The sequence below is a fragment of the Monodelphis domestica genome, chromosome 7 (genome assembly GCF_027887165.1).
Source record: "Monodelphis domestica isolate mMonDom1 chromosome 7, mMonDom1.pri, whole genome shotgun sequence".
Taxonomy (NCBI): domain Eukaryota; kingdom Metazoa; phylum Chordata; class Mammalia; order Didelphimorphia; family Didelphidae; genus Monodelphis; species Monodelphis domestica.
Genome location: NC_077233.1, coordinates 139,325,524 through 139,397,432, shown reverse-complemented (window position 1 = coordinate 139,397,432; position 71,909 = coordinate 139,325,524). Strand labels below are relative to the sequence as shown.

General features: G+C 41.2%; 2 protein-coding genes across 9 annotated transcripts in view; both read left to right on the top strand.

Moving 5' to 3' along the window:
• The first annotated feature begins 17,375 nt into the window (after positions 1-17,375).
• Positions 17,376-47,594, top strand: UBE2I (ubiquitin conjugating enzyme E2 I). 6 transcript variants are annotated; one of them, XM_007499316.2, is made up of 8 exons: positions 17,410-17,569; positions 24,636-24,714; positions 24,916-24,999; positions 27,394-27,466; positions 28,878-28,987; positions 29,167-29,246; positions 44,319-44,368; positions 47,210-47,594. In XM_007499316.2, coding segments are annotated over exons 2-7 (414 nt in total). In that variant the 5' UTR covers positions 17,410-17,569; positions 24,636-24,648; the 3' UTR covers positions 44,320-44,368; positions 47,210-47,594. The 6 variants fall into 6 exon arrangements, with proteins under 6 accessions (XP_001362136.1, XP_007499378.1, XP_056661663.1 ...); XM_056805685.1 differs by having other exon boundaries at positions 46,949-47,594; XM_056805684.1 differs by having other exon boundaries at positions 46,855-47,594.
• A 10,171-nt stretch (positions 47,595-57,765) lies between these two features.
• Positions 57,766-71,909, top strand: part of BAIAP3 (BAI1 associated protein 3) — an 80,305-nt gene continuing 66,161 nt past the window's right edge. Inside the window, exons 1-2 of one of the 3 annotated variants that reach the window (XM_056805660.1) lie at positions 57,766-58,606; positions 60,208-60,437. The gene's annotated coding sequence lies outside the window, so the exon portion shown is untranslated. Of the gene's footprint in view, positions 58,607-59,230; positions 59,565-60,207; positions 60,438-71,909 lie in introns of those variants that run through there. The other 2 variants (XM_056805661.1, XM_056805662.1) reach the window with 2 other exon arrangements.

Below are 71,909 nucleotides of genomic sequence, written 5' to 3'. Positions count from 1 at the left end.
AAAGAATCGGACATGACTAAAATAAACAACTAGATTCATCAAGGGCATGTCACATATTTATAATTACAGAAGTACAGTTTGGGGACAGCACCCAATGCCACAAATGCCCAGGAGCACAATTCATGAAGGGAATTCACAGAGTCAGACATCTCAAGAGGACTGATGAAGAAAATCCCTTAGCACTCCTTTGGGGGACAAGCAAAGCAATAATAATATTTTCTCTGTGAGTTAGGGACCCACTCCCATTGATGCACAGTGTCTGTTGGGAAAAGAGGGCACAAATGCAGAGAACCACATCAAGGAAGCATATGTATAAGGAACATGTGCCTGAGTATCTCCTCTCCATAAAGTCTTTTACTGTCCTCAGGTCCAGTACAGAAAATTCGCAGATGGGTGGAGCTGATCCACTCAGGTGATCCATCTTCTATACTAGTGTTACACACTTTAAGCAAAAGCAAAAACACCAAGTCTGGGATCAGCAGAACTTTGTTAGGCTGGCTCCCTTGGCTGATCTCAGGAGTTTCCAACTCTTAAACAATAGATGGCAATACATGGAAAAGTCAAGTCAATGCCGTTTCTCCTTCCACTCAGCTCTTCTAACCAGCAAAGTCAGTATTTTTTTCTTCCTATATCGGATGACAGTGACAGGTGATTCTGAGCTCTCTACCAGGCCCCAACTAAAGACCTCTCCTGAGTTAGCTTTGCTTTGAGTTCTTCTCTGCCCTAAACTCCGCTATCCTGTTGGTCCAACGCAGGGTCTTTTTCAATCACCTCTATCTTCTGATGATAATCCAAAATCCCATTCATGCCATTTATAGTATAACTAAGCAATACACATTTGTTCCATAATACTGACAATTCTAAAAACCAACTTCCATAGCTACATTAACTCCCAAATCCTCATGTTTATCAAATGTAAATTAAATACTAGGACATATAATTTTTACCTTAAGTGTCTTTTTTTCTGTGGGACTACTTTTTTGAGGGTTTTTTCAGTTTTCTCTCTCATAACTGTGTTTCTGACCCTTTCCATCAGAAAAACTGTCTATATTTGAAAGAGGTGCCTCCCAAGCTGATGAAACCATTAAAATTGTCCATACTTTTTTGATCTAGTGATCCCACTACTAAGCATATTTTCTAAGAAAGTCAAAGACAAAAAAAGTCATATATATATATATATATATATATATATTCATAGCAGCACTTTGTGATAGCAAAAAAATGGGGAAATTAATGTTCATCAATCAATAAGTGGCTTAATTGCAGTATATGAATGCAATGAAATATTATGTACCATAAAAAAATGACAAATGAGAAATTCAGAGAAAAAATTTTGAACCAGGCCTGGGACTTCATTAGCATAGTAGAAACTCAGAAGAAAACTCTCTTTCTACCAATACTGATCAGCACTGACTTAAAACATTAGAATTGAAAATGACAACTATCAAGGGAAATGTGAGAAGAATAGTGTACACTGACAGAGTAATTAAGCAGAAAGAGCACGTATACAATGGTTATAATAATATGAATAAAGGCAATCCAAAAAGAAATTAGTACTCAGATTAGGTTGTAGAAAACATGTAACCGAAATATACTCCTCTCTCACTAGAGAGGGGAATACAGGAATGGAATCCTGCATATGCTGTTGGTGATCATTTTGTCAAATGGTTTTGCTTGACTGTTTTTTCTTCATTACAAGGAAATGTTTAATGGGAGGTAAGATCAGGAAATGACTGAGGTATAAAAAGATAAAAGGCAACAATGAAATAAAAAGAAAAAGTAGTCAAGCCTGTCAAATTTCATTTTCTTTTTTGACAGGATCATTGGACTGGAAGATCAGGAAAATGCTATAAATCTAGTTTCCCTAGATCTTAGTGCAGTATTTGATAATCTGCAGTGTGATTTCTATAGAAAAGCTAACATCATGAGATGACATACTTAGAGCTGCAAAAGCTATTAGATCCAGTCCAAATCTCTCATTTTACGAATGAGGATACTAAGGACCAGAGAGGTTAGTTTACTAGCCTAAACCCACAATGTATGGAGGGTAAGACCCATGTAAGGGAAAAAATGTGAGGGGTTAATATAAAAAGTTGGACTGGATTATTTAGGAGCAGGGTTGCCAGGAATTTAGTCAAATTCCAAAGAGATTTATTTTAATAATTTATTTATAAACTATAGAAAGAGTGAAAGTAAGAAATCAGAGAGAGGAAAGGGTAAGATGTCTAGCCTACAAAATACACTAAGTATTTTGCTCTGATCCCTGGCTCAACCCAGGCAGGGATAATTAGCTAATAATTAGCCCTTAGCCAGAGGGGCCTCAGCCTTGAGCTGAGGACCTGGGATGCAGGAAGCCTCTCTCAAGAGAGTAGGTCTCTCCTGAGGCTAGTCCCTTCAGAAAATCCAGGAAAGGAGTCAGCCTTTTTCAATCACCCCACGTGGTAGTTTAAGGAAAGTAGAAGCAGTCCAAGATCCTCAGTCAGAGCTCCTCCAAAGTCAAGACCTCCAAAGACCTCTTCACAGGAAGTTCTTGGCATTTTTAAAGATCATTCTTTTTTGTCACTTCCTGTGACTTCCTTCCATTTTATGTATACCAATTACAGCTAAAGCTTTGCTTAGGACTGCCCAGGGGGCAGTCAGTTGATTCTGATTCATCACCCACTATCACACACATGGGTCACAGACCTCTCCCACTCAAGTGTAGGTGGGATGTATATGCTTTTGGTGATTAAATCTAAAAATGGGCAGGGGAGAGTTAGTTTAATCTTCACACCCAGGACTTGAGAAGCGAAGCTGAAGGCAGCTAGGTGGCTCAGTGGATTGAGATCCAGGCCTAGAAACGTGAAGTCTTAGGTCCAAATCTAGCCTTAGACACTTTCTATTGTGTGATCCTAGGCATGTCACTTAACTTTCACTGCCTATCTCTTAGGGCTCTTCTGCTTTGGAACCAATACACGGTATTGATTCTAAGACAGAGGGTAAGGATTTATAAAAGAAAAAAGAAAAGGAGGTGAAGCCAGTCCACCAATTAAATTCAGTCCTGTTTCCACTACTAGATCATAGTTCAAATAGGTGAACTGGGAACTGTCAAAGGAATGAAACCAAAAAATAATTATAAATGGTAAAAAATGTATGTGTATGGAAGAAAGGGATTGCTTCAGTGTTACTTTCATATCCTACACCCTTGTGGCACCTTGTACATAGGAGGTGCTTAATTTAACTTAACTGTTCAATATCAACTTGGAAAATCTCCAATGCATGTACTCAATGAACTGTGCCTGGTTTTGTGTTTTAACATTTTTTTTAATCAATAGATTCAATAAAGACATTGATGGCATTCTTATCAAATGTACAGATAACCCAAAGCTAAGGGGGATTATTAGCATACTGAATAACATGGCTGGAATACAAAAAGCTCTTAAAAGTCTAGCATATTAAGCCAAATCTAGTAGAATATGGATTTCTTTTTTAGTCTTGACCTATGTTTTTGTTGGCATATGGAACTCCAGCATGGAAAGTCCCTCCACTGATATAGATCAGCAATTCATCTAACTCAGCCTGGAGCACTAAAAAGTTAAATGACTTGGATAGAACCATGGCATGACAGCATGTGTCAGATGAAGGATTTGTATTCAGACCTCTGGACTCTAAGGTAAGATCTGTGGAGAGCCATCATACCCTCGATGTCTGACAGAGTCAAAGTTTGGGAAATGAAGGCTGCAGAGCAGCCTTCAGAAAAGGTGAGGCACCAACTCAGCCCCCTTTGTGTGACTTCTCCCACTAACTTCCCTTACTAATGGAATTGTTATGATTATTGTTCTCTCCCCAATACAGGAGAAATAATATAAAAGCAAACACCTATGGGGTTAATACACATATGCCCCACTTTAATCCCTCAGAATTATTCACATAATTAAAGTCCAAAGATCATTACCCATTACCCTTCCCTTTTCTCTCTTAACAGAGTTACATTCTATTTTCACACACCCACTGCAAGCCAAACACACAGGCACATCAATCACTCCTCTGAAGCACAAGCTACTGACACACTTCTCTGTTTTGTTATGTTTACAATAACCAGGCAACATTGCTAAGGTGCTTTGATGCAACACAAGAAAAATGTAACTTGGAAATTAAGGAAAATTCCTAGTTCTGATCTGCTTTAAGTTGTCCTCTAACTCCGAACCTAGCTATGAAATGTTTTGTTACCTATTTCCTAAGTAATTGTGATTGATTGTGAAATCTGATCAAAAGCAACAGTGATTCCCTTAGCTGGTCATCCCACAGGTCAGGGGGAACTAACCTCCGGATCACCCTATCCATGTCATTTATCTCCATCATGAATTTTTCTGTTGTAGCAACATGGTAAATGATCACAGAATGTTGATTAAGCAATTTGTTAACGTGTGACACATCCAATTATCGGTAGATCATGTATGTTGAAAAATGATTGTGTGCCAGAAAAGCATGTACTCACTGAAGCTATATAATAAACACGGACCCTGTGCAAAGTGGAACAATTCAGTGATGCCTAAGCACACAGGTCTGAGCACTGAGTTTGTCTCCCACCTCATTATTCATCTAAGCTATCCCATCTAGACAGAAAAGAACCCTCAGCTTCGAGAGACTGCTGGTTGGGCTTTTGAAAAAGACTTTTATCCCATATGTCATGCTCCCTCATAAATAAAGTCTGGGCTTTGGCCACATACACAAGGGGCAGAAACACTTGGAACATGAGAAAACCTGCTAGTTGGGAAGTTACCTCACATATTCAAGTTCCACTCATGACCCTGACCTTAAAAGGAGAATGGTGGGAAGAAGAGGGAGGAAGCCATTGAAAGCAAGGCAGCTAGATGTCTAGTCACTCAGAGTACCAAGACTAGGTACTGGGTTCAAATGTGACCTTAGACACTTTCTAGCTGTGTAATCCTGGGCAAGTCATTTAACCCTAATTGCCTAACTGTTACCACTCTTCTGCCTTGAAAACAATATTTACTATTGATTCTAAGAGAAAAGGTAAGGGGGAAGAAAGGGAGGGAGAGAAAGAGGGAGGAAGGAAGGAAGAAAGGAAGGAGACATTTAACTTTTTTTTCATTTTTTTCCTCCAAAATCTATATTTTTTTAAAGTTTTTAAAACATTATTGTATTTAGTCATTTTCATACATTATTCATTGGAAACACAGATAATTTTCTTTTCCTCCCCCATTCCCTCCTGCCACCCCTCCCCTAGCCAGTGTGCAATTCCACTGGGTATCATATGTGTCCTTGATCCGAACCCATTTTCATGTTATTGGTTTTTGCATTAGGGTGTTCATTTAGAGTCTCTCCTCAATCATATCCCCTCAACCCCTGTAGTCAAGCAGTTGCCTTTCCTCGGTGTTTTTACTCCCACAGTTTGTCCTCTTCTTGAGGATAGTATTTTTTCTCATAGATTCCTGCAGATTGCTCAGGGACATTGCATTGCCACTAATGGAGAAGTCCATTATGTTGGATTGTACCACAGTGTATCAGTCTCTGTGTACAATGTTCTCCTGGTTCTGCTCCTTTCACTCTGTATCACTCCCTGGAGGTTGTTCCAGTCTCCATGGACTTCCTCCACTTTATTATTTCTTTGAGCACAATAGTATTCCATCACCAACATATACCATAATTTGTTCAACCATTCCCCAATTGAAGGGCATCCCCATATTTTCCAATTTTTTGCCACCACAAAGAGCGCAGCTATGAATATTCTTGTACAAGTCTTTTTCCTTATTATCTCTTTGGAGTACAAACCCAGCAGTGCTATGGCTGGATCAAATGGCAGACACCTTTTATCGCCCTTTGGGCATAGTTCCAAATTGCCCTCCAGAATGGCTGGATCAATTCACAACTCCACCAGCAATGCATTAATGTCCCAACTTTGCCACATCCCCTCCAGCATTCATTACTTTCCTTTGCTGTCATGTTAGCCAATCTGCTAGGTGTGATGTGATACCTCAGAGTTGTTTTGATTTGCATCTCTCTGATTATAAGAGATTTAGAACACTTTTTCATGTGCTTGTTAATAGTTTTGATTTCTTTAACTGAAAACTGCCTATTCATGTCTCTTGCCCATTTTTCAATTGGAGAATGGCTTGATTTTTTGTACAACTGGTTTAGCTCTTTATAAATTTGAGTAATTAGACCTTTGTCAGAGGTTTTTGTTATGAAGATTGTTTCCCAATTTATTGCTTCCCTTCTAATTTTAGTTATATTGGTTTTGCTTGTACAAAACCTTTTTAATTTGATGTAGTCAAAATTATTTATTTTACATTTTGTGACTCTTTCTAAGTCTTGCTTGGTTTTAAAATCTTTCCCTTCCCAAAGGACTGACATGTATACTATTCTGTGTTCACCTAATTTACTTATAATTTCCTTCTTTATATTCAAGTCATTCCCCGTTCTGAGTTTATCTTGGTGTAGGGTGTGAGATGTTGATCCAAACCTAATCTCTCCCACACTGTATTCCAATTTTCTCAGCAGTTTTTATCAAATAGTGGGGTTTTGTCCCAAAAGCTGGGGTCTTTAGGTTTGTCATAGACTGTCTTGCTGAGGTCATTTACCCCAAATCTATTCCACTGATCCTCCTTTCTGTCTCTTAGCCAGTACCAAATTGTTTTGATGACCACTTCTTTGTAATATAGTTTGAGATCTGGGACTGCAAGGCCACCTTCCTTTGTATTTTTTTTCATGATTTCCCTGGATATCCTTGATCTTTTGTTCTTCCAAATGAACTTTGTTATGGTTTTCTCTAATTCAGTAAAAAAAGGTTTTTGGTAGTTCAATGGGTATGGCACTAAATAGATAGATAAGTTTGGGTAGGATGGTCATTTTTATTATGTTAGCTCATCCCACCCATGAGCAACCAATGTTTTTCCAATTGTTTAGATCTAGTTTTAATTGTGTGGAGAGTGTTTTGTAGTTGTGTTCATATAGTTCCTGTGTTTGTCTTGGCAGATAGATTCCTAAGTATTTTATATTGTCTCAGGTGACTTTAAATGGAATTTCTCTTTCTAATTCTTGCTGCTGAACTGGGTTGGAGATATATAAAAATGCTGATGACTTATGCGGGTTTATTTTGCATCCTGCAACTTTGCTAAAGTTGTTGATTATTTCAACTAGCTTTTTGGTTGATTCCCTAGGATTCTTTAAGTAAATCATCATATCATCCACAAAGACTGACAGCTTGGTCTCAAAAATCTATATTTTTAAATTTTATTTAATTGGTCAATTTAGAACATTATTCCTTGGTTACATGAATCATATTCTTTCCCTCCCCTCCCCCTGCCCAGAAGGAGACATTTAAGAGAAGTCATTTGGGAGCAGCTACTGAAAAATGAGCTATGAGGACAAGATAGAGGTTCAGATCAGTATGGAACAGAGTCATGGCTGAAAGGGCAAGGTATCCAGGTTGCACATGATGGGGATGGGACTGAGTTCCACTGAGGATAATTAAGGATATGTAGGGCAGTGAGAGATATAGCCCAGTTGATGGCACCTGGCTGTTTCTTCTTTGTTTATCCCTATGATTCTATTTCATCATCATGGGGATTACAGGTGAGGTTAACTGAATCATAAATCTAGAGTGAGATGGAAACTCAGACACTATCTAAGCCAAAGTCTTCATTAAGTATATGAAGAAACAAAGGCCCAAGGAAGTGAATTGACTTGCCCAAGGTCATCCAGGTAGTAAATGTCAGAACCAGGTCCTCTGACACCAAATGTTATCCCCTCTCCACTGTACAATGTTGCCTCTCATCATCTTTATACACTGAAGACAGCATTTTCCTCTCCTATCCCTTTTAGAAGACACTTGTCTAATTTCATAAAGTACAACTTAAGTATACAACTGAAATTCCAAGTAGACATCGAGCCAGCCAACCAAGCCTATTGACAAAGCAGGTGTTACAACCAATCAAGCAAACAATTAACATTTTTTAGGCATATACTATATGCCAGGTACTGTGGTAATGGCTGGGATACAAAAAGAGCTAAATGACTGTAAGTCCCTGCCCTCAAGGAGCTTACATTCTACTAGGGAAGTCAACATGCAGATAAATATATACAGAGCAAGCTATATAAATAGGATAAATAGGAAGGAGTTAAGAAAATTCCCAGATGTTAACAGTGACCTTTTTTTAGTGACTTTATTTTTACTTGTTACCATCCAGAATGGAAGTTTATATTCTTATAAGCACTAGATATACATAGGATGTAGGAGTATTTAAATTGCATAAAGACTCTTTTCCTCTAAGGAAAATATTTCATTGCATATGAATTGGCACCCAGTGTGGAAAGTTTTTGTATGCTTTTGAGGCCATTCATAGTTGACATCCTGAAGAATTTCAATACAGTCTGCTAGGAATATGGAGATGACTCCTGCTTTGCAGAGATAAAAGTTTTAATTCTTTGCTTTTAATAATAGAGGAGATCAGTGTTAGAATAAGAATGCTGATTGAGGTGGGGTGGTAGGCTTATACCCCAGTTGTATATCAATAGCACATGGCCATTTGGGATCCCACTCTCAGAAGTAGAAGCAGAATCCAATTAAAATGGGATTGTAAACCCCCAATAATTTTTAAACAATGAAAAGGTTTTTTTATAGATTTTAGTAATTTTATATAATTTTATGTTCACATATTATATATACTTTATATTAGTATGATTACATAGAATTTATAATAAATTTTAAAACTCCAATAAAATTGAAATGTAAAAACTCTCCTCAGACTGAGGTTACCATTATAATAATGTCCTTATGAAAGTCCAAGTTGATGAAGGATCTCAAATCCATGCTATATGGGGGTCTGCAGAAAGACCTGGGACTGTTTAACCTGGAGAAGAAAAAACTAGGGGTGGGGTGAAGGGAGAAGGATTAAACTCAATACCAGTTCTCAAGTGCTTGTATTCACAGCCAAAAACTAACCTTCCTGAAGCTCTCATTCTACTGGGGCAATCAGATTACAGATCTTCCCCAAGTCCTCATCTATATAATATAAACTCCTTCATGATAAGAACTGGGTTTTTGTTTGTTTGTTTGTTTGTTTTTGGTCTTGGTGTCCCTAATGCCTTGCACATTATTTGTCTCCTGGTATCTTATCCCCAGAGGGACAGCCACCAGAAGATGAGTTGTTTGGTCACCAGAACAGCAGAAACCAATTCCTGAGCTTTATAGCAGTTGTGATTGATTCTTCTCAGATAGGAAAATCTTTATGCTCCAGAAGCCACAGTCCTTTTGCAGTACTAATGAAGGAGAAACCAACTTTTTTTTTTTTGCCTAGTAATTTCATGAATGTTCTTTCATACCATCCTGGTGAAGCAGGGGGTACAAGTGTGGTTAGAGAAGCTCAGAGGTAGAAGGGATCTCACAGGATATATGATCTAATCTGTACCCTTGAGCCCAACCTTTCTAACTCCATCCTGTAATAATGGTCAGCCAGCCACTGTTCATTTACCTTTGGTGTCCAACTGTCACCCAACTCTGACCTGTGACTTCAAGTAGCATGAGCAGGGGCCCCATCCTAGTAAGACCTTATCAGAAGATGCTTGAGGGGAAAAGGGTGAGGGTAACAGGTCTCAAACCCTTTGGTGAGTTAGAGGGATGTCTATCCCAAGCATGTGAAGATTTCCCCTGAGAGTGGGTGGATGAGAACACTTCGTTCCAATGACAGTGAAGGCAGTGGAAGCAGGTACTGTATAGCACTCAGAATTTAGTTAGATGTTAAAGAGGCCAAGGTGATCCATTGTATCTCGGACCACCACCAGGTGTCTCTACTTTTGTCTTGCCATTGGACTTCAATGACTTTGAAAGAGAGTAAGATACTTTATACAATTCTGCCTCACTTAAATCTAATTCACAAACAAATCAAGACATCAACCACACCCCAGCATCATGATGGCACTAGTCCTCTTCAAGTAAGAAGGATGAACAATAATTATCGCCCCTTTACCCCAGAAGTCACCCTCTTGGAGCCTTCCACTTATTGAAAGCTGCAAATCCTCTTGCAAGCTACCAGTGAAAGCAGACCAGTGTGAACAACTTGCTTATTCCTTAACTATTACTTTAAGTACCTATTTTAAAATTTTACTTATAAAATGCACTCTTCAGTGATTCTTTGTCTTGCTTGATTATGATATGCAACCTGGAAGGGACAAATCTAAGTTATAGCTATTTTTAAAACTAAATTGTAAATTCAATCTAGCGTTCACTACTGCAAACTGGCTAGAGTTTTGGAGCTACCCATTTAGTAGAGGAGAGAATTTGTTACGTTGTTGTAACAAGTGTTCTTAAAGAAAGAAAAATGATCTTCTCTGGGAAGATAACTGTGGGAAATACATACCAGTATAGCTCCAGAGGTAGGAAAAGCAAATGAGAGAGAGAGAGCCATTTTCCTTCCCTAAAGAGTACTTAGGATAAAAAAGAAGTCTTGAAGTCCTGGGATACAAACTTGACATGAGAAGTATAATATAGCAATTAAAAAAAAATGCAATCTTATATGAGTGTATTAGAGACCATCATTGTCATTAACAGATACTATCAGCATGACTTCAATTTGTCCCCAAGTTCTTCAGTGCAACCTGTTATTGGGACTTGGGGAGAGTTCAATTTGAATGAGGCATTTACAGGGCCCTACAGAGGATGGACAAAGGTCTCTCAAAAGAGACATGCTACAAGAAGACTCAGGATAGTAGAGACAGAAGAAGGGGAACATGGAGTCAAGAGGCACAATGTTAAAAAATTGTTTCCCTTCAGTTGTATCTGACTTATGCTAGAATTAACACGGATGTGGCAGTGATATCATTATGAAGAAAGGGGTCGGTTTGCTCACTTGTTCCCAAATGAGAAGCCCACACACCCAAGGCACTGAAAGTCAACAATACTCCCATAACTCTCTAGTTTCTTTGCTAAAAAAAAGTCCCTGAACCCAATGGAAAGGGATGTATGACTTGCAGTACACAAGAATTCTAGCTTCTTCCCATCAAGAATGGGGAAGAAAAGGGGGGAGGGAGGGACAGAAGGGGAGAGGGGGAAAGAGAGGGGGAGAGGGGGAGAGGGGGAGATTTGCAGCTTCTAATCCTTAGGGACCTGGAAGGTGGTGTTTTGGGGGGAAAAGGCAGAATAATTGCTTGCTTCCTCTGTTATTTACCTTGTCTTTTGTTTTTAAAATCAGTGTTTTTTATGTCAGGTATTTCATTTGGTGTTTATTGTGGGAGAAGATTAACAGAAACTCTTTTCTGTCAGGCACGGTGGAAAACACTGGGAATTCAGAGGCAAAAGTGAGAGTCCCAGCTTTGTGCTTCTGTAGGTGTAACCCTGCAGTATCATCGGGGAAGGGGGACAGTCCAATGGCCCTGCAGTCCTTGAGACAGTCTGGCGCTTCCAAGTGGCCGAGAGACAAGTGAAAGGGAAGGTATCATATCAGCTGTGGAGCCCCACTTTGAGGGAGAGGACACAAAGAAGGATGGGTCAGGAGAAGCAAGTACAATCCTTTGCATGGCTCTGAGCTCCAGGCTTGGCGAAGCTTGTGCTGAGCATGTAACCTTGTACTTACTGGGCACACATCACACGGCAGTCCTGAAGCAAGATTACATAGGTATTTAGGTGATATATACAAAGTAGACACAGACCTTAGAGAAGGCAGACACTCGCTTCAGGGAATAGGGCTGGGGGGGCCAAGAAAGGGCTAGGAAAGTTCTCCTGTAGAAGGTAGGGGTTGAGCTGAGTCTTGAAGAAAACTAGGTTTTCCAGAAGGTGGAAGTCACATATATGGGAGCACTGTGTGTGAGGCTTGGGTGGCTGGATGGTAGAGGGAGTGATATGTGAGAAAAACTGGGAAGGTAGGAGGGGACCAGCTTTTAAGGAGCTATGCCTGATCTCCATGCTAATGGGAAACCACTGGAATTTACTGAGTAGGAGAGTGGCAATGATAGACCTTCTCTTTAGAAAAATACTTTGACAGCTGTGGTAGATGGGTTGGAATAGGGAGAAATTTAAGGCAGGGAGACTGATTAGGAGGTTACTGCAAGAGCTGTGAAGACACACTCATGAACAGTGCAGAGATAGAAATGCCAAGGTTTGGACCTAACTGTGCAAGCCTGGGGACTGGAAGGAGGTAATGTCCCCAGCACAAAAAGGGAAGGCGAAGAGTTCTGTTCTGAATATGTTGAATCTGAGGTGGTTGGAGGCCATCCAATCAGAGACCAAAAGACAACTGGGGATGCAGGATCAGAACCAACTAAGCTAGGGCTTACTGTCCTGCAAGAGAGTCAGTAGGTACCAGGCAAGTTAAGCCACTGCCATCACCTCAACCATCAAATTCCCTTGGATTCCAGTGGAGAGAGTCCAGCATGCATAGTCCAAGAGCCCTAGGAACTCTTGTGTCCCTTGACCACTTTTCCTGCTTCTACCATGAAACCATCTCAATCATCACAGAGGTACAACAGCATTTTAAGTGCCCAAAAGAAAGTTCTGGCCACCAAAGTCTACAGCATTGTTAAATAGTTCACTTTTAGAAATAGATATGGTTTTAGCAATAGAAATGACATCAAAAGGTGTTGCATTACCATCTGCTTCTGTACTCCTAGGCCACCTCTCTTTTTTATTTAAAGTTGATTTGATGGGCCTTTCTATTTTATTTAAAGCTGAAAACTCATAAAAAGCATTATACCCCCCCCCAACTTATTACAGTACTTTGTTGAAGCAATCACTTAATAAATGCTTTTCATTTATTCAAATAGTTGAAGGACAGTCATGGGGAAGAGAGGTTGGACTGGTTCTGCTTGCCTCTGGATGGCTGAACTAGGAGTCATGAGAGGAAGTTACAGAGAGCCAAGTTTTGACTTAACATAAGACAGAATTTCCCAAACAGTTTGAGCTCTCCAAAGAGGGTTGCCTTGAGGGGATGGACATGGGACTAATTAGTTTCTTGTTTCTGTAGGCATTTGGGAGTGACTACTTCCTTGGGATGTTATGAATTGGATTCATGGACCAGGCACTGGTTGTATTATTGTAGATAACCTATGAGGTTCCTTTCAACTTGAAATAAACATCCAAGATTTGGGAAATAGCTATAAAGCAAAAATAGAGTGTGTCCTATATTTACTTTGCATATATTTTAGAATTCATTTAAATGTGTACATATTGTTCTCTACCTCTACCCAACAGAATGCAAGCTTCTTGTGCCTCTAGCATATAGCCAATCACAAAGCAAGTGCTGGATAACTGCTTGTGAAATGAACTTGAATTTATTTTTAAGGTAGGAACCTGTGAAAACACAAGAAGTTAGAGTCAGCAAGGTGGTACTGTAGAGAGCTCAGGACCTGGAGTCAGGAAGAACCTGAGTTCAAATTCAGCCTCAGACACGTCCTGTGTGAACTTGGGCAAGTCATTAACTTCCACTTGCCTCAGTTTTCCCCATCTGTATGTAAAAATGTGGATTTTAATAACACCTATTTCAGGGTTGTTGTGAGTCTCAAATGAGATCCTAAACTGCTTAGCATAGGAACATAGGAAAAGTATAGCATAGTATAGGAAAAGTATAAATGCCAGCTATTATTATTATAAGTTACTTATTCTTGTCAAATAAGGTCATGTGAGGGCAGAAGGCCAACCAGATTCAATGTGAATTCAGCAAATGTTTATTAAGCAACGTGCTGGAAATACTAAGGTATACGTAGTTCTTAGTGTGATCCTTTCTCTGGGTTAATTCTCCCAACCTTCACTCCAAATCTTAGGGTTCCAGAAGGTAACCTTGAGGGGCTGGGAGGGTCTTTCTAGTACTATTACTGGCTTAATTAACTTATAGAAATATGTTTTCTAAGATGGCATTATAAGAAGTTAATGTAAACACCCCAACTCACCCCAAACCAGGGGCATACTCCCCTACAGCAAATCTAGAGTTCAAAGCAAAGTGAACTTAATTTTAGAGAGCACACATGGCAAAGAGTTAACTCACAGCTCTTGGGAACTTGAAGTCCTTTTCTCCCATTTGTGCCGTTTTCAAGGAAGGTCCTCTGAAGGTGGTTGCATCTTTTTGCTGGTTTCTTGTAAAGTCTTGAAGTTGTTTTTCTCCAGAGTTTAGGTTGCTCTCAACTCCTGAGGAAGACACTACCAGAAACTGCTATTCCAGGAACATTATTAGGATACCAGAAAATTTCAAATCCTCCAATCTTTTGAAATTTAAAGAAAGACAGAGAGAGAGGCTTTTCTCTTCCCAGCAAAAAATTCCTTCTTGGAGGCTTGGATGAAACTCTTCTATGTCTGAACTTTACTCAAATGCTGGAATCTCAACTTGCTTGCTTTTTTTATTCAGACTCACGTAAAAAGTGTTTTTTGGCTAATCCTCAATACTTCTGGTACATCATCATTTGATTTCCTCCAATGTCTTCTACTCCTTTCAAATTGCTTATGTACTTTGTGAACCTATTTTAACACCTTTGATTGACTGACTCCTAGAGGTTCTAACAGAATTAAGGTAATTACTTCAATTGGGATAGGGGTTATTGATTCAAATATTCTCCACCCCATCCTACTTATTATTAATAAGATGGTCAAATTAGAGCTATCTCCTAGCTGTAGCTCTGGAAGAGACCAAGGCTTTGAAAACTCATAAATTCTCTTTACAGGGAAGAAAAAGCCAAAGTCCTAAAGATTTCCCCTAGTCTAATGATTGGGAATAGAAAGGGCCCTACCCTTCTAAAAGAGCTGTGCCTTAAGCCTTTGGGCTTTAAGTTAAAAGGTGAGTCAGCTGAGCCCATCCTTTGTTTTATGGGGGAGAAGTAGTATCTTAGCACCTCTAGGTTCCAGCTGAAACCAAAAGCTGAAATCAATCTATCAATAAACATATATTAAGATCCTATACATCATAAACTCAGTGAAGCCAGTTGTGTCAGCAACCACAAGATAATCAGAAATGTCAAGTGATAGGAATGCCTATCTACAGAGACTACCCATCAAGTCTAGAAACCCAGGAAAGCCTATATATCTGGCAGAGAATGAATGCCTCAGATTACCAGCCCAGAGAAGATCCAGGAGAAACAGTGTTATAATAGTACCAGAAAATAACAATGGCCCTGTTAGGTAAAAACTCTGAGTTGTTTCTGTGTGTCCATTGGCCTACTCTTGGTCCACTCTTCCTAATTATCATATATGTATTTGTAGGATGTATGCCTCAGATTTATGATAAAAATGTTTTATTGCTACTTTTATGTCCATATATTTCATTAAATGCCTTTGTTTTAAATTTGTTGTATGGTTGATTAGTAAACTCAACAGTTGGGGCATGTGAGTTATGATTTCTCCATCTGCTGAAGAGCAGATACAGACCGACAGAGTACCTTGGATGTGGAATAATCATGTTTGGAAGGACCTACTTAATAGTTGAGATGCTGCCAGATGACACACAAAGAGAGAAAATGAAACAGTCCTTGACCTAAAAGAGTTTATAGTCTACTGGTAAGGAGGCTGTATTGGGTTGTTTTTTTTTTAATTGTGTCTGATTCTTCATGATCCCATCTTGGCAAAGATACTAGAGTGGCTTGCCTTTTCCTGCTCCTGTTTATTTTAAAGATGGAGAAACTGAGGCAAACAGGGTTAAATAATTTACTCAGGGTCACACAGTTAGGAAGTGCCTTCAGTCAGATTTGACTCTAGGTTGAGCACTCTTTTCACTGACACCTACTCATGTCCAAAAATAAGATTGCTATAAAGCACAATAGCATAACAGCAAAGGAATAACTTCAGCTGAACTAGTTTAAGAAAATCTGGGGTGGATCAGGAAAGGCTTCATGAAAGAGATGACATCTGAATTGAGGAAACAGATTTTGACAGAGGAAAAACAATACATTCCAGGTATAGAGAAACAACCTACACCAAGGCACAGAGGAAAGGTAGATTAGAACTATGCTATGGAGAGTGGTTTATGTTTTATTGTATAGGCAATAGGGAGCCACAGAAGTAATAAATTACCTTCAGGGTCCTTTCCAGCTCTAAAGTTCTATAACTTCCAAATTTGGGGATCAGAGGAATACTTCTTGAAGGAGATTGCATTTGAGCTGGGTTTTGAAAGACTGGATAAGAAAGGTATTTTTGAGGTCTCTTCCTTCTGAGATACACTTCTCAGTAAATGTTTTTTACCTTAGGGTGCGTCTTAATAAATACCGAACAGATGTGACCTTTTCAAGCACCTAAGCTGAGTGTCTCTAGCTTCATATTCTAATCTGGTAAATATACTTTTTTTGAGGCTAAAGAGAGATAACCTTGGGAGTCTGAGGATCTGAATTCGAATGTGACTCAGTATCTTATTGCTTGAGTGACCTTGGGCAAGAGCCTTGACCTCTCCCGGCCTACGGACCTCCAACATCACATGTAAGGGATGTCTCCGAAGTCCGCGGCAGTTTCTAGGGCTAGATGCCTACAATTCTTAGGCCTAAAGGGAGGGTGGTGGGAGGCGGCCCTGCAGGTAGTGCAACCAAGCCTGACTCGGACCAGAACAGTCTACAGCTCTCGAAGGCTCCCGGGCCAGCTCTGGACCCAAGTGAAGGAAGGAGGAGCTTATACAAGAGGGAGGGCCTCGAGTTTGGCTCAGGGAGAAAGGCCATTAGAGGCTCGCCCACTAAATTTCCTCCCCCGCCCTAGCTCCGGGTCCTTCGTCCTCGCCCCTCCCCCACACTAGAGCCGCCCCTCCCCCATTCTCGTCCTAGCCCCTGCTGTCATTTAGGGACCGTCTACAATTTAGTTTTCGTCTGTCCTGAAGGAACAAGAATTTTGTGCCGGATCCGATCATTGGTTAAATTCAAGGCAAGCCCCGCCCATTCCACCAAAGTGACCAATCTGGAAAGGTTTCAGAGGTCTTCGTGTTTGTGGAGGGTCATCCTGATACTGAGATGGTTGGGGTGATCTGTAGGCCTCAGTGGGGTTTTCTCCCAGGTTCTTGGTTCTATCTGACATGGAGACCTCGGGGACCGGAAGCCCTGGGGTCTCCCTCCGAGCATCTGGGGAACCCTTGAGATTTCTTGCGCCCCTTTTTTGTTATTCCTTCTACACGCATTTTCAGATGAACGAGCTCATTCCGAAAGGTAGTTTGTAGACGGTCCCTAATATAAGGGACGCGGCTCCTTTAAGTGCACAGGTGGCTAAGTCCCTGCCTGTGGAAGAAAACGCTCCTCAGGGGTCCCTACGCCCGAAGTTCGTACCCCGTCGCGTTCCCTGGGGAGGCGAACCGGTCTAGCTAGTGGGGCCGGTGGAGCTACGAAAGCACGGGCAAGGAAGGGAGGGATAAGGGGAGCCGCGGGAGCGGCGGGGGTGGTGGCGGCGGCGGCGCGCGGGTGCAGGCGGGCGGCGGGGCAGCCCGCGGCTCCCTCCCCCCTCCCCCCGCCCCGCCCCGCGCCGCGCCGCGCCGGGGTCCTGCCGTCCTGGGTCCGGCTGCGCGCGGAGCGGGCTCCGGAGGGAAAGTCCCGAGACAAAGGGAAGCGCCGCCGTAGCCGCCGACCATCCGGGCACCTTCCGCCTCGATCCGGGACACTTGCCGGGGGCCGCGGCCGCGCTGAGGTGAGGCGACCCCCTCTGGGCCGGGCCGGGCCGGGTTGCGCCGAGCTGGGCCCGGTGGCGGCGGTAGCGCTGCTTCCCTCCTCCCTCACCCTCCTCCCTCCCTGTCGAGGCCCGGCTCGGCCCCGCTCTCTCTGCTTCTCCGGCCCCTCGCGGCCATCGGGCCGGATCTGGCCTGGAAAATGGAGCGGTACTGACTAGGCTTCACGGCCCCAGGGACTGGCTGGGACGCTCCCCTCTCCCGGGACTAGGCCAGTCCATCTCGGCGCATCTGTCCGCCCCGAGGAGGCCAGGGTGGGGGTTGGGGGACAGGCTGGCCTTAGCTGCTAGCCGCCTTGCTCCATTTGTCCCTCCTGGGAATCCTCGAGACCAATCTTAAAGTAGGTAGACGGGGAGGACGCATCCTCTTTTCCATCTGTGGAGAGGAGGTCACCCTAACCAAGAGATCCCCGACAGCAAGGGCCAAGAGTTCATTTTGTTCAGGGCTCCCCTTTTGCAGATAGGGAAACTGAGGCTCAGGGAGGTAGGTGAAAGGGACTTGCCCAAGGTCACACAACGATATTGAGTCTGCTCCATTCCTTGGCCTCCTGGGGTTGTTGGGGGGGGGGGTGCATTAAGTTTTGCCAGTAGGAAGATGGAGAGACTTGGGAGAAGGATAAAGATATTTAGGTTTTTTCGGAACTGGAAAGAAGCTGGTAAAAATACCGCAAAGAACTGTCCTAGGAATGAGGTGGGTTTCTTAAAAACAGTATAAAAAGGTAGTTGGGAAATGTACTCCCTGAAATGTTCCACGATGTCTCACCAAACACCCTTCTCCCATCTCATCTTTTCCTAACAATTATGATTGATTAGACTTAAGTGATGGGACACTTTAGCACACAACGGTTTTATACACTGCTGGAGAACTTAAGGTCCCAGAATTGAGTTTTTTTCCCCAGGTATGGACCCAGATATCCAATGTTCAGGCAGTGGCATTGCAACCAAAATAATAACCACGTGAAGCTTTAATGAGAGGCTCAGGGAAGGGTGAATTAGACAAAATCCCCTCTGCTTATTACTGATGTGATTTTTAAAATTACCTAACTTTGGTGAGACTTAATTGGGCTATAAAATTTCTTGGTGGTAACTGTACTTTTGATTGTCTTCTCTTTTTTTTTGCCCCACCTCCAAAAAGAAAGAAATCCATCAAGTCTTTGAAAGGGATACACAACCAAAACATGATTGGTCAAATTAAGACAACCATGGGACACTTTAAAAAAAAAAAAAGTATTCTTCTAATCTCTGGGCCTTGCACACCTATGCTTTTTTGGTAGTGTGGATAATCAATCTTCTCTACCATTAATCTTTGAATTCTCTCCACTTTTTAAAGAAAAATGTCCATTTTCTTTTGCATTCCTGCTAATGTTTTAGAGATGTCCTATCTGTTTAGGAAGTGAAAGGAAAGACCACGTTTTCAGTTGAGAGGAAGGCAAAGTTGACAAGAAAACAAATGTCCAATAAATTCACCACCACCCCCAAAAAAGATTTTAAAAAATCATTTCTTTGCTTCATAGACCAGATTTGCATTCTTAAACAGAAAATTGCAAAGAGCACATAGAAATAAGGCTATGGGTCTTTTTTTGGTTTTAGTGACTTAAGATCAAAGCAAAACATTGCCAAGACTGCAAGTTTTCCCAAAATATGTTAATTCCAGATGATGTTCTGCATTAAAACTTTTTATATTTTTTTTTCAAAATCAACATTTAATAGTGTTGTAATGAGAGTGATTAGAACAAAGTGGCATTTAAAATAAGGTGAAATAAGATGTTTAGGTCCATCTTTCTTATTTAAGCCTTTCCTTGACTAACAAAAGGAATGATGGCTTAAAAGCAACTTAAATGTTTCATTAGTAGGGAAAGTATGTTAGGTTATGATGTCAAGACAAACCTTTTTTTTTTTTTCAAACCCTTCTGTCTTAGAATCAATACTGTACATTGGTTCTAAGGCAGAAGAGCAGGAAGGGCTAGGCAATGGGGGTTAAGTGACTTGCCCGCGGTCACAGTCAAGAAGTGTCTAAGGCCAGATTTGAACTAAGGCTTCCCATCCCTAGGCTTGGCTCTCAATCCACTGAGCCTCCCAGCTGCCCCCATGAGAGACTTTTCTAGGATTTAGCTAAACTTTAAATTCACTACAAATTTGTTGTAATTGCAAAGTAGATCACATCCCAGAGACTTGAGTGGTTAGGAGATAGATGCTTCAGAATGGTTTAAATTTCCAGTTCTGAATTGTTAAACAGGTGTGCCAGAACTTAGTTTCACTAAGTGATGGATCTTGTGGTTACTATCATGTACCTGAGGATCATACCGGGTATGATGGGAAAATAAATTATTTTAAAGTATGATTCAGGCCATCATTTATGAATGATCAAGCCAATTAAAGGGTTTGTAAGGAAGAAAAACTTAGAACATTGCAATGTTGTAACTCAGATTATACTTCTGGAGTGTTTTTACCTTGTTTCTAAACACTCAATAATGTTATTGTTACCTCTTCGTTACTTAATTTTTCTGTTTTTAAACTTGTAGTGACATTTGATTAGTTCATTAAGTGCTTCATTTCTGAGGTTAGACCATTTTTAAAGTGGGACCTTACATTGGTAGTTACTTATAACTAAAAGGTAATATCTAACTTTTCCCTTGAATTCTAGAATTGGAAGTCTTTACAGTTCTTACAGGTGTAGGCTCTCCTTAGTAGAATTTCCAAAAAAGTAGGAAGCACTTTGCCTAGTATCTAACCAGATATATTAAGGGCAACAGGTAATTACACTAAGATTAATGGAATTGGAATTGAACTTGAGAGATTAATTTATCCAACAACTGCTTGTCTTCATTCAGGCTACAAATAATTTTAGGAAAAACCAACATATAATTTGGTTATTTTATTTTACATATAGGTAGTTAGGCTTGTGTTATAGAGCAGAAATAAGCAGTTCTTGCCCAATATGCCTGTGGAATTAAAGATAGTTTATATATAAAATCTAGAACAGGAAGGAACTTTAGAAATCATTTAATCCAATGCTCTCATTTTACAGATAGTGAAATTGAAACCCAGATAGGTTGAGTGAGTGTCTTAGTTTTTCAGGTAAAAAGCTGCAAAGCCTGGACTCGACTCAAATCCTTTGATTCAAAAAAGTAATTTTTCTTTGCCTTTTCCCTTTCTTTTCTCCATACTTTATGCTTGCTTATAGGCATTGCTTATTCTTATTGACAGATGTCAAAACTATATAGGTTTTTGACCTTTGCACTACTGGATAGAATAGTGATCTAAGACTCAAAAGACCTATTTTGATTTCAAGTTCTTACTGGATGACCTTGAAAAAATGATGTTTCTTTTTTCATTTCTTTATCTTTGAACTGCCTGTGTTGATTTTTTTCACCCTCAACCCCTACGGATGTTATAAGGATCAGATGACATTTTTCTGAGGTTATTGAGCTCTTGAACTCTTGCAGCAGTTTGTAGATCTAAGGTGGTTCAGGATTAATATCTTTGAAACAAATGCTACTAAGTTTGAAGTTTTGTTTTTATTCATTCATGACTCTTCAAAATATGGTTAATTTCCTTGGAGATGTGTTGCCTTCCTTAACTCTTTTTGAATCTAGATATGCAAGACTCAATAATGTATATTTGTGAGGAAGGAGATAGGGCAATAAAGGATTGATCAATACATGGGAAAGAAATGGACTAGCTGGAATTCTGGAGGAGTACTTTTTTTTCAATAGTAAACATAGTAAGCATGTAATATAAAGCACTGTTAAAATAAGATCAAAAAATCACTTGGTTCTTATGTATTATTATCTTCAAGGAGCTTATAGTATCTTTGTTTTGTTTTTCATTGAATTTATTTTATTGTCTCAAAGGCAAACAATTTTTAACATTTGTTTTTTAAAATGTTGAGTTCCAGGTTCTCTTCCTTCTTTCCCTTCTCCTTGAGAAGGCAAACAATTTGATGTGTAGACTATGTAGGTGCAGTCATGCAAAACATTTCCATGTTAGCTATGTTGCAAAAGAAAATGCAGATTTAAAAAGACCCCAAGAAGAACAACGTTAAAAAAAATGTTTTAATCTGTTTTTGGACTCTGTTGGGTTTTTTCTCCAAAGGTAGTTAGCATGTTTTTCATAAGTCCCTTGAAATTGACTCGGATCATTTTTTGCTGAGAATAATAGCTAAGTCATTCAAAGTGGATTATTATACAGTATTGTTATTGCTGTTTACAGTGTTCTGGTTCTGTTTATTTCACTTTACATCAGTTCATATAAGTCTTCCCAAGTTTTTCTGAAAGTGTCTTGCTGGCCATTCCTTATAGCATAATGGTATTCCATCACAATCATGTACCATATTTTATTCACCTGTTCCCCAATTGATGGATATTCCCTCAATTTCCATTTCTTTGCCACCATGGAAAGAGCTGCTATAATAATTTTTGTACATATAGGTCTGGAGGAGTACTAAAATCATTGATTCTGAGTGGCTCAGTGGATTGAGTGTTAGGTTCAAATGTGGCCTCAGACACTTACTAGCTGTGTGACCCTGGCAAGTCACTTAACCCCCATTGCCTAGCCCTTACCACTCTTCTGCCTTGGAGCCAATACATAGCATTGATTCCAAGACGGAAGGTAAGGGGTTTTTTTTGTTTTGTTTTGTTTTGTTTTGTATCATTGATTCTGCCCAAGCTTGATGTTTTATCATTTGGATGAATTTTTTTTATGAAGAAGGATTAAAAAGCTTCAGAGTAAAGCTGACAACCTGTAATAAACACACACACTAGCAATTCTTTTTTTTTTTTAAACCCTTACCTTCCGTCTTGGAGTCAATACTGTGTATTGGCTCCAAGGCAGAAGAGTGGTAAGGGCTAGGCAATGGGGGTCAAGTGACTTGCCCAGGGTCACATAGCTAGGAAGTGGCTGAGGCCAGACTTGAACCTACGACCTCCCTTCTCTAGGACTGGCTCTTAATCCACTGAGCTACCCAGCTGCCCCCTAGCAATTCTTTAAAACCTAGTTCTTTCTAGTAATTTGTTTGGAGAGCTTTAATTGGGGGATAAAATTGATTTATTCTAGTTTTCCTGGAATGATAAGATATAGTACCTTTCTTGCCATATGATTTGTTCTTCTTGAACTAGTTTACTTTGTGTTAGCAGGGATAGAATGGTAAGATTCAAGCAATCAGCATTGTCCTTTAGTAAAGTGAATGGGGGTGGGGATTATAATTGGGTAGAGGAAAGTATTTAAGCCATTATTAAGTGACAATTTATATGAGACTTTCACTTTTCCGTGCTGGACTTTTCTTCTATTGTAAAGATTACTTCCCAAAGCATTATTGTGAGTCCTTGGATTCTAGTACCAATCCTAAAGATACTTTGTGTTTTACATGGGACTGTTCTTTTCACTAGAGTGGGGTGGGTGGTCTTTAACCTTACATAAGGCTTAGAAATTAATAAAGTAGATGTACCAATTTATACTACAGAATTTTCACTACTACCTTTTCCCTGAAGGAAACATACATATAATCCAAAAACTTGTGACTGTACTGCTAAGGATGTTCTCTTAATAGTACATCTAATATACAATACTACAATCTAGCTTTTGCGGTCCTACTTTTAAATGAAAGATTCCTTTGCCTTAATAATCTTTCAGGGTTGGTACTTGATAGATATTTGAGGGTCCATCTGAATATGCACAGGGACACTCACAACCCTTTTAAAGTTGGTAAGGCTGGTAGTTCCTGTTTTATAGATGAGGAAAGGAGGCTTTGGGTTGTCATTTCTCTAAGCCTATAGTTTCAAACTTTTCTTCAACCACATTTCACAGAATTTCTATGTGGATTTGACACAGTATACATAGGATGGTAGGAACTTGAGTTTCTTTTCTTTGTCCTGTGCACTTTGTGAAGTGGCTAATAAGAAAGAAAAGTGCTGCCAGGTAGGAGAGGGAGCAAGGTATCTTGTTAATGTAGTTAATTGCATTTAGTGCTTCTGTTTTTGCAGTTTTCTTTTTCTTCTCTTGGATGGCTCTTTTTCCCTTTCTTTGTGGATAAGGGAATTCCAGGTTTTACCCACAAGTAACAACTAAAACTCTTTATTCTTTGAATGTATCTTTTTTCACTCCAGGCCTGTATTTGAATTCTGAGCCCCAGGACATGGTTCCCTTACTCTTATTTGTAAAATAAGCAGTTTTCCCTTTTGGAGAAAGATTTCATAACGATATGGTTGGTAGTTGCTGCCTGGCCTTAGCAGTTTAGGAACAGGGAACAGTGGCCCAAACTCCAAATTCATTTGATGCCACAGACCAGCATCCTTCCCTGCTATTCTTTAGCTCTCCCAACATCACCCCTTTGCTGTTGTGACTGTGTCATTATAGTGAGGTTGTGCTACTGACCAGCTTCAAATCTCCTGGTTTAAATAGGATTGGATTTAATCAGTGAGTACTCATTAAACTCTTAATGTGTGTCAAGGCAATGCACTAGGCTCTGGGGTTAGAAAGATAAAATTAAAAACAATCCCTCTTAAATAGCTTATATTCCACTCATAAGAAGGGGAAGATTTGAGTGTTACAATCATACTTTTGTGCTTGTGATTCTTTAGGAAGACTCATGGTGTGTGTGTGTGTGTGTGTGTGTGTGTGTGTGTTCGTGTTCGTTCATTCTTAACAGGCTGGAGAGAGGTTTGGAAATGATACTCTTACCAATAGTCCAGATCTGACGTCCACAGGAACACTGGACAACTTCTGTGAGGCCTTATTTGACAACTGCTTTAAGTCTTTTGTCAATAACTTTAACACTAATTTCCTCCTAGTATAGCGTAGTACAAACATCAAACACTGGGTGGCGTTAGCTTGCCAGCATTATAATCTCTTGGAGTTAATTTAATTCCTTTAGTAATCGGTGCTTGCTTGAGGCAAAAAGTAATGGATGAGAATTGTTAGGCTTCTTCTCCCTTCCCCCCAAAAAGTGGTGGGAGGGTATAAAACTAAGCTAGTGCTTTGTAACAGGAGAGGCAGAAGACTGTCCTAAGACTCTCTTTCACATTTATACTAGAGGGACTTCGAATATGTCTGGAATAGCCCTCAGCAGACTTGCACAGGAGCGAAAAGCTTGGAGAAAAGATCATCCTTTTGTAAGTATAATACAATTTCCATGTGTCATGCAAAGTGTAATTTAGCTTTTTCTTAATTTGAACTCCCAGCTAGGAACTATTTATTCTGGTATGTGACTTATATACCAAACTGGTTGATCTAGTTAATAGGATTTATATTTCCAGAGTATTTGAAGTGAGATCCTTCAGTTGATGCTTTTGCTTTTGTTTTTTTAAATTCAGGGCTTTGTAGCAGTACCTACGAAAAATCCAGATGGCACAATGAATCTGATGAACTGGGAGTGTGCCATTCCAGGGAAGAAAGGGGTAAGATTTCTCAGTATTTTGCCTTTTCCACAGGTCTCACACTTCAGCAGACTGTAGAAAGGTCAGAATTGGCCTATAGAGTGTAAATCCAAAGCAGACTGGCTGCTTGTCTGTTTTCCCATTTGCTTACATTTCTAAGATATTGCTAGTATCTTGACCATCCAGTCTCTTAAACTTCTAGGTATGCAAGTAGACCATTTTAGTCTCTGATTGGAATATAAGCCCAGCAGGGTAGTTGGACAATTTTAATTCCTTTATTAGGCTAGCTTATTTCTGTTCCAGTGCTAGAGGTTGCAGTTTTAATCCTGGTCAGCCATCTTTAAGGCTGGTTTAGGTGGATCTTGTGCTGGGAGAATAGTACAAAATAGGTGCTAACAGTGGGCTAAGATTACCACTGTCACATATAGACATAATGTGCCTGCATGTTGGTAACCATGTCACTTTGTACTTTTATGGCAGTGAGTAGAGGGAAACACTGTGATACTCTGTTACAAATTTGTTTCCTTTAGTGGAATTGCCAAAGTAAGGCTTTGGTTGATAATTGGAAGAAGACCTTGTAGATTTTGTGATCTAAAATAGATAATAGGAACCTCTTTCCTAGAGACTTTTGGAACTTAGACAAATGATAGTTTGATTCAAGTGTTAGGCATAAAGTGATCTCATCTCTGAATTCCATGAAAAGAATTATGGTTATCCTCATGGATTCCAGAAATTTGGAGATGTTGCCTGTTTCAGTCAATTAGCAAATAATTTATTCAGTGCCTGTTTTGTGCCAATTACCCATCTAGGCCCTAGAGTACAAACACAAAGCATGATCTATCAAGAAATTTAAATAAAGTAATTCTGTGATGGTCAACATTTCTGACTTTTTTGAACTAAGGAATATATGCTGAATTACCATGTCATTTTGGCCTAACTACTCACATTAAAAGACAATATTGCATCACAACTATTCTATGTAGTCATCTCCCCCCCAAACCCCTTCTCCCTGCTCCCCATTCGCCCCCATCAAACTATCTGGAATGGGCCTTCTTAGATTTGACTTTATAAAAAGCAGCCTCTTATTCCTTTCTTTTGTGAGTGATCATAGGAGGATGTATAACGTACCTAATGCCTTTATTTTGACTGGCTACCATTGCTTCAGCCATTGTCTGACACCCTATTTCCAAGATAAAAAGTAGGTGCATTTCCCAGAGAGAATGTTGGCAGGGTGGTGTTTCAAAAGTAAAAATATGGTTGCCTTTCTTATGCTAGGGCCCTGAAATGCTTCTGAAGTGAGGCAAGGAACATAGCTATTGTTTTGACAGCCAAAAATCTCCTACTCACCTAAGATGAGCAACAGAGAAACTGTATCTAATAGAAATCACCAGGAAAACTAGACTAGCAAAATGTAGCCACAGATTGTAATCTTTTATAGTCTTACCCTTCTTTGCCAAAACCCTATTAATGGGATTTAGAATTTGGGAATTTTCAGACATTTATTAGTCTAGGTCATTTTTTAAATTCCATTGCTTTTGGTGCTTCTGTGGTAAAGAGATGCAAAGCATTGTTTTCCATTAAATCCCATCATCTACAAATCCTAATTTTGATCACATACACGCACACGCACTCAAGTATAGATCTGTCACCCTCTTGCTCTGTAAACTAGTAGCCTTTTCTTACTTCTTGGATCAAAGATAAAATCCTTTGGTATTTAAAGTTCCTCATTACCCAGCTCATTCCTCCCTTTCAAGTCTTTTTTAAGACAAAAGGGCAAAGGCTAGGCAATTGGGATAAAGTGACTTTCCTACAGTCACAGAGCTAGGAAGTATCTGAGGCCAGATTGAACCCAGGTCATCCCAACTCCAGGCTTGGCTGGCTCAATTCACTGTGCCACCTAGCTGCCCTCCTACTGGCCTCTGAACACCACACTCCACCTTCTATCTCCCATGCCTTGAATGCACTCCCTCCCATTGTCTGATTCTTAAGAATCCCTGGATTCTTTTAAGCTTTAGCTCAAACATCACTTATTGTAGGAGGCCTTTCTTGGTTCCCTCTAGCTGCTGGTACCATCTCTAAGGTTACCTTTCATCTGCTCTATATTTATATCCTGTGGACTGATCTTTATATATTGTCTTTCCTCTTCGGAATATAAGCTTCAAGGGCAGGAACTGTTTTTGTTTTTGCTTTTTGGCACATAAGTACTAATTCCTTTTTATTCATTGAAATCATGTACAGATACTTGGATCTCTGTTAGCTCTACCTGTATGTTAAGCAGTTTTGTTTGTTTAAAGTGACTATCATATCAGACAAATCTGGGGTATTTAGTAGAAATCGGTAATCAGCCTCCCTGTTTCTGCTTATTCTACATCAGAGGCAAATGACATACCTAACTTTGGTTTAATTCCCTGGCAGACACCATGGGAAGGAGGTTTATTTAAACTACGGATGCTTTTTAAGGATGATTATCCATCTTCACCACCGAAATGTAAGTATAGTAAAGTCTAAGTAGGCAGGGTCTTCTAGCAGTAGCCAAAAACGACCTGAGATCATGTGATTGCTAGAGCCTCTAGGTTTAACCAAAGGAGAATTATTTAGCCATTAAGGGAAACTGATTGGTTGGTTGCAATGAATGTGACTAACTTAAAATTCACTCCGATTACTGCCTCGGGTGCTCCATAGCCACAATTTGAACCACAGAAACTTGTGTTCTTTGTGCACCAAGGCTGTGAGGTCTTGGCCTGGAAATTGCAGATATTACCTGCTTGAAACAGTGCTTTTTGTGCCTGGGGATTTCACTTGGCTTCAGAAAGTCTTAGTTTAATTATAAACCTCATTTATTGTCTACTGTTGTTTGTATCTTTGATAATACAAACCTCTAAACAGAGGGAAAGTTTGGGGGAAAGATGCAACCACATTTGAAATTCAAAATCTAAGAGTTATTTTCCTGGAAAATTCTTCCAGTACTATTGGATTATCTTTATTCTAAATTTGTGATGTATTCCACACCAATTAAAACTCAGAATATTAATTTATCACTGAACAGATGGCCTTCGATTAGGTTGGCCAAGTTCTGTAATGTCATTGACAGTGTTCAAACTGAAAAAGTATTTCAAAGATCATCTAGTATTGTCTTTTTTTTTTTTTAATGAAGAGAGAGAGAGTGAGTGATTTATCCAAGGTTACACAAGGCAGTAAGTGGCAGAGCCAGGAGTTGAACCAGATAGCCTGATCAAGTCCATTATTGCTTTTAGTATTCCATAGAGCAATCAGCATGGTCTCTGGCTACTTTGTGAAGGTATATTCGATCACAAAAAGCAGGGGTGGAGGGAGGAAATCGTTTTGGTTCCATCAATCCCCTTAGGAGAATGGAACAATACCGTTACTCTAGGTTGCCTCCATTCCCATAATCTCTGGATTGCTTTCTAGCTTTATTCTTCAAATTATAAGTAGTTTTTTCTTTTTCCCTCTCTCCAGTCCAGTTGTATTCGTAATTTTTTTTTTTTAAATAAACCCTTACCTTCTGTCTTGAAGTCAATACTGTGTATTGGCAATGAGGGTTAAGTGACTTGCCCAGGGTCACACAGCTGGGAAGTGTCTATGAGGTCAGATTTGAACCCAGGACCTCCCATCTCTAGGCCTGACTCTCAATCCACTGAGCCACCCAGCTGCCCCCTGTATTTGTAATTTTGTCTAAAAAAGCTGTTAGCATTTTCCCTATATTTCGCAAGGGTTCTGAGGATTGACTATTGGTATTTGGATTTGAGGGCTAGGGACCTACTCTATCTTAAATAGACCCAAGATGTGGTAACTACTGTAGGCTTTAGATCTAGCAGCAGTACCTATTTCTTAGGAAATGCATTGGAACTCTATATTTTAATTTCTTTTCCATCATTTAGGCAAATTTGAACCACCTTTATTTCACCCAAATGTGTATCCTTCTGGCACAGTGTGCCTGTCCATCTTAGAGGAAGATAAGGATTGGAGGCCAGCAATAACAATTAAACAGGTAGGAAAATCTTTTCATTTGGAGGGTTGGCAAAAAGACTTCTTGCAATTTTAAACAAACTACTACAATGAAGCTGCCTCTGCAGAAACTACTTTTTTTGCTTTTGATTTTTTTGTGTGTGGTGGTGGTCTTTGTTTTTAGAAAAAGCTTGAATCAACTTTTTCTTTTCTCTTATACAGATCTTGTTAGGAATACAGGAACTTCTAAATGAACCAAATATTCAAGACCCAGCTCAAGCAGAGGCTTACACAATTTACTGGTTGGTAGTTCATTCCAGTGTTTTTATTATATATAATTTGTTTCTTTTTACTTGTTTGCCTTTGCCAAAAAGCTGGTTCTAAAAAAAAAATTGGATCTTATTTGGGAGGGTTGACAAAAGAGGGCTAAATGTTATTGTGATGTTCTTCAAACGAGAACAAGCCATTTTGGATGGTTGACAACAAATTGGACTGCTGTAACTCCTTTTGGAGTTTTTGCTTTGAATTACTATAGATATCTGAGAATAGTTGGGATGTATCAGTTTTGTTCTCTGGTGGTGAGCAATAGTAATAATAACCCTTCTGCTATTTGTAGCTTTCCTTAAATTTAGAGGGAAAGGGACTTTGTTACTTAGATGTATTGACTAACCTACACTCCTTGTCATGTAGAGAGAACTAGTGAATCTTGATGTCCATGGAGAGAATATTGATGAAGAATGGAATAGGTATATATGTGTGATAAAAGGATGCTTATATATGTCTTATCTTTTTGTAGGCATAGAAAAAACCTGAGAGATTTGGCTTTTATAATTTTGATGATGCCTTTGCAACTTTAGTTCCTCATCCACTTTTACCTTCTTAACTTGCCATTTAATCTCCTTACTCATCCTCCCCTTATGTCAGCTTCTAATTAAAATTGGGTTCATTTCTACATAATTTTCACCATCCTTGGGTCATAGATCCCTGGTATGGTTTATTTAGAATCCCAAGTAAGACATTTATTTTATCAAACAAGATGAAAGGAAAAGCACATCTTGTCCAGAGAGGTAATCTGTCCAATCTCTGGACCAACTGTCTTGGGGTCTTTCCTGTCTGCTTCTATGGTTATAGAGGTACTGAGTCTTCAGGCACTCTGAGGGGAGGGTGGGTTATAAGATTTTTCTTATCTCTCAATTTTTCATGCTTGTTGAGTTTAAAAATCTATCTTATCTTTTCTCCTTCCCTCAAGGCCATATATACAAGTTATCTGGGTTTGGGAGTCAACTAAGATGGTGATGGGAGCAAGGAATATAGGAAAAGCATCCAATTGTTTTAGCTTTGGTAGGAGTGATTTAGTAACCTGTCCTATCCCTTAATATGTCCTCCTTAGGAGGAGGCAGAGGGTGGGGGCTGCAATTAGATAAGATATGCAAATACCCTTCACTGCCTTGCACATCCAGATGGGAATGGGGTTGATACTGATGAATTACATGATTTATTACCCCCCTGCCATTGGGAGACAAAATGATTGTTGTGTCTGTGGTCTAACTCTTGGAGCAGTGGGGAAGAGCAAAAATTTTTGAGTAAAGGAACTCATGAAGGGGGAGAAGTAAATCTTTTTAAAATAGGTCATGGTCCACATTTGGGAACCAGGTACAATTGTACCCCTCAGGTAAATATGTTATGACATTTTGGAGGTATAGAAATGACTGTGGAATAGGATTGGTTATGTAATTTTGTAAGAATATTCACTATACGATTCCTTTAAAAAACAAGCTCCATGGGGGACAGTTATTCAGTTCGTTGGATTGAGATCCTGGTCTAGAGACAAGAGGTTCTGGGTTCAAATGTGGCCTTGGATACTTTCTAGCTTTGTGACCTTGGGCAAGTCATTTAACCCCCACTGCCTAGCCCTTACCACCCTTCTGCCTTGAAACCCACACACTATTAATTCTAAGATGGAAGGTAAAGGTTGTTTTTTATTTATCCTTTTTGTATTCAGTTTATAAAATTTAGAGAGATATATCTATTTAAGGTAGTATTTCAATAGAGTTATGACTCTATTCTAGGGGGAGGCTATAAATACTGAAGTAGAGCCAGATGAACACATGACCTTTTATACGCATGGAACAGGTGAGCTGGGGTAGAATTAGTGCCAGCATATCACAAAATGGTGTTCATTCATTCAACTTGGCAAGTGTGTATCTTCCTATGGAAAATGAACCTTCTTGGAATTTCACCACAAAAGTTATTTTTAGTTGGAATCTAAACTTAAGCTTGGGCTCTTAGATTTTATTTTTAAGTTGTTGCACTTGCAAAACTTGGGTCCCCTTATTGCTCTGTTTTCATGAAAAGTTAAACTAATCTGTTATTTGCTCTAGGTCATGGGCATAACCCTGATACCCATGCCTTTCTCGAAACAGAGCCCTTGAAGGGTTAATAGAGCAGCTTGCCAAGTCTAAAAAAGGAGGGTCCAAAAGTCAACATGGAAGAGTTAATACTTTTGAGGAGCATTCTTCAGTTCTTTGTGTTGGCTGGAAATGCAGACTTTGGTGTAAGATTTTGTACAAAAGAATAAAGACCCTGATTGAGTGTCAGATACCAATTGTTACATAAATAGCATTCAGCATCTTAAAAAAATTCTTAGGTGATGCAGCATCCTTAGGGATATATAGCCCAGTAGGAAAGTTGGAGGGAGATATTTCATATTTTCTCCCATCTAATCTAGGAGTTAAAATTAGGCTGGTAGAGGACCAGGTACCTTTTAGTGATGGGCAAAATTGTGAGAAAGCCAACCATTTCTTTGCTCATCATCATCTCCCTTCTGTCAGGAAATTCCTGTAGTAAAGACATCTGGGTTCCAATGTTTATACATCTGTGAGTAAATGTGAAGGGAACTAACCAAGTAATAAAAAGTGGTTGGTATAGTGTATTTCTATTAGGTAGTAGGATATAAGCCTCTTAATATCTGTTAATTAGTCATTAGTTCAGGAGAGAAATTCTATAAATATTTCCTTTCTCAGTTTTCAAGATGTTTCCTGCTCCTTGCAGCAATCAAATATAAAATAGTCCAGTCTACTGTGTTAGCAAAATTTAAAAAGCAGTGAGGACCACAGAATTGTAGATTAAAAGATGGAAGAACCTTTCCATAGACCCTTTAGTACAGTTCCCTCATTTGACAGATAGGAAATTGAGGTTTAGAGAAATTAAAGTACTTGTCCAAAGTTACACAAGCAGTGAGTGTCAGAGGTAGTACTGAGATTCCATGGTCAGCCCCTTGTCCACTATACCATTTCAATTATTTCCATTTATAATGACAGTCCAAGATTTTCCCTCTATAAGTTGTAGAAGTGCTGACCTCTTTTTCTTTTGAAAATGAGCCTTGTGTGCTTCTCCCACTCTAGCACATCCTAAAGGACAGGTAAATATAACCTCAGGGGATAAAAGAAAAGTTACAAAGGATTACATTAAAAACTGAAAAAAAATCAAAAGCTATTTATGGCTTATCTTAAGAATTAGAAATTAGGTACAGGTAGATAGAACAGTGAGTAAAGCACCAGGCCTGGAGATAGGAGGACCTGAATTCGGATGAGGCCTCAGACCTTTCCTAGCTGTGGGACCCTGAGAAAGTCACAACCCTAGTTGGCTAGCCCCTATTCCTCTTTTGCCTTGGAATTGATACTTAGTATTGATTCTAAGACAGAAGTTAAAGAGTTTGAAAAACATTAGAAATTTAAGGACTTATCTAAGGTGTGTGAGCAGAATTTTGCTCATGCTTTCCATTTGCATCCTACTCTCCTCACTATAATTATTTTAATTTTCCTACACTAAGCCAATGTATACTATCCTAAATCTTGTCTTTTGGAAATAGAAACCAAGATTTGAATGGGTAAAACTTTTGTGTGTATGGTCATTGAAAGGGAGGGGTAGTGTGATTTTGTTGGTGTAGGAAATGTTGTCAGATGCTAACACAGCCAATAAATGCTTTCTCCTTTCCCATCCTCCTTTTGCACATGCTCATGAGAAGGCAGTGTAGGGTCGATTGTTTTCCATTTAGCTAATGTTAACTTGGTATTCTCCAACATTGCTAACCTACTCATTGAGCAGAGCTCAAATGATGGGTTCTTCCCAAACTGAACCTTGCCGCTCCTGTAAAAATGGTTCATTCCTCTCACTCGCCTTCCCACTCCTATCCTCAGGACTTACTGATATCTATTTATAGGTTCCATTTAAAATTAGTTGTCTCTACTACTTTGCCTAGGCCTTAACTTTCTTTTTTCATATAGTAATTGCTGGGCCTGTTCATATCCTACTTCTGTTATTAAACTACCTATGTGACCATGAGCAAGTCACAACCTCTCCGGGCCTTATTCTCCTCATCGGTAAAATGAAATTTTCTTAAATGACCTCTTATGCCCCTTCCAACTCTATTTTGTAGTTCTTCTGGCTCTCATGGTCCTATGAGGGCATTCACCTACTTATTTCTAGAACAGTCTTCATCTAACTTGGCTATTTTTTTCCCTCTCGATTCTTTTCTTGCCCTGGCCTGAGAGTTCTTCCTTCATGGATTCTGTGTACAACTTATCTGAGATCTATGCAAAGCTAAAACATTCATGGTCGGGTCATAGGAACTGGTTTATCTAATGTGCCTTTCTCTCTCTCTTTCTCTCTTTTTAAACCTCAGCCAAAACAGAGTGGAATATGAGAAAAGGGTTCGAGCACAAGCCAAGAAGTTTGCACCCTCATAAACATCGATCTTGTGGCATCTTAAAAAGGAAGGGATTGGTTTGGCAAGAACTTGTTTACAAAATTTTTGCAAAATCTAATGTTGCTATGTACAATGACTATTCACTTAGGGGAGGGGGTTGTGTGTGTGCCATTTTCCATTTTCGCCACTTGTATACAGTTCTGAATTCGCTGAATTGCCCCCAGTTTTTTCATACAGGGTCTCTTCCTTCAGTCTTTTGTATTTTTGATTGTTATGTAAAACTTGCTTTTATTTTAATATTGATGTCAGTATTTCAACTGCTGTAAAATTATAAACTTTTATACTTCTATAAATTCCCTAGTATCTAGTTTCCTTTGCTCTCTGATGCAGGCATGCTTACAAATGTTTAGAACTATTTAGCCTCTAGCTGGCTGTATGAAAAAAAAAAAAGAAATTCATAACCTCACCCTTTCCCTACCCTTAATTTGTTTTTCTATCTTTCAGAGACTAGGTTATATTGCTTACAAGCCCCAGAGATCCAAAGTCAGCCAGCATCTTGTTTCTGCATCACTTCCTTGTGTTTATATGGCGTTTTGTCTGTGTTGCTGTTTAGAGTAAATAAACTGTTTATATAAAGGTTTTTGTTTCATTATCTTCTTCATTAAAATGAGTGCAAAGAGGAGGCTTCTAGTTTAGACTTTGTCTTCAAACTAATATAGCCACCCTTCTGTTGCCTACTCTGTAAAGACCTCTGTGTATAGACTTATCTCACTAGCCCTTCATACTAGGGCCAGCCTGGGAGCATTCCAATTGTTTGTTTGGCTTCTCAGTGACCCAGGAAGCCCTGATTGGCTCTTATACCTTGTCCTGATCCTTTTGTAAATATTGCTATGTTTAAAAAAAAAAATCTGTATGTATAAGGGTTTTTTGTTGTTGTTGTTGTTGTTAGGGTTGATTTTTTTTTGTTCTTTTCCTCCCTACTTTTGGGGCTATTCAATATTGGACATATTTTAAACCTGGTTAATCTGAATTGGTTTGAGTTCTCCCTCTTAAACACCCAACTAAGAGATTGGTGAGTACATGGCCTATTCTTGCTGAAATACAGCGCTTCAGTGGTTCCAGGAGGCATTTTGATAACTAAATTCTAAGTACTAAATGCCAGACCAAAACTAAGACTAAATTAAGGTTTAAGAGATTTAGAAGACTGGCTATAAAGCAATAACTGAGCAAGCCAGTCTGACAGCTGGGTATGCCTGGCTAGGGGCCCAAACCTAGATTAACCAGATGATAATACACTTGTGCTGTATACTTTAACTCACTGGTAATAAATGAACTTTCCTCTTATTGAAAATAGCATCCTTCTACTCCAAAGAGATCTGTTGCGACAGTGGGATGGAGTTGATGACTTGGATAATGCTCCCTTTTTAATATTTTCGCAAACAAATCTCAACTCTTGGAATTGAGCACCATAGGGTGGAAATCACTGCTTTGTGAAAGGAATGACCTCATTCTTCATCTCTGTAGGGAAGATCTGGGGAGAAAGCATGACCCAATTAGTGCCCTCTCCCCATAACCATATTCTTCCTGTTTCTCTTTGTTTGAAAATGTATTGAATGGCTTTGCAAACAGGTTGGAGGTTTGATCCTAAGTCACATGCTTCTGGTATCAATGGCTGTCTTAGAATCAGTCACTTGCATGTTCCTTAACACGTGCTCTCCTAGGCAGTCTTTCCAGAGATTCCCCTAGAGTAGGCTTTTAAACCATGTAGGTCACAGGCATTCGCTCCAGCTGCATTCTTTGCCTCCAGTGGTTCAGCCCACAAGTGACAGTCTGCATGTGTGTCCAACACATAGAGCTTTGGGGTGCAGACAGATGCTTTTAACTCCAGCAGGCAGTTAGCTTTCTATGTATCTAGGGAATAACACTTGTACACGCTTAGTGGTTTCCCTTGCATGAGACTCCAATTGGGCATCTGAATATTGTTTCTGGCACATGCCCTATAACCCCAGTTGTACACTGAGAATGTAGTGAATCATAGTCAATAAGCATCTAAAGAGCCATTTGGCTCTTAAGCTTTCTGAAATTGTTTTCTATTAAATAAGGTCATTCTAATTTTAAAGATTACCTTTATTTTATTGGAACAGGAGACTTGGGGGGAAGGGAGACCTTTTTTTCTTTTTCTTTTCTTTTCTTTTTTTTTGCCCTCCCTACCTCCCTCATCCCCAGCTGCAGAGTGTGACTTTTGGGGGGGTGGGAGGGGAGCTGCCAAGCAGTCTCTGCTCCAGACTTTCAATAGCTGGTTTGCTGAACCTTTGTCAGTCATGAAAGATGACTCTCACAGCTGTTCCATGCACTTATGTGTGGTGTTTGAATTAAGGGCTGATGTTTGAGGTGGGCCTTAAAAGGAATATAACCTTGGGACATCTCAACAGCTTGGAGTCAAGTCTCACTAGCTATGGCTATTAGATTCCACCAGTTTTGGCAAAATGTGTCAGAAGTAGACAGGAATTGAGGTGGTGGGGAGTGCCCAGTGTTCATTAAAAAACAAACAAACAACATTCCTCCCTGATATTGGGAATGTAGGGATCTTAGTGTTTTCAAAGTTTTTTTAAGTTTTCAAAAGCATCAGATGGTGGAATTGACCAGACCTTTTATCAGAGCTGTGAGGATGGAGAATAACAGATTCCAAGTTAGAACAACCACTTTTAAGAATTATGTTAAATACATTGCTCCTTCTGAAAATAGACCTTTCTTAGATCAGGGTTCCCACATTTAAATAAGCTAGAAACTCTTAAATCTAGCTCTCTAGACCCTCTGATCACCATAATGATTGGACAGAAAGTTGAATTGTTTGAGCTGTCTGATGTCTGTACCCTAAGGGAATCACTCATGTGAAACATGTCAAGGTTGCTCCAAAGGGACAATACAGAACAGTGTCTAGCTCACATAATATTGCTGACTTCCTCTATGGAGAACCCATTCATTGGGAAAAACCAATTGGCAGCAAGATGCATGGGCTCCATGCATTCTCCATATAGGGAAAGACTGCTTCAGGCCCAAATCAAACTAAACATAATATGGAATAATATTTTTATTCCCAAAAATATGAAGGCAGATTTCCTATCTAAAATCCGTAGGCTAGAAGCCTTCTAGCATGTTGTCATCTAGAACTTGGTTCAATTTGAGGTTAATTTTAAAGACTTTTAGGATTTTCATTCACTTCCAACTCCATTTGAGGTACGAGTGCCTTGTTTGCTTGCTTAATATATTTTGTATTGTTCACTAGTTCCTCAGTTTGATATTTGCAATTTATTTATAATGCAAAGAATATGACATGGGTAATTCAGCTGGATTGTATATTTGTAGCCTGCTCCCAGAATGTCTTATTTTGTAATGACTGAACTAAATCTAGTAATAGTTAAACATGTATATGGTTAATATATATGGAAATACAATATATTTTATAGTTAAAAGTATTCTAAAGTAATTGATGTTTCTAGCAAATTGTAGTGATTTAAGGCTAATGAAATGTTTCTTTTGTACCACAATTCTTGACTTAACAAAGATGTGAATCTTGTAATGCGAGGACTATGAAATTTGATCATCCTGTTTTTAAATGTAAGGAAAAAGATTGTGTTCCCAGCATGAGAATCCTATAGTAAGGAATTGTGGGAAATAGGCAACCACTGTATCTGAGAATCCTCTCATTAAAAAATTTCCATAAAATTGACATGTAGGATGTTTCCTTTTCATGCACTGCCCTTGTCGTTCTCCTGGGTGGTAATAAGCTTTGGAAGTTTGAGACTGGTATTGGTATGCTTTTCTTCAAGGGGCCATCTCCCATCTGTTTCCTTTGGACTCTTTAAGTTCTATACTTCAGTACTTTCCTGACCAGAAATCCTGGGGAGGAGCTCCATGGTGAGAAGAGGTTTGGTTGTGAGATATAACTCCTCAGTGTTTTAGGGATATGAACTAAACTAATACCTCTCTTTTAGATCTATGCTTTAGTACATAGGCAACTACAAAACTTGGGGTTGAGTACATATAGTAAACACATTGATTTGCTTTTTGGGACTCTTCACAGGATTTAGGGGTTGGTATCTATCACTTCTCTAAGGGAAGGCAAGACTTGGGTACAGGAACTCAATGGGCATTGACTCTTCCTTTTAGGGTCAGAGGATCATAGATTTAGAGCTAAAGGGGACCTTGGAGGTCACTGACTTCAACTCCTATTATATACTTTCCAGGTAGGAAATTGAAGCTCAACGAGAGGTGAGTTGCTGAGGGTCACATTAATAAGCATCTTCTGCAGGATTGGAATACTAGTCTTGGTGGCTCCAGATTCATTGCTCTGTCAATGTCTGGGCTGTTAGAGGCTTTAGGCTGTTTCTTGCTTCTGGACTGTTCTCCCCAAATCCCTTCAAAGATACTCCATGTGGGGTAGGATAGAGGGAGCCATTATAGAACTGCTGATCAGTCATAGCATTATTTTTTTAATATCTGCACTTGCCTTATCATAGAGGACAGGGCCCTCCATTTCCACTTCTGATTCAGGCTCCTTAGTATCCATCTGAGTTGCTATGAGACAGAGCCAACTGCATGTTTGCAGGACTAGGTTCCTTTTTTCTCAGGCCTCTTATGATTTAGAGGGCCTAGCTAGTATTTCTATAGTTATCAATCATCTAGAAGTGCTTCATATATGTTGCAGGGTAGAAAAGGTATAGAAACAATTATTAAGCACCTACTATTTATCAGGCACTGTACTAAGAGGTAGAGATATAAGCAAGGCAAAAGACAGTCCCTGCTAACTAGAAACTCACAGTCTAATGGGGGAGATTCCTTTCCCTCCAAAGAGCAGGCTATGAGCAAGCAGTGAGATTGTGGTTTTGGTGAATTTTGTTTCCATTATCTACACTTTTTTGTTCCATTAAAAAAGAGCATGGTCATAGCATTTTAAATTGTCTTTTGGCCCTGTGTTAAATGAGCAAGTTTGTATACAAAATCTATGACCTAGACACTAATGATAGCTCTCCTTACTCTTCAGAGTTGTGACAGAAATTATTTCTGCCTTGTAAGAGTTGAGTGACTATCTTTTATATATACTAGCCAGATTCCTCTCCCTAAAGATTGGATTTTACTGTTTGAGGTCCCAGTGTGGATATTCGCCACTTTGGATTAATGATGTAAAGCCTTACACCTCAAGTGAGACCCTTAGCAGCAACTTTTCTTCAACTTATTAAGGCAGCTTAGTTCAATAGAAAGATCTGATTTGGAGTTCAGGACCTGGTTTCAAATTCTAACTGCTACTTTATTCTGGGGTTATTTTGGACTAGTAAATCATTTAACCTCTTTCAGGCTTAGTTTGCTCATTTGTAAAGTGAGGGAGTTGGGTTACATGGCTTCTGAGGTTTCTTCTGACTTAATCTATTTTCCTAAGATCCATTTCTTGTCATCCTTCAGCCTCTAGGCCTTCCATAACCCTGCCCCTCCCCCCTCCCTAATTTGGTAGCTCTATTTTGCTTTGAAGGCCCCCAAGTATGTTATGCAGGTTGTTGTGATCGTTTAGTTTCCTCTCAACTATAGAGTGAAAATGTTAAACTCAGTGGTGAGAAATGTGGCCTGTTTTGATTTCTCTAGTCACCAAAGTAGAAAGGTATTTGAGTAATAGGTTAAGTGGAAGAGAAATCCTCATTCTTCACCGTGGCACAGCTTTTCTTATAGAACTTTGATGGCTTAAAGGGTGTAAACTTAAGAATAAGGAGTCTGAAGGGATAGATGTCTCTACAGCCTTCTCTTGTAGCATGGTAATAAGTGAACATTGTATTAAGAAGTAGACTTACTTATGGCTATAAGTAGCCATGTTTGGCAAAGTTACAGGGGATTTTGGAGCTTTTGGAGTCCACCTTGGACATCATTTAAAGAGAGAAGGGAGATAAAAAGCTGATTTATTTATAACTTTTGTTGCTTCTTAAAAGCTGCTGAGTGTGTTGTTGATAAACACCAATCAGCTGAAGGTAAGGTGCCTGAACTAGGGCTACTTGCTGGGCTTGGGGAGTGGGGGTGGAGAAAGAGGGTGTGATTTGCCTGTGTTAGGAGGAGGGAGTGAGGAAGTATTTCTTTTTTTCTTTTTTTTTTAACCCTCACCCTCTGTCTTAGAATCAATACTGTGTATTGGTTCCAAGGCAGAAGAGTAGTAAAGACTGGGCAATGGGAGTTAAGTGACTTGCCCAGGGTCACACAGCTAGGAAGTATCTAAGGCCAGTTTTGAACCCAGGACCTCCCATCTCTGGGCCTGACTCTCAATCCACTGAGCCACCCAGCTGCCCCCTGAGGAAGTATTTTTAACAAAAAGAAGAGACCCTAGGCATCCATAGGTGCTACCCATTGAACTGAGATTGGGCTTATGGTAGAAGAATTGAGTTTGTGATGTCAAGTTCAAGTAAAGATAAGGTTGCTAAGACCAGTGTGACTACAAGAATTCCCTTCTAAATCTCAAGACTTCATGGCATGCTGTACTTATACAGCTATCTAGCCTGGTATATGATAGGGACATATCTCTTGCTGGAGAATGGTGGGGAGAGAGATGAGGAGAATAATAACAACAGGGCATCCCAGTCCAGTTTGCCTCCTCAGACAGCCTTTGTCATCTGAAGACAAATCAGAGTGGCAAACCACCAGAAAAGCCATTGCCAGAACACTTCAGAACTTGGTTTCTGAGTGCCCTAGCAAAGATTAGTCTGTGGGTCTTATTCCTTCCTCTGAACTCTTGTAAAGGGTTTGAAATCTTCTAGAGGCTGATTTAAGAGAAGGATGACTTTTTAAGCACCCCGTTTAGAATTGTGTCTAATCCTTGTCAGAAGTGCCAGGCTCAGTTTTTCTGCACAACTCTTTAGTCTTGTGAATCTTAAAGTCAATTTTGAACTCCAATCTAATTATGCAGATATCCTCACCACCAGGATGAGGGAGAAAATGTATTCAGAGAAAATGGATAGCCTTTGGGATTTGCTCTTCATCCACTTCTTTGTGTCTAGCAATTCTGCTCCTTACCTGGCTTTCCATTTGTACAATACCTTCATTTCCAAATTGTCTTCCTGCCTTTGTTTAAAGGGTACCTGATTTAATGGTAATATCCATTTATGAGAGGAATAGAAGCTGAGATCATGCACTCTATCCCCCCTCCCCTTCCAACTCTTGCTATGATTCAAAAGGCAAGATTGTACCAACCTTGGGGCTATGAGGGAGGGTCAGAACAAAAACTAGTCACCTGCTCTCCTCTGGGCCAGGCTCAGTCCTGTACCTCAAAACAAGGCGGCTTGTAGCTGGTGCCAGAAAAAACAGTCATGTGAATCCAGATTGTGGTACCAGGCACCAGCATACATCTAGCTTGAAGTTGCCATGGCAATGGACCCAATGATTTAGAGAGAGCAAAGCTGATTTTGACCAGTTCATTCTACAAAATGTGAGAACAGCAGCTTGTGTTTAGTTGCAATTTGTCTTATCTTAGAAATTGCTGCCCACCCACATGCCTGAGGTGAGTAGTGTTTTTCCTTGAATGTATCTAGAAGAATTCTGGAATATTGGAGGTGAAAGGAACTTCAGAGGTCACCTCATCCAGCCTTTCACTCATTATGAGAGCCCCAAGACAGGTGTTCATTCAGTCTGCTCCAATTCTTCCAGTAAAAGGCAACTTACTGCCAAAGCAGACTTTCCTATTCTTAGGTTCAGTCCTTCCTTATGTTAATGGATTGCTGGCTTTATTTATTGCTAACAAGCTCTTTGCTCTCCTCTTTGTATCAGTTACTTCATTTTGAATAGATTACTCACTCATATAAGTACCAACCAAATTTCTAGTGCCAACATTCTGTGATCTTGACTATGTTTTAAAGGTGGCCTTTCTAAAGAATACCCCTCACATTGAGCACACACATATACACACAAACATGCATCCAAGATTATTTTGGATGAAGATTCTAAGGGATAATTTGGATGATTATCCAGAAATTTCCCTCCATCATCAACTTAGAATGCTGCCAAGTTCTCAACTTCAAAAACGGGGAGAAGGGAAGTGTTTTGGGCATGGATATCTGGATGGTGGGAAGGGAAAAGGCATGATACCAGAGACCTTGTGACCTGGCTGTTGAATATGGCCACATCTGGTGATCTTGACCTCCCCTTTCCCAGCACATGGAGTATCTCAGAGCAGGGATCTGCCATTGGAGGTGGCTAAAACGTGCTTTGGCTACATTTAGGTACCAGTTTTACTTCCTAGAAGTCAAAGGAAGGAGGCTGTAAAACCATGGTCTTGTCTGGCCTTTCCTCTATCCTGGCCTTCAAACTCACCTTTATCCTTTCTCCTTTTTTTCTTTCCCTCCTATAGCAAATTTTGTCATAAGATGCCATGTGAAGAACAGAATTGAAGTACCTTAAAAGAAGAGAGCATAGATTTCAAACTGGGGGCAGCCTCCTTTTACAGATTTATAAACAAGCCCTGGAGAGTTTACCTAAGGTAGCACAGGCATGGCAAAACCAGGATTTAAATTCATCTCCTATAATTCTCAACCTAGCCAAACTTCAACACTGTCATGCTTGTTCCTTAACATTCAAAGTGCCCTTAGCATTAGTTCCAATGTGCCATGATTTTCCCAGTAGCATGGTGGAATGAAAAGAATTCTAGACTGGGAATTCAGACTGTCCAACTATCTCAGACAGGTTCCATGAGACCTTGGGCAAGTGAAAGGGTTAGACCAGATGATCTCTTTAAGTCCCTTCTAGATCTAGTTTATGATGCTGCACTTTGGAAAACGTCAGCCCCTAAAGAGCTGGGGCCAGGGGTTGGGGACTTAATGATCCACAGCAACCAGCATATCCCCTCCCTAGTCAGATTAGTTAGTGGTTATATTTGTCTCCTGAGATTTGCAAGAGCTACAGGGCAGAGGACTAAGGCCCTCTCCTCTCCTTTTTCTGCTGGGTCTGAGAACTGACTTGAAGTTGTTGGCTCCTTTGGGAAGGTGGGGAAGACAAGAAGCAGTCAAGAGAAACCAGGCAGTGTGGTTTAGTGGAAAGAGTCCTGTACCTGAAGGACAAAGAATTGAATTCCATTTCTGACTAACTAATGTTCTTAGGCACATTACTTTCCCTCAATTTCTTCATCTATAAAATAATAAAGGGATTGGACTAAACGATCCCTAAGCCCTGGCTTTTTGTGATTAGATGAAATACAACATAAAAAGATGACAATTTGCTTCCAGCTACTATTTTTCAGCATCCCCCCCCCCCAAACCTTCTTTGTTCATTGGTTTGCAGATTTGAGCCTAATGTTTTCACTAAGCATGATCCCAAAGTTGTGCTTGAATAGGCATCCGATCCCAGCCTGAGCAGGAGGGAAGGAGGAAGCTACAAGAAGAGGAAAAATTGTACTATTTGCTACTGCCTTCACAATGCCCCCATCCCCAAAAGGGTTGGCTACAAGCCTGAAGATAGGGGCATTGGGTCATAAATGGTTGATTTTTTATTATGCATTTCTACAGTGACTGACAGGCTGGATCATGGCCCCCATGCAATTCCATGGTTTTGTAAGAATTCCTGTCCTTTGAGGGGTTTCCCTGGTGACCCCATAGGCCCAAGTTCTGATAATTTCTCCCCAAGAAGAAATAAGAACTCACATTCAGAGGCTTTATGATTTCTAGAGCACTTTCCCAAGACGTGAAGTAAACCAGGGTTTATCTCTTATCAGGGATTATTATTCCCATTTTACAGATGAGGAAACAGTTGGAGAATCACAGAATTCCCCCAGGTGTGTCATCTAATTGTATCTGAACTAAAATACCTTCTATAAGATTTTTTTCACTAAAGAAGGCCCTATTACCTCCTTGAACATTTTCTCTTCTCCATTTCCCCAAGTTCTGCTCTTGGGGGCAAAGAACAACAGCAGTAATAGCTAGTATTTATTTGGTGCCTACTATGTGTCAGGCATTGTGGTAAGCACTTTACAGATTTGTTGTCGAGTCATTTCAGTTATGTCTGACACTTCATGACCCTATTTTGGAGTTATCTTTGCAAAGATACTGCTGTTTCCTTCTCCAGCTCACTTTATAGATAACTGAGGCAAACAGGGTTATGTGACTTGCCCAGGGTCACACAGCTAAGAAGTGTCTGAGGCCAGATTTGAACTAATTAAGATGAGTCTTCCTGACTCCAGGCCCAGCATTCTATCCACTCTGCCATCTGGCTTCCCTTTTACAAATTTATAATAATTTTGATCTCTCTTCCCCTATGGCAATCCCTCAAATAGTAAAATGCAGCTATGGTGCTCTCCCTAAAGTCTTTCTTTTCCAGGCTATTTTCAAGATATATTTATCTTTTTATTTTTTTCAACCAGTCCTCTTATGGACATGGTTCCCTCACCAGACTCATCCTGATCCTCTCAATGTATTCCTGTTTGTTAATTTACTTTGTCAAATGTTGTACCCAAACCTGGTTATGCTACTTCAGATACCACCTGGTCAAGGCCAAATGCAGGAAAGAAGGAGGCTATGCCTATTATGTGCCAGGCATTGCATTAAGTGCTTTATAAATCTTATCTCATTTAATCCTCACAACACTCTGGGAGGTAAGTAGTCTTCTCATTTTTTTATCATTTATTTATTAAGTGGTCCTTATTTTACAGACGAGAAAACTGAGGCAGAGGCAAAGCAGCTCACCCCAGGTCAACAGCTAGTAAGTGTCTGAGGCCAAACATGTACTTGGGTCTTCCTGACTCCCAGATTCAGTGTTCTGTCCCCTGAGCCACTTCACCGCTCCTTTAATTCTTTCATTTCTTTCATTCTGAATTCTATGCCTCTGTAGTCCATAATAACATTAACTTTTTGGCTTAAGGGTCACACAGTCAGCTCCTATTGAGCTTGTAATCCACCAAAACTCTCAGTTTTTTTGTTTTTTTCTGAGTAATTGTTAAATACTTTCTTTTTACAGTGATTTGTTTTAATCTGAGTGTAGGACTTTGTGTTTGTCTTAAATTTCTACTTAATAAATTTGACCCAGGATTCTAGACTCTAGAATCATTGATGCTGTCATTGCACGTTTTTTAAAAAACCTCACAGTTTTCTGCCATTTTCCAGTATGATAAACATGCCATCTAGACCAACATTTAGTTCACTGATGAATATGTTGAACATATTCTAGAGACTTTCCTCTAAATTGGCATTAACCACCACTTTTTGGATACAAGTGTTAGAGTGAAGACTTTAATCTGGCACTTCTGATCAGCTAAAATATGTTTCCTCTTATCTGTATAATGGGCATAGTATTGCCTTGACTGCCTATCATATCAGAAATTCAACAACCTTTCCCTTTTTAACCTCTCCTCTCCCCACTCCTGCCACCACCATTAGAGTGGAAGCTGAGTAAACCTTTTGAGCCTCTGCTTGATTTTTCTGTCAATCTACTGCTTGAATTCTTCCTTCTGTACATACTGATCTTCCTGACCTTGAATATTGCCCATGCCCTCATAGGACCCAAGACCCTGTATAATCTACTGTGTCTGGCCCTTCCACTATCTCTGTCCCCAATCCTTTCAGCACTTCTTTCTCCCTGCCTAGGGACACAGGCCTCTCACACCCCAAGCAGATCCCATGTCATGAACTCCCTGAAAATCTAGGGTCTATAGCCATGTTGAAGAACCTTTGGCACATGTGCTGGAGAAGGCTGCTCCCTCTCCCTCTCTACACTTGCTGAGAACATCCCTCACATCACCCACCCCTCTGACCAGCAGCACAACGGGAACATTGCCTCCCTCCCCTGTCTAGGGTAAGGGGGTGGCTCACAAGAGCCATGAAGGTTGCAGTTTGGGTACTGTGTCTCTAAAAGGTTTGCCATCACTGGTCTATAGCTTCCAAACCTCAACCTTTCCCTGTATGCAGATACCCTCAATCCCCTCAGACTGATTCAGAAGATCCTCTTGTCAGTATTTGGGAAATCTGTAAATGGCCCAGAGGGAGGGGAGAAACTTGGCCACATCCTTATCAATTATTTTTTCCCTTTGTCTGCCCTTCAAGTCCCATAACAACAGGCTTAATATTTGTTCTCTGAGCTGGGCTAGTAAAAGAGTGAGAAACAATGGCCTTTAGTATGTGAGAGTATGTTCTGGATCTAGTAACTATCCAGGAAAGTTCTGATTTTAAAGAAAAGGAATGGAATTATTTAGCAAGGTTCCTGCAAAACAACTTTTTGCCAGGGATCTTGGGGCGGGGGAGGAGCAGGAAGAATCTAATCAGTAAAAGGAAAGAAGAATCCAGAGAGTAGACAGAAGTCCAGTGTTGTTGAAAGAGTTCAAGGGTATGATTAAATCCCTGATGTGGAATAATAACAGTAATTATCATTAACTCATAGTGTCTTAAGGTTCACAAAATGCTTTATATACATTTTCTTATTTGATCTTCATAGTAACACTTATAAGGTAAATGTTACAATTATCTAGTTCTATAGAGGAAGAAACAGACTGAGACACTTGCTTGGGATCACAGCTATTTAAGGGTCTCCAGGCAGGATTCAAACCCTGGTCTTCTGACCAGCACCTTAAAGAGATGTGAAACTCAACCCAAAAGCTGCCTGCAAAATTTTCCCCAGTGCATGCAGCCTGAATCAGATTAACAAGCAATTAGGAAAATTTTAACAAAATAAATGAACATACAACACAACACAGATAATGTTAATTTGTGGTTAGCTAAGACAGTATGTAGCCTGATTGGATCTCTTTCTATTTTGTGTTTGACATTACACTGATGAGACTTCTCTGGAAGGAGCATCTGATTTTGTGCATTAAGATCATACATTATAGGCTCAGATTTAGTACTGGAAAGTATCTTAAAGACCATAGAAACTAACTTTTCCCTCGGGAACCAGATCCAGAAAGGTGATTTACCTAAGACCCATATAGTTAAGAAAAATGCCAGTGTTTAAACCTCCATGTCTTTGTAACCTTGGGTTTTCAGGATTCATGTTTTCTAACCTAGTGACCCTCTGGGAATGTCAAAAAATAGGTACACTAATGCACTGGAGTTGGGAACTGGGCCAGTCATTCTAGAGACCAAAGACTGGGTACCCTTTGACCCAATAACACCACTACTAGGTCTGTATCACAAAGATCCAAGAAAAGGAAAAATGACTCATTTGTACAGGAATATTTATAGCAGCTCTTTTTGTAGTGGCAAAGAATTGCAAATTGAGGGAGTTGTCTATCGGGGAATGGCTGACCAAATTGTGCTTTATGATTATAATGGAATACCATTGTGCCATAAGAAATGATGAGCAGAAAGATTTCAGAAAAGCCTGGGAAGACCTACATGAACTGATGCAGAGTGAAGTGAGCAGAGCCAGAATACTATGCACAGTAACAGCAACAATGTAATGATGATCAACTATGAAAGATTATTCTGATTAAGACAACCATCCAAGACTGCTGCCTGCCTCCAGAGAGAAAACTGATGAACTCTGAATGCAGATTGAAATTTACTTTTATTATTTCTTTATTTTTCTTACTCTCCCCCCCCCCCCATACAGGTAATATGGAAATTTTTAAAAAAGAAAGAAAAATTGCCCCTCTGCTACTTTCTTACCACCTGTGACTTAAAACTAGGTACTTTTCTTTTCTCTCTGGGATCTCTCACCAAAAATTGAATGGACTGGATTAGATGAGCTCTTAACATTCCTCCCAGCCCAGGAGCCTTGGTTAGCCAGACAAAACTTGGAGGAGCTATATCATCAGAAGCGAATTTTAACCAGAACCAATCCCAGAGAAATGAGACTGACTTCTAGACCTGCCTACCGGGAGATGAGGGAGAATGGGGAGGGAGAGATATTAAGCAATTTGTGAACTAGGTTTGTTTTGTTTTTAATTTACATTTAGTCATTCATTCTATTTGTAATAAAAATGTCTTTGACAGTTTTTTTGTGGATTGAATGTGCTCTCTGTAACAGTCAGACTGTCCAATAAAGACTTCTGAGACTCTGGGTAAGGATCTTAGCTGGTAAGCAGAGAAATCCCATGTTACACCTGCAATTCAGGTAAATTACCACCAGATGGACTCCTCCCTTCTTTACCTATGCCAGACTCCAGTTGATGTATATTCAGGGAGTGATTAGAGAAATTAAAGGAATCACTTAAAGCTTTAAGGGAATTTGGGGAACCATCTATTCTAATCTCTTATTTTACAGCTGAGAAAACTGAGACTCAGAGAGAGGGAGACTTGCCAGTGTCATACTGGTAACAACTGATACAGCTGTGATTCAACCCCAAGAGAAAGCTATCTTCACCTCTTACCTCAATGGAAAGACATATAATAATAGTCTCCACTTATCTATCACACTTTACAGGTAACAAAGTACTTTACAACAGCCCTGAGAAGTAGATTAAGGTATAGATATTATTAGCCCATTGTATAAATGAGAGAAACTGAAACTTGGACTTGGTTTGCCCCCATAGGAACAAGGGCACTCAGTTGCAAGATTGGGTTTTTTGAACCCAGCTCTTTTCATATTCTTTCCATGATAGGCAATAATACTTAGTGAGAAGATTTCTGCAGAGCTTGGGAGGAGGAGGGGCCTCTTAGGAGGTTCAGAAACCCTGCCATTCCTGGTTGTGCGATGTCACTTCACTCTTCAGCCTTGGTTTCTTCAACTGTAAAATAAGGAAGATAATACTTTGAGTAACCTCCCTTCCAGGATTGTTGTGAATAAAGTAGTGAGTAAACCTTAAAGGTGATAAAGAAATGTGGGAGTGATTATGGTATTATGGTACCCCTGCCCTTGCCTACTTCCTTCCAAATTGTGGTTCTGGGCATTCCATCTCTGAATTGAACTGGCATCTTTTACAGTGTGAGGTTCAATGCCATGAAGACTGAGGAGCCAACCAGAGTCCAGCTTATTGGCCTTCATTTATTGTGTTACTCTTGCCATCATTCAGACTCAGTTTCCCTATTCTCAGAAATGAGGGTGTTGGAGGAGATGGTCTGCAAGGGCCCTTCTAGTTCGGATGTTGTGTCCTGTGATCTTTCAGGCTGATGTCATCCTGTGTTCTGTGTCTGGTATGGCCTCCTGCTTCTCCCTTTCTCTCTCCCCCAGCTCCCTAGGTCTGCCATGTCCCCTAGGAGTTCTCCTTCCCCTCCTCCTCCAGCCTCAGGCCTATTTTAGGCCGCTGCATAATCTCCTCATCTCTTTCCCCCCAACGCCATTCCCTTCACCATGGCAACCAGGGACTTGTTTGTTTAAGCAGGTTAGTAGAACCTGCTTGCTGCACAGGGCTGATGTTTGAAAGAAAGGCAAATGGAGAGATGCTGAGGACCCCATCCTCCAAGGTGTGAGGAGGCAGGGGCAAAGACCATTGAGTTCTCTTTCCTGCCCCTTACCCATCCCCACTGGGAGGAGGAGCTGGGTATAAGGAGAGGGGAAGGATGTCCTTTCACTTGAACCCGCTTGCTTCCTGCGAATTCAGAGGACAAAGAGGTGGAGGTCAGTAAGGATGGGTGCCAGTTAGAGCTCATTGAGAACCTACACAAGTCCAGAGAAGCAGAAAAGAAAGCTAGAAGGTCATGGTTAACCATTGGGAATCCAAGATCCCCAATGGCCTCCCCAGGCATATTATTATTAGTTATATTTGCAATGGTAGAGTGGATAGAGAACCCATTTCCCAGGCAGGAAAACTTGGCTTCAGGTGTTTTCTCTGACATACTGGCTCTGTATCCCTTAGAGCCCACTTAACCTTGCAGTAACTGAAGCATCTGTAGATGCCTTGAAAGGAACTTGACCTTTTTTTGGTCATCAACCTCTGACAATCCAGTGAAATATTTGAACCCTTTCTCAGAACATTACTCCAGGAATTAAATAAAATCACAAAGGAAATCCAATATATTGAAATAAAGATATCGTTTCCTCCCTCATTTCCTTAGGGGTCACCAGGCCCAGGCTAAGAACCCCTGCTATGTAAGCCTATAAGTTTCAGAGAATGCACTGGTGAGAAGGTTCCTCATTAGGAACACTAATGAAATTGAAGGTTTGAGGGGGCAGGCAGCTAGGTGGCTCAATGGATAGAGCCAGGCCTAGAGATGGGAGGTTCTGGGTTCAAAGGTGACCTCAGATACTTTTCCTAGCAGGGTGACCCTGGGCAAGTCACCCCCAATTACTTAACCCATACCGCTCTTCTGCCTTGAAACTGTTAGTGTTAATTCTTCAAAAATATATATTTAGGTGGCAGCTGGGTAGCTTAGTGGATTGAGAGCCAGGCCTAGAGACGGGAGATCCTAGGTTCAAATATGACCTCAGCCACTTCCCAGCTGTGTGATCCTGGGCAAGTCACTTAACCCCCATTGCCTAGCCCTTACCACTCTTCTGCCTTGGAACCAATATACAGTATTGATTCTAAGGTGGAAGGTAAATGTTTAAAAAATAAATATATGTGTATAAATTTCCCAATTACACGTAATAATTTTCAATATACATTTTCCAAAATTATAAGATCCAAATTGTCTCCCTCCCCCTCTTCTCTTGTCCCTCCTGGAAATGGTAAGCAATTTGACCTGGGTTATACATGTATTATGCAAATCATCTTCGTATCAATTCAGAGACAGAAGGTAAAGGTTTTTTTTAAAAAGCAAATTGAATATGCTTTAGTAGCTGCTCCATTAATACTGATTTGTTGATGAGCGCTCCATTGGTTTCAGAGTCAATCAGTCAGCAATCATTTATTGATTGACTCCATGTTCTAGGCACCTTGCCAGGCACTAGGGATACTAAGATCAAAATTAAACAATCCCTGCTCTTAGGGAGCTTACATTCTATCCAGGAAATCAATAGGTACATAAATAATAGTAATTTTTAAGTGCTGTGTACCACACACTAAATAAATTACTTCATAATTTATTATATATGGTTAAATAAATATATTTAGCACTAAATGTGCCAAATATTGGGAATACAAATATAAGCATAGAAATGATCCCTGACCTCAAGGAGTTTACATTCCAAAAAGAGGACTATAAAAGGGAGCCAAAAAACAGGTGGAGACTAGAGGAAAAGAGATAAGACTATTGCTAAGGAGGTGAAGAAGTCCACTGAGTGAGATGAGCTTGGGGTAAAGTGAACATGGCTGAGTAGTACAACATCTGAACAGAGTAATAATGTAAAGAATTTGGTAAGAAAGCATTTGGAGCTGGAGGATTGGGGTGGGGATCAAGAAAAGCCTGAGCTGAGCTTTGAAAGAAGAGGATTCCAAAAAGCCAAGGAGCTGAGGAGGGAATTCAGCTTTGAGGAACCTATTTAGGTACCCATCAAGGTACCCTTGAAGGCTGGAAGATTTCTGATACTTTCCAGCTCTGTGACCCTGGGGAAATCTTGTGATGTGATTTTGAAATAGGGATGGTAATCTATGCCACCTCCTTCCCAGAATCATTGAGAGGAAAGACTACAAACCTTCAAGAACTCTATAAGTTGGAGTTTGTATGTATGATTAGGATGGGCACGGAATCTTCCCCTTATCAGGCTTTGAACTCTTTGTCCTTCTTAAGTCAGGGACCAGCTAATTTACTTTGGAGGTTAGATATAAAATTATGAGGCTCTGTCCTTAATGGCATGACTTTTGGAGGCAATAGACACACATTTATTTTTTTTCCAATCCAGGACCTTATTCTGTCTCATCTGCCTCTTCATCTCTTCCATCCCTTTCTCCACCCATTCATTAAATGTATGTAGCTAGGTGTAGATAGAGTTCTAGACCTGGTTTCAGGAAATCCTGAGTTCAAATCTCACCTCAGACACTTATCAGCTTTGTGATTCTGGATAAGTCACTTAACCTCCGCCTGCCTTAGCTTCCTTATTTGTAAAAAGGGAAAAATAATAGTACTCCTCCAAAGTAGTTGTGAAGATAAAATGAGGCAATGTTTGTAAACTGTTTTGCAGACCTTAAAATGCTATATAAATAAATGTTAAAATAAGTTTGAAAGGGAAGCTGTGGCAGGCTTGAGGGAACAGAGCAGAAATATCTAAGAGGTCTCTCAGATTTGGAGATTGATCACGACTAGATGTCCTGATCAATGATTGGTGTTCTAGGCCTTATTCTTCCAAAGGTGAGAAAATTATTGGCATTAGTCTCAAAAGTCTTGGGTTCATGTTTTGAGAGCCAGGCCCAGAGTCAGGGGGTCCTGGGTTCAAATATGGCATCCGACACTTCCTAGCTGTGTGACCCTAGGCAAGTCACTTAAACACCATTGCCTAGCCCTTACAGTTCTGCTGTGGAGCCAATACATAATGTTGATTCTGTGATAAAGGATGGAAAGGTTTGCAAGAACCTTTCCATCCTTTATCACAATTCTAAGTGGAAGGTAAGGGGAAAAAAAGCCCTGTCTGGGTTCAGATCCTGATTCTGCTACTTACAGGTGGTGTGACTCTATGTAAGCCCCCTCCTTTGTTTCCAAGTCTAAAATGAGGGTGGTTGGACTAGTGACCTCTGATATGTCCTGAATTCTCCTGCTCCGGCCAAAACCAGCTGTGTGTCCTTGGAAAAGATACTTCACTTTGGGTCTCCAAGCTTCTTCCTGGGTAATAAGATAACAGTGGCAGGGATGGTCCATAGATGAAAGGCATTATTGTTCTCAAGTATCTTGGAACAGAGATATTGACACACCAGAGAAACCTGTTCCTTCCCCTCCCTCCTGGCCCATGTCCACTCACTTCCATATTCTTATGCTTTCTACAAGAGCCTTTTCCTTCAGGAATTTCGGAAAAAGGGAAGAATTGTCATTTTTATTATATTAGCTCAGCCTATCAATGAGCAATTCATATTTTTTCAGTTGTTTAGAGCTGATTTTATTTGTGTGAAAAGTGTTTTGTAGTTGTGTTCCCTATGTTTGCCTTGGCAAATAGATTTCTAGGTATTTTATATTGTCTAGAGTTATTTTAAACGTTCTTTCTCTTTCTGTCTCTTGCTGCTGAACTTTGTTGGTAATTTATAGAAATGCCGATGCTTTATGTGGGTTTATGTATCCTACAACTTTGCTAAAGTTATTACTTATTTCAACTTGTTTTTTAGTTAATTCTGTAACCATACCATCGTAACATCTGCAAAGAGTGATAGTTTATGCTTGATCACATGGCTCAATGGGGACATGATTGGGGGTGTAGCCTCTAAACAATCACCTGAGTGCAAATATCAATAATATGGAAATGGATCTTGATCAAGGACACATGTACAACCCAGTGGATTGCTCATTGGCTATGGAAGGGGGATGGAAGGAGGGGAGGGAAAGAACATGAATCATGTAACCATGAAAAAATTGTCTTAAATAAAAATAAAATGTTAAAAAAAGTGATAGTTTAGTTTCCTCATTGCCTGCTTTTAATTCCTTCAATTTCTTTTTTCTTCTCTTATTGCTAAAGCTAACATTTCTAGTACAATATTAAATAAAAGTAGTGATAATGGACATTTTTGCCTCACCCCTGATCTTACTGGAAAAGTTTCTAACTTATCCCCATTGCAGATTAGGCAGATACTCCCGTCCTGTCTATTATATCTCAAAATATTCATAGCAGCACTTTTGTGGTAGCAAAAAGACTGAAAAAAATGTGGATGCCCATCAATCTTGCTGACAACAATTTGTGGTATGTTCATGTAAACAGAATATTATTTTTCCATAAGTCATATAAAAGGGATTTGAAGAAATATGGGAAAATTTATGTGGACTGACAGAGCAAAGAAAATAGTCCATGGATGATTACAATAATAAAAATAACTATTGTAGACGGGGCAGCCGTCTCTGCCAACATTAACTTCACTTCTTCAGCAGCCACAACAACTAAAGTTTGGGGGGGGGGGAACAATGCTAAGACCTTTCCATCTGACTTGAGGCTGAGAGCTGCATTGTCTCCCCTATTACAATATGAGCTCCTTGTGAAGAAAGATTGCCCCTTTTTCCTAACCATATCCCAAGGCTTGGCACCATGTTTGGTTTTTAGCAAATTCATTCCCACTTCTAAATGTGGCCTTTTCCACCACATTAGAAAGCGTGTGTTTCCCAGGTGTGTATCCTGTGGTCCCCTCTATCTAAGGGCATTTTCTTCCTCTCCATCTCCCAAAGGGAAGTTTCTGGTTCAGCCTAAGCACCCAGTCTGGTGGTATTAATGATGGCAGCTGGGGACAGTGTGGATGGTATCATGATCTTTCATCCCTCACCGATAGCCTGCTCTATTGGACCCTTAATGGGGAGATTGGGCCCAACCCCTCCAGGATTAGCACTATTGCAACAACCGGATTAGAGAATAGATACAGAGCTACTCAGCAGACCCTTTATGACCCATACATGGTGGGAGCAACTTCCTGAGGAGATGAAAAACACAGGATCCCTTCAAACTTTCTTTAATTTAAGGGAATGGAAAAATCAGGACCCAGGAGACTTGGGTTTTGGTCTTTGGCAGGACAATGAGTCAACTTCCACTCTCTGGGTCTCAGTCCTTTGTGAGATGAATCATAGAATCAGATTCAGAGTTGAAAAGAACCTGAGACCATCTAGAACAACTCCCTCATTTTGTAAATGAGAAAATTGAGGCTTATTCAATCAAGAAGCTTTTGTTAAAGGCCTACTATGTTCCAGGCACTGTCCTAGGTGCTAGTGATTCAGCAGAGACACCCTGGTCTCAAGGAACTCGAATTCTCTCTTAAGATGAGGGGACTTGCCCAAGGCCACAAAGACCTAGGCTTAAGCATTGTCCTTTCTCTCTCCATTAGAGGCAATTTGATAAAAAGCAGTAGCATTTACAGTGTTTTAAGATTAACAAATCACTTTACATGCTATCTCATGTTATCTCACAACCCCATGAGATAGATCCTTATTTTACAGATGAGGAAACCGAGGCCAAGAGACACACAGCAAGTAAGTGTCTAAGGTGGAGTGTGATCTCAGATCACCTTGATTCCCAAATCCCACACAACTTCCAGTATACCAAGCTGCCAGGCTGCGTGAGGTGAAATAATGGATGTGAAAGGAGTTGTGAAATGTGTAAGTGGTTACTATATGTCAGGCACTGTGCTCAGTGCTAGGAATACAAAAGGAGGCAAAAGACAGTCCCTGCCCTTGAAGAGTTTACAATCTAATGGGGAAGACAAAACGCAAACACTGAAATAAGTGAACAACTGGACAGGCAACGAACGACAAAGCTGGAGGAGGAGGTAACAGCACTGGGGAAAGAGCACTAGATAGGAAATTAGGCTGCTCCCTATTTGTGTGAACTTAGGCAAGTTGCTTCCATTCTCTTGGCCTCAGTTTCCTCATCTATAAAATTGGACACGTCTTCCTGAAGATTGACCCAGATGATCCCTAAGGCCCCTTCCAGCTCTGATTCTATGATGTATGCTGGAGTTTAGATCTTAGGGGGCTTTCTGTAGCCCCCTAGCTTCTCATTCCAGGGGCCTGGAAGCTTTGGATCCTCAAAGTCAACTAGTAATATTTGCACCCAAGGAGAGCAACATGAAACTCATCCTCAGTTCAGTTGTAGGGGGAGGCAGCATTACAGAGACTCAGAGATGCATCAGCCAGCCAATTCTGGGGAGGCCATGCATTGGAGAACTGGACAAAGCTAGGAGAGGAGCTCACTCATCACTACCTGGTGGTTTGCTATTTTATTTAAATGTATTTGTTATATTAAAATACCCAGGTAACTCCTTCTTTCTCTCCCCCCCCTCCCATTAGAGAAGACATTATTTGACAAAAAGCTTTATGTATATATAAAACTATGTCTTGCTTATTTCCATTTATTAGTTCTTTTTCTGGAGGTGGATATACACAAGCTATTCTTCCAACAATATTTTTGGTGCTATATATAATGTTCTCTTGCTTCTGCTCATTTCACTCTTGGAAGTCTTTCTGTGTTTTTAAAACTTCACTCTTTCATGTAGCCTTTCTGTTTTTAAAAAATTAACCCGCTTATCATTTCTTATGGTGTAATAGTATTCTATCACAACCATATGCCACAACTTGTTTAGCCATTCCCCAATAGTTGAGCATCCCTTCAATTTCTAGTTCTTGGCACCACAAAGAGAGCTGTGGTGACTGTTCTCAAATGTATAAATTCTTTTCCTTTTTTCTAATCACCTGAGGAAACAAATCCAATAGTGGTATTACTAAATCAAAAGGTATGGCCAGTTTTATTACTCTTTGAGCATATTTCCAAAATGGTTGGATCAGTTCACGGTTCCACCAACAGTGTATTAGGGATCCCATTTTTCCACATCCCCTTAAACATTTGTCATTTTGATCTTTTTTCATGTTAGCCAATCAGACAGGTGTGAGATGATATCTCAGTTGTTTTGATTTGCATGTCTCTAATCAATAATGTTTTTTTATATGGCTATATAGTTTTTATTTCTTCATCCAAAAATTGTCTATTCCTATTTTTTAAATCCTCACCTTCCATCTTGGAATCAATACTGTGTCTTGGCTCCAGGGCAGAAGAGTAGTAAGTGTTAGGCAATGGGGGTCAAGTGACTTGTCCAGGGTCACACAGCTAAGAAGTATCTGAGGTCAGATTTGAATCCAGGACCTCCCATCTCTAGGCCTGGCTCTCAATCCACTGAGCCACCCAGCTGCCCCCTATTCTTATCTTTTGACCATTTATCATTTGGAGAATGATTGATATAAATTTGACTGTTCTTTGTGTACTTCAGATATGAGACCTCTGTCTAAGAAATTATAAAATGTTTTCCCAATTTATTGCTTTCCTTCTAATCATCATCATCAGTTTTATTTGTATAAAATCTTTTTAATTTAATGGCTTTCTGTTTTAACTAGTTTTCCTTGCTGATTTGGTGCTATGTTCTGCCATTTCTATGCTGCAGAACTCAAGTGCTGTCTGCCCTCTACATTTGACATCCTAGGCAGTAAACTCTGGACACTCTAGTTAGTCTCTGCTCTTATTCCCATTTGTGTGTCTCCAATAAATCAGTCTTGTTTATATTTCCTGGACTTCTGGGTCCCTCTGAGGGAGTTGGGAGGTCTAGAGACACCAATCTGTGGGAGCTGTATGGGGAAGTTCTCCACTTTCTCCAAGGATACTTCTTTGCTACTTCAGTCAGACCGAATCCCACCCTCATTTCAAGGCTTAGCTCAAGGCCCACCTCCTACAGAAAGCCTACCCCAATCCCATAGCGGTCTGTAGCCCCTTCTTCCTGTCTCCTTCCTTCTCTTCTTTCCTTCCTTCCTTCCTCTTTCCCTTCCTCCCTTGTTTTCTTCCTCCCTTGAATCACACTTGAACATAAGCTATTTGGGTTTTTTTCTGTAACCATTTTGTATGCAGGTGCTGTTGCCTAGCCAGACTATGAGTTCCCCTAGGTCTGCTCTTCCTCCGACTCCCCCACACTGAGCTCTCTGACAATAAAGCCTGGGGCTGCTCTTTCTGGCTCCCCTCCTTTGAGCTTCTCAAGGGCTGCTTCCTTTCTGTTTCCCCCTTCCCACCCCATCCCTTTCTCCAGCCCCATTCTCAGCCCTATCCTCCAGTCCATCAGAGCCCAGGTCTACACACAGGTGATTCCTAAATTTGACAGATTGGCAATCTCCTAGCTCTCCTTAATGGTATCCCCTGAGGGAGGGAGGAGGAGAGAATTTCTCTCCCCATTTTACAGGTGAAGAACTCGAGTTTAAATTTACACTTAGTGGTAGAAGGGGACTTAAGTCAGATCACTTAGTCCAATCCCTTCATTTGACAACTGAAGCTCAGAGAGAGGACACAGTTTACCTGAAGTCACACAGCAAGTCACTGAAAAAGCTGGGATTCAAACCCAGAATTCTTGCTGCTCTGTGGCCCCCCACCATCACTACTTGTGGGAGTGGGAGCCAGTTTTTCTTATTGCCACCAAGTAACCTCTTCAATAGCACGGAATCTTCTGTAATCTACATTTGGTTACATTCTTTCCTCCATCATTTTCTTGATGGCTAACCAGATTTGATGAATGAGTCTTCTAGCAGCATGTGGGGAGAGTAGGACATCTGCCCCAAGCCCAGCCCTAACAGCTGAGGATCCAAGGGAGGGTAGCCCCAGAAGAGAGAGGAGCAGGGCCAGGGAACTGGGCTGAGGGGAGTCTACAGCTATATCCCAATCTGGGGATTCAGTCTTTCTTATGAGACACTAAGTCATAGAGCAGCATCCCCCCACCCCAGAAGCCAGCCATCATTGGGTCCTGCCCTTCTAGGTTTGGGGTTCTCAGGGCTTCAGTCTCTGAGGCTTCTCATGGCCATGGGGGCCCCTCGTTCCACCTGACCAGACCGACAGCCTAGGCAAATGAGGGCTCTGGGAATCTTGTCTGTCTCTGCCTCCCCTCCCCTCCCCTCCCCCGGAGAGAGAAGCTAGGATTGGGCAGCTCTGTCTCTCTGTGGTGAGATCTGCCTTTCTTCCAAGGACCTCCACAAGCTGCAACAGGTGCCAGTACTCAGCCCCCAGGGAGCCAGACTGCAGCAGGCAGAGGGGAAAAGAGAAAAGGAATAGAGGAGGGGAGAGAAGAGGAAAGGGCAGAAGAGAGGGGGGAGAAAAGGAGGGGAGAAGAGCGGAGCTGGCGCTTGGCACAGCTGGCAGCCCTGCAGCCTCTGCATCCAGCCCACCCACCCGCCCAAAGGCTCGACACCCACTGTTTTCCTTGTGCACTGAGGAGTGGCGAAAAGTCATCTCGGAAGGATTCTTGGCAACTGGCTGGCTGGCCTCTGGCTGCCGACATCTCTGCAGTAATTCATTACCCTGAAGTGCGTGTCTCTCTGCTCAAAGAGCCCTCCCCCTTCCCCAGACTCACTTTATAGACTTGGCATTTGCCTGAAGCCTATCACTGCTTGGATCGCCTGGGCATTGCAGCCCTTTGAGGGAGATCAGCAGCAAACCCACTTTAGCGTCCAGGAGACTGAGGCCAGGAGAGGGACAACAGCTGGCACAAGGGTAAGTGTACAGACATTCATGGGACTCAGCCTCAGCCTCCCCTTTTGGGGAGGGAGGGAATGCTGCTATTCCACCCATGATTCCCCCCACCCCCAAATAAAAACCAGCCCTGGAGTTCCTCCATGGGTGACTTCTTCCCAGCTTGGTCAAGAAGGCCTGGCCACTTTCTGGGTTCTTCCCAGGTTTCAGAGGGTAGGTGGATTGGATGGATGCTGGGCAGATGTGTCTAACTCTCTTTGACAGGGCTTCCTCCTGGATGAGTGTGAGGCTTGGGAATGGGCATCCTAGGGCTGGACATCGTTCAGTGACACCTCTGTCCTTTGGGGAAACCAAGCCTCACCTGCTTTGGGGGGTGCTAAGGACTTGGACTGTCCTCCCAAATCTAAAAATGGGGTTCTTTCTTCATCACTAGGGAAGGATCTGCTGGGATAATTGCAGGAAATAAGTCCCAGAGAGTGAGTGATCAGTCCCGGCCAATTTTGAGACATGACCATTGATGAGATCTGGCCCTGAATGGTGTCCTGGGGCCTGGCTAGAGGGAGCAATCATCGCCACCCCTCCCCCCCCCCCCCCCCCCCCCCCCCCCGCTAGTTCTTGATCTGGTCTGCCTCCCCAATCCCTAGTGACTCAGGTCAGGCTCAGAGCTGTGTGGCAGCTTTGGAGGGAGGGCTGGGGCTATTCTCCCCTTCTGTATGGGCAGCCCCACCCAGGTAATGATCCTCCAGACCTGCGCCTAGATATTCAGCCAGTGGTCCTCCGCCCAAGCCCTGGAAACCTCTTCTCCCCTTCCTCTTTTGGCACAAAGAGCCGCTGGATAAAGGGAGGGGGAGTCAGGAAGAGGCTACCGGCTCTCATTCCGGTTAGGCATATACCTGTGGAGAAGAGAATTCATAGCATCCCAGGACTTGGAGCTGGAAGGAACCTTAGAGATTCTCTAGGCTAAGCCTCTCGTTTACAGGTGAGGAAACTGAGGCCCCAACGGGGGAAGGGCCTTGCCTGAGGTAAAACAGCTGGTAAATGGCTGATGCCAAATCCAGTGCTCTTGCCTCTAAAACGCAGTTTAGTTTTTCCTCAATGCAATCCAAAACAATGCAGCGCGGTCCAAATACAACAAACGTTTGCTGAAGGCGTACTATGTGCGGGTGCGGGTGCGGGTGCGGGTGCCTGGGCCAGACGCAGGAGGAGTTTGTATGACGGATGGGCCAGGGAGCTGAACTGACTAGGAAAAGGGTACGGAGTCTCTCCTGTCTCTCAGACTCATGGATCCTCCCAGAACCTGTTGCAGCAACACCTAGGTACCCACATCACACCCGAAAGTGCGGCGGGGAAGGCCAGAGCCTCATTCCCGTTGGAGTTGGGGCGGGGGTACTCTGGGGAAAGAGAGAAGGATGCAGCCTCCGCTCCATCGTATTTGATAGGGAAACTGAGGGCTGTGCGGGAGTTAGGAGAGTCAATAAAATATAGCAAAAATACCTCTGTCCTTTCCAGCTAAAGAGGGGAAACTGAGGCCTGTTATCTACGCCCCAACCTGTCCCCACAGGGCCAGGGTACAGAATCTCCTCAGGGATGATGAGTCCAAAGACCTCCCCCTCCTCCCCCAGATCCCAGACGAGACCCCGCCCCCCACCAGCACCGCCCCTTCTAGGGCTGAAGAAGAGGAGGGCGCCCCTCCTTGCTGCTTTCTCCTCCCTTTCTCGGGAGCTGGGCTCCAAATCCAGGGAGGCTGCAGCGGGGGTAGCAGCAGCAGCAGCAGCAGCAGCAGCAGCAGCAGCGGCGGCGGCGGTGGTGGTGGTGGTGGAGTGTCAAGGCTGAGGGACCTCGACTCTGACTGGTAAGTGGGGCTGACTGCAGGAGCTGGTGAGGTGACTACCCGGGAGAGGGGACCGGGCAGGAACACGCTCTGCTCACCCCCCAATCAAACTCGGGCGCTGGGTCCCAGCCCTCCCAGCCAGGGTACAGGTAGGCCACCTGAGGCACAAGAGTGGCGGTGGCATGGAGCTGGGAGTGCTAAAGGCTCAGTAGCCCTTCGCTCTGGCCGGGTGGGAAGAGGACTCGGAGCTAAATAAGCCCCCTCTTCCCTTTGCTTTCGGAGTCAGAGGACCAGAGTTCTAATCTTGCCCCTGCTACTGTATGACCCGGGAAAGACCCGGTAACCTAATCTGTGAAATGAGACTATCAGACAAGGTGGTCTCTAAAGACTCATCTAGCTCAAAATTCTGGCATCCTAGAATCTTCGGTTGGGTGCAGGCAAAGAGGAGCCATAACTGAAGGTGGGATTCTCACCTCCCGTTGCATCAGGGAGCGGAGCAGGTATCCCATGCCCGGAGCTTCCTCTGCCCCTTAGGGGACAGGGTGGGAACCCAGGCCCCCCCCCCCCCCCCCCCCGCGCGCACTCGCTGGAGCACGCACACACATCCATTTGAGAACCAGAGGAAGGACACTCAGCCCCAAATCATGCCTCCAGTCCATCCCAAGTGGGTACTTGAAATTCCCATATTAATGCGGCATCCCTTTGTGGTGGTGGGCATAGCCCAGCCCTGGCTCCTCTGGTTCAAACCCCTCTTTTAGGCCCCCTACAACCTAAGAGAAGGAAGTCGATTTGGTGAAGCAGGTGGGACGGGGTCAGGAGAAGGAGCAGGGGCTCGAGAAAAGGGGGAACTGAAAGAAATCTTTTCCAGTGTGGAGGAGGACAGGGCGCCAGTGAAGCAACAGGCTAACCTGGGCTACAGCCAGAGCTGATTAGATCCCTAAGGGTAGCCAGTACTCTAGGTTTAAAAATCACTTGGTTCCTACTCCTCAATCCCCGTCAGCAATGAAGGAAGCAAGCCCTTGACCCCTCCCTCACTCCCAGTTCACCCATGCTCTGCGCAGGAGGGCCTCTGGTGGAAGAAGACTCAAAGGGGGAAAGCAGAGCATCAAGAAGATGGTTGGGGGTGGAGGCTGACAGACAGAAAATCAGAACATGGGGTTTCCTGGGAAACTCCTTACAGAAAAGTCACCTGGACCCTCCACTGCCTCATCTATAGGAAAGACTGACCCTAAAAATGAGAATGATCAAAGGAACTTTCTCCCCTTTTTGAGGTTCTCAAGGGGGGCCAGATTTCGAGGACCTTGAATGACTTTGGACAGGGTTTTCCCAGTGGACACTTGTTCTGACTAGAGATCACACCATCCTGGAGACACTGCAGTTCATCCCCTTAACCCCATCATTAATCCCTGACACCCTGGTGGACTTCTGGATCCTTAGCCTTCTCTGGATTTTACATAGAGCTCAAATATTCTGTTCCCTGAGACCCCCAAGTTTAAAGACAGGTTCCCAGAGAATCATGGAGGATTACAATCATATCATATGGTTCACCCCCTTCTTTTTATAAATGAAGAGAGAATGAAGATTTATGTAATGGGCTGGGCACTGGTGCTTTAAAACTAAGTGCTTTCAAAACAAAACAAATATCTCATTTTATTCTCCCAACAACCCTGGGAGGTAGACCCTGCTCTTTCTCCCCATTTTGTAGTTGAGGAAAATGAGGCAGGGGGTGGTTAAGTGACCTGCTGAGGGTCACACAGCTATTAAGTGGCTCAGGTCATATATGAACTCAGGTCTTCCTGATTCTAGACTTAGCATTCCTTGTACTGAACCACCAGCTGCCTGGTAGGAAAATTGAGGCTGAGAAGAGTTTGGGGGATGGGGTGGTACCTACAGTCACATTCTGACTTAGTAGCAGAGCTGAGATTAGAATTTGGCTTATTTTTCCTCTCCTTGGACCATGAAAACCCTAAGGTTTTCTTCTACCAATGGCTCCCTAACCAGCCTTTCCTTGCTTCTTCTAATTCAATTCCAAAAAAGTTGACTGTTAGTTTTATAGAGTTCCATGATAGGCACTGAGGAAGCCTAGAGAGGAAGAAGACTTAATCTCAGCTCTCTTGGAGCTCTCGTTCTCAGAGGAGGATGAAAAAGGATAAGAAATTGGTGGAGTGCAGAGAATTCTACACTTGGAGGAAGAAGACCTGGCTTTGCCCCTCATTAATGTTGCCATCTTGGGCAAATCCAGTCTCCTTTTTGGGCCTTAGTGTTCTCTTCCATGAAACAAGTTAACTAGACAATATCTCAAATCCCTCACAGCTATGTCATTTAGTGGTTCTCTGGCATAGACTCACATAGCTGGGTTGTTAGAATCTATGGTTTGTTCTCTTCAGTTGTTTTTTTAAACCCTTACCTTCTATCTTGGAATTAATACTGTGTATTGGTTCTAAAGCAGAAGAGTAGCAAGGGCTAGGTGGTAGGGGTTTAAGTGACTTGCCCAGGGTCATACAGCTAGGAAATCCCTTCAGCTTTTAATTCTATGGAGGGTCCTTCCTCCTCCTAAGAATCCAGATACTCCCTGGAATCAGCTGGTATGGTTCTAGTTTCCTGCTTTTGTATCCTGACACTTCTAAACTGGATTAGAACATCATTTAAAAGTAGCCTCTTTGGAGAACATCTTTCTAAGCTAGCTAGACTCATGCGGTTTAGTTGATACCTCTCCCTCCTCCCCCCCTTACTTTCTGTCTTAGAATCAATATGGTGTATTGGTTCCAAGGCAGAAGAGTGGTAAGGGCTAGGCCAGGGTCACACAACACAGAAGTATTTGAGTCCAGATTTGAACCCAGGACTTGGCTCTCAATCCATTGAGCCACCAAGTTGCCCCCCTCAGTAACTCTTAAATGAATTTTCTCTTGGAGAGCAAAGGGAGTAGATTTAGAATCAGAGGACCTGGGTTTGCCTCTTGGCTCTTTCATTTACTATAGTGGGTAAATCTGTTTCCTGCTCTAGGCTTCCCCAAGTCCTCCTCACTCTAATGAGAAGACTAGACAAGTTTTCATCTAGAAAACCCCAATGTCTTTATGACTTGATGGTTGAGTCTAAAGCCTTTGAACCATAATAGCTAGCTTTTATATAGTCCTGAATTTAAGGTTTATAACGGGCTTTACATGTAGAAATTGTTTGATCCCCACAACGAACCTGTGAGGTAGGTACTATTATTATCCCCAATTTATAGTCGAGGAAACTGAGGCAGAGTCATATGGCAAATAAATGATTGAGGACTCTTAAGCCCCATACTCTATCTACCTACCATTAAAAGGCCTCTTCCCCTAACCTTATCTCCCATCAACTCTTTGTTCCCCATCCTTGTAATGAAGTAATGAAGTGGGGGCTTTTTTATTCCTGATGCCAGGTTGAAGATGGCATTGGATTAAGATGACCTTTAAAGTGGATTCTCTCTTCCATTTTAGCCATGGTCTGAAGCTGGCAAACCCAATGCTGTCGTGTTCCACTGACTAATGTGGGAGAAAGATAGAAAACGAACTAATTAGCAGCAGATAAATCTGGTTTTCTGCCTAAGCCGAGCTATCCAGAAGCTTCAGCCAATTGGTTAGTCCATTTGGAGCTGCTCAAAAGGCTGTTAGCCCATCCCCTTTGTTGGGCTCCAGAAAAGATAACTTCTAAAGGGAGGGGCCCTGCCAGTCTGCTGTCCCTGGATCTGGTGGAGATAGTGACGTCCAGAATTGGGCTGGACCCCAAGGATTATGTGGTATGACATTTAGCACATGAGACTTTGAGAAAGCAGCTGTCCAGTGCCTTTAACAGCCAGAGAAGGGGGGAGTCAAGATGGCGACTTAGTAGTGGCAAAAGCTGAAACTGCTCTAGCTTTCCTTCCATACCAATCTTTAAAAAGCGCTTCAAAAAGACAGGAATCCAAATCCAACAGACAGAGAGCCTCCAATCCTACCTGGTCTTGTCCTGACTCAATGCATACATCTAGCAAGTGATTTTTCTTCTCTGGGGTCCTGCCTTCCCAAACTGTAAAACCATGGTGGTAACAAGCTGTGTGGCCTTGGGAAAGTCTCTTTCCCTCTGTGAACCTCAGTTTCTTCCTCTGAAAAATAAGGGAATTGATATAGATGAACCCTAAGGACCTTGCTAGATTTGGCAGTATATGGGACAGGCTGGTGGATTCATTTGCTTCATCAAAACTATTGAGGACAAGAGTTTCCTAAATTCATAAATTGAGAGGCCCTGCTACTGGAAAAGTTGTGTCGGTCAACTCTCTTTTGGCCCTACTCAATTGACTTTGAAAACGAATGCACCCCTCCCTAGCCACTACTCCCTTATATGTGTTGTGTCTCCTATTAGGAGAAAATATGCAAAGGACTGTCTCATTTTTAGGTTTGTATTGCTAGTGCTAAGCACATTGCTTGGCATATAGAAAACCCTTAAGAAATTTTCCCCAATCATTCCTTCACATGCCTACAATCTTTGTAGGAAAGGTACTCTAGACATGCCTACAGGCAGTGTAATCGGAATGACTAATATTACATCTTCGAAATGGACTTGATTCTTCTGATGCCTCATTATCGCACGGGTGTAACCCCGGGCTCTTGAAGGCTATGCCAGGAGAGCAAAAGTTATCCAGCTTGGTTCTACCAAGCTGGAAAGCCTTATAGTGTTGAGTCATCCAAAGACCAGCCTAGCTAAGTCCATAGAAACCCATTGCCAAAAGGCTGCCCACAAAGTAATTTATTTTGGATGGGATTGGCCACATCATCAAAAGACTGGCCACAAGGTAACACACTCTCTCTCTCCCTCTCTGTCTCTGTTTCTCTCTGTCTGTCTCTGTCTCTGTCTCTGTCTCTGTCTGTCTCTCTGTCTGTCTCTCATTCTCTCTCTCTCCCTGTCTGTCTCTGTCTCTCTCTGTCTCTGTCTCTCTCTGTCTCTCTCTCTCTGTCTCTCTCTCTGTCTCTGTCTCTGTCTCTCTCTCTGTCTCTCTGTCTCTCTCTCTCTCTCTCTCTCCCTCTCCTCATCTTTCTCAAGGGAGAGCTACATCAACTCATGAAACCATGTTCTAAGGTTTTCTTATTCAGTAACAGAATAAAAACTAACACCAAGGAAATCACAGATCTTTTGAATATGAGCAGGGACATATAAGAGGAAAGGATAGATCAGAACCCAGGACATAACAACAATAACAGGGCTAATCATCAGAAAGTATTGACTAATTGTGTCAGTCTCTACACTGTGATGAATGATGTACCAGAATGAGCATTGAAGGGAGCTGGGTGGCTCAATGGATAGAGAGCCAAGCTTGGAGGCAGGAGGTCTTGGGTTCAAATTTGGCCTCAGGTACTTCCTCACTGGGTGACTGGGCAGCTTAACTCCAATTGCTTAGCCCTTACTGCCCTCTTAGAACCAATGCATAGTATCAATTTTAAGGTAAGGGCTTAAAAAAAAGAGCATTGAACTTGGAGTTAGAAGTCTCCCACGTTCAAATCCTGACTCCATTATTTAATAGCTGAGTAGATTTGGGCGGGTATTTATCCTTACTGTGCCTCTATTTCTTAATTTGTAAAATGAGGCTACCTCACAAGGAGAAGGTGCTTTAGAAATGCGAGCTCTAGCTATGTATACGTTTGTTTACTTAAAATTTTGAGATGGATAAGACTCTTGTGATCAGTCAGTCCAATCCCATTCATTTTATAGATGAGAAGAGAAGAGACCCAAGGTCACACGGCTACAAGTAATAAGTAGCAGAATCAGGATTTGTACCCTTGTCCTCTATTCTGATTACCTCATCATGGCATGAAGCTGACATTGAGTTCTTAAAGCAGAGGGAAAACTTCCATCTTGGAAAAGCTTTTGAGTACTGAGCTGATGTTCCTAGGCTAGCTCTGAACAGACCCAGGCTCAGCATCATAACCCTGATACGTGAGGAATTCTTTAGCGATGGCAGCCTATGGTACAATGGACAGAGACAAATGGTCCTTGGTCTTTGGGGCCCTCTCCCACCTCTGAAGTGCCAGTGTGTTGGGAAATGAGGCAGAAGGTGCTACAGATCACACAGTTCTTAGACCATTATAAACATTCATCATTAGTACTTTATAAATAAGACATCTTTGTTGAATGACCAAGAAATTGGCATGTTCCTAGAGAAACCAAATCTTATCAGCTTCATCATTCGTGCTATAAATGAAATGGGAAGACAAAAGAGAGGTGCAGATAAATGGATGGATGGCTCAGGCTCTCCTTGGGAGACAAATAAAGAACTTCACAGAGTTGGTTTTATCATGTATCCAAGGGCAACAGGAAAGATTTTTTTTTTTTATGAGACACTTGGCCATTGTAATTTGCAGTGCTCAAGATGATCATTTGCAAAAAAAAAAAAATACCAAAAAACCACACCATGAAGACAATTTGACTTAGCAATCTGATGTAAAAGGTAAAGATATAGAGAAATTCTAAGTCTGGTTTCAGGTTCTTCCTTTGCCACATATTGGCAATGTGATGCTGAGCAAGTTAATTAACTTCTCATTATTGCAAGAACTCTCTAATAATATAAGTAGCAGAGAAGGTCTGGATCTGCACTGATAAAGGGAATCTGATCTTTGGGGAATTCTCAGTATCAATGAAATCACAGGCCCAGTCTTTACCCTTCATTCCTCGTCCTCTGTAACTTAAATCAATATATACTTTAATACTTGATGACTTTGATGGAAAAGTAGGAATAGGGTAGGACAGTGAAAAATATGCTTCATACACTCATAAGCCCATAGATCTAGAATTGGGAGAGATCTCAGAAGCCATCTATCTAAACCCTTCCTTTTACAGTTGAAGAGAATGAAGCTGAGGGAAGTAAAGTCATATAAATAGTAGGAGTCTAAAGTGGGATTTGAACCCAGATTTTCTGATGAAAGGGAAAAGACCAAAAGTTAATAAACTATATGGAATGCCCATACTTATATATAATGAATATTTTTTAAGATGAGCATTAGGAGGCACTGGATATGATGAGCCCTAAATAAAACCAGAATATAAAATTGGCTCTATATTAACAACTGGTTATCTATATTAGAACCATTTCCAAAGCAATCATCCATGTATATTCAGATCATCTACTTTTTAGAGGAAAGATCCAAATTAGAGAAGTAAAAATGTTGTCATGCAATTAAATCAGCTTCAATTTGACCTATATATTCAAATGTTTTCTTGATGCCAAAAAATGGGAAATGAACAAAAGAAATCAGTACAGACTAACACCCTTTTCTAAGGACATTTAACTGCTATAAATTAATTGTTACAAGGAGGACAAAAGAGCCTAGAAACCATACTAGCTCTCCTTTCCAAGTAGAAAAGATGTGGCAACCAAGAAAAATGCCAGTTTAGAAAATAAAATCATTTGTAAAATTAATTGGTGATGGTTGGTGGAAGATTATGAACAATATCACCTCACAAAGTGGATGTGATGGAGGGAAAAAATCTGCAGAAAGCAAGCTAATAGCCAAACGAAGCCAAATTATCCTGAGAGGATTTAAAAATTAAATTGGAAAGAGAACAAGCAGCAAAGAAGTTTACAAAGATTTCTATATCAAACCATTTTCTCCAGCAATGAGAATGGAATCACTTCATTTCAACTTGAACATTGCTATGCCTGATTTTATGAATGAGGAAGCAGAAGTGAGATACAAAGAGCAGTAGGGCTAGGACCATACTTGAGGGGAGGATCAGTTCTCCAGTTATCTGAAGAAAAGATACCAAACACTTGGGGAAAATCAAAGATGTTATGTTGGAATGCCGGGGGGAAGGGAATGGTGATTAAAACATACAGACAACTACTGAACCTGTTGTTACTTTTTCATTCCTAAAATATTTTCATAAAAATCTCAAATTTTAAAGAGGGTATTATTGATGAAGACATGAAAAAGGGAGACTTCTATAGATGATATCCTACAATAGACTAAACTATTTTTAAACTCTTACCTTTTGTCTTGGAATCAGTACTGTGTGTTGGTTCCAAAGCAGAAGAGGTGTAAAGGGGGAGTTAAGTGACTCACCCAATGTCACACAGCTAGGAAGTATTTGAGTCCAGATTTGAACTCAGGACTTCCTATCTCTAGGCGTGGCTCTTGCGCCCCCCCCCCCCCAAGTAGACAACATCTTGATAGTCATACAACCAACTGAAAGGTAGAAAGAATGCAAAACCCTACAGTACTCATTGTTTATCAACTATAAAAAATAATTCATTAAAGAAGGAAAAAATTGTCTTAAAAGTCCTTCCATAGCAAAAATCCTCTCTGCATAGGCTAAAATTATGCCAGATTATTCTAAAGCTAAAAAAGAGAGAACTTATTTTGAAGTTGAAACATTGAAAAACATATAACATTTTTTTTTGAAACCCTTACCTTCCGTCTTGGAGTCAATACTGTGTATTGGCTCCAAGGCAGAAGAGTGGTAAGGGCTAGGCAATGGGGGTCAAGTGACTTGCCCAGGGTCACACAGCTGGGAAGTGGCTGAAGCCAGATTTGAACCTAGGACCTCCCGTCTCTAGGACTGGTTCTCAATCCACTGTGCTACCCAGCTGCCCCCGAAAAACATATAACATTAAGGAATCTAGAGGGGGGTCCTTGTGGTCTATTTACGGGAGGATATGGACCTACTAATAGCAAATTAAGACATAAAACAGAGAGAGATGTATCCTCACCCAAGTTGTCTCTGTCATAGAGGACACCCAGCATGAAATCCAAATGATAGAAGTATCCTCAGTAGTTGTTCAGGTTCTTTAGCTGCTTTTATTTTCAGCCAATGATACACTGATTTTGTCACTTCCCTGGACACCGAGATGTATAATTTCTCAAAAGAGTTTACCCTAAGTCTCCACCAAGGAAAATCCAAGTGGATGAAAAAAACTTGACATTCAAGGCTCAAATATACAGTTGGATGGATAGCCCATAGAACTGGCCCTTCAATATGATAATTTGGACAGCCACTATGGATAGACAGTGAACTGGACTCAAATTTGAATAAAAGGAAGAGCATGGGTTGGAAATGAACAGTGCTTCCCCTCCTCCCACCTGCCCCAAGCACAAACAGGATTCTCTCAGTGATGATATGGGGTTACATATCATAGAATACCACAGTGTCCAAAGATTTAGTTAGCCAGGCTAATGGGTAGATAATATGTAAGCACCTATGTACAAACAAGATGTATATCACTTCTCAACTGAAAGGGTAAGTGTTTTAAGTGCTTTTTAATTTATCGATTCATTTGTGACCAAGAAAGATGGTGGACCAGTTTGGTATGAAGGATAATAGATGGAACTCCTGTAGAATTCTCCATTGAAACAGATATAATTTTAAATGATCTAGAAGGGGGTCCCTTGGTGGATTTATGGGAGGATATGGACGAGAGTTCACCCAGGATGAACAGGTTTGATAGGATTGGGATCAGTTTTATTGAAGGGAGTATCATAGATCCATTGAAATATCAAACAATTAAAATGGTGCTATGCAGAGCATTGAAAGAGGATAGAGAATGATGAGAGAGAGAGAGTAGCAAGGAGTTGGGGAACCCATTAGAGTGCTTCCAGAATGTCAAGGCTCTCGAAAGAGCAGAATGAAAAGTGGGGGGAGCCTTACCTTAGTCCCCATATAGGAAAGAACTGAATCCACTCCCGTTTGTCTGAAATGGTGAGAACAGAAGGACTGCCTGGAGAAAGACTGATAGGTAGGTATGTACTTAGCACAGTAACCTAGAAATGTTGTAGTCATTGCTGCTCAGTTGTTCAGTCACATCCAACTCTTCATGACCCCAAGGCAAGTCCATGGGGTTTTCTTGGCAAAGACCCTAGAGTAGTTTGCCATTTTCTTCTCCAGTGCATCCGCATTTTACAGATGAGGAACTGAGGCAAATAGGAGTTAAGGGACTTAGCCAGGGTCACACAGCTAGTAAGTATTGAAGTATGATTTTGAAGTTATATCTTTCTGACTTCAGACCTGGTCCTTTATCTATTTTACCACCTGGCTGCCCATGAATATATAGTCAGTGCTTAATCAGTGCTTAATCCATGCTTTGAATTGATTTGTCTGAGATATCCAATTTATTAAACTCGTCAAAATAAAAATGCATTTATATAGCTCCAAATATATGCCAGGTGTTGTGCTACGTTTTACAAATATCATTTCATTTGGTCTTCACAACAACCTTGAGAGGTAGGTGTTATTATCCTCATTTAACAGTTGAGGAAACTGAAATAAACAGAGGTTAAGTGATTTGCCCAGAGTCACACAGATAATAGGTTTCTGAAGCCAGATTTGAAGGTGAGTCTTATTGGGAAAACCTCCCTTCAAATCTGGCTGTAGACCTTTCCTCACTGTGTGACCCTGGGCAAGTCACTTCAAAAAAATGTGTGTATTATTCTTATGTTGGGTCTTTTTCTGTCAGGAAGTAGGTAGTGAGCTCTGGAGAAGTCACTTAGGTTTCTCGATCTATGTCCTCTGATGTAAAAGGGAGTGGGGGGCAGGAATAGCATCTACCAGCTGGATCTGTGCAAGGATCAAGTGAGATAGGATTTGTGAAGTGCTTAGAATTGGCATTATATAAATGCTTATTCTCTCCTTTGCCCTCCCTTCCTTTTCTCCACCCACATCTTTTTCTTAGCAGTAGCCTCAATGTTGTAAAGGGAGCAGATCCCATCTTTCATGTTTGGCTCTGAAAATGAAAAGTCCAAGAACATTCCTCTGATGATCCCCCATGATATTAAAAATAACAACAACAATCTCTAATTCTTATAAGGGAAGGCATACAATAGGCACCTAATATTGACTTGACTTTCAAAATGAAGCATATACACATGGATAATGTGTGCTCAAGAAATGGCATAAAAGAGATCACTGAGCTTGAAGACAAAAAAGACCCGAGTTCAGATTCCACTTCAGGTACTTAAGAGATGTGTCAAACGAGGCAATTTCTTTGTGCCTCAGGTTCCTCCTCTGAAAAACGAGGGCTCTGGAAATTCAATGGCCTCTAAGTTTCCTTCTAGCTCTAAGACTATGAAAAGAAGGTGGGCCGTTCATGTAAGAAGAATAAGAGATGCTGGAAACCTTGAGATTTTAAAAGGGATGGGAGAAGGTCTCAGATATGTTGTGTCTATATGTTGAGCTCTACAAAGGGTAATTACATGAAAGAGGAAAAAGAATTACATAGAGGGCCTGGCTGGAATCTACACAAATGGACTCATACTGATGAGCTCGTGAATCTGTGCATGGATTTCATGTTTAGTTGTTTTTCAGTCATGACTAATTCTTTGTGACCACATTTGGGGTTTCCTTGGCAAAGGTACTGCAGTGGTTTGCCATTTCCTTCTCTAGCTCATTTTACAGATGAGAAAACGGTGGCAAACAGGATTAAGTGATTTACACAGGGTCACACAAATAGGAAGTATCTGAAGTCAGATTTGAACTCAGGAAGATGAGTCTTCCTGACTCCAAGCC

Coding starts and splice junctions, on each gene's coding strand:
- UBE2I (XM_001362099.5), top strand. CDS start 24,649: ATGTCTGGAATAGCCCTCAGCAGACTTGCACAGGAGCGAAAAGCTTGG. Junction 25,000..27,393: donor CCATTCCAGGGAAGAAAGGG/GTAAGATTTCTC, acceptor ATTCCCTGGCAG/ACACCATGGGAAGGAGGTTT. Junction 28,988..29,166: donor CAGCAATAACAATTAAACAG/GTAGGAAAATCT, acceptor TCTCTTATACAG/ATCTTGTTAGGAATACAGGA.